Raw genomic sequence first — 71261 nt, forward strand, 5'->3', positions numbered from 1 at the left:
ACAAATTCTTGCCTGGGAGGTTTGAACAAAGTTTTTTGCTTTTGCAACAGGAGATTTAAACAAGCATTTTACATTTTCAACTATGGGACATTGGGAGATTCCTGGTCTCGCCTCAGCTGGCTTTCACAGGTGTTTCTCCTTCATCAGACACTGGGCCCGGATCAGAACCGCACCTGCCTCGTTAGTCGGCATTGAGGCTGGCATTTCTTATAGCAACTTTCCTTGCGGCTTGTGCTTGCCTTAGCCAGTCAGTGAAAAACATTTACAACAGAGCTTTTCCATAGCTCCTTCAGAGATTTTCTCCCACTGATCTCATTTTGCTTGTTCCTTCCCCCGCAGATGCAGAGCTTCAGCTATCTATCTGCGGCTCTGTACCTCTGCTAGCTGCCTTTGGAGGTAGGGGCTCTTTTCTCTCCCCCCCAATCTGCCTCAAACTCTTAGCAGCTTTTCACAGGTCATGCATTTTCTCGGGAGGATTATGTCCCTTCTGTTTCTTCAGAGTCTTTCTCCCTGACAGTTCCCAGTTTGGTCTCAGTTTATCTCCTCTACCCCAGAAACAGTTTCCAACACTACAGTGGCGGCTTTCCCTGCTACTGAAGGTAGGGGTTTTTCTCCGTTTGTTTTCGGGGTCTGTGTGGTTTGCGTACAGACTGAAAATCTAACAAGGGAGGTTTTTGCCATCTCTAAACTCCCATTAGGACAGGTGTTTTGCCTTATCAGGCCTTCACCTGGCCCAGTCCCCCAGTGGGTTGGGTTGTGTTTGTTTGGGTGCTCAAGGACAGAGCTTATGCCAGAGGCAATCACCCTTTAGGGCCACACTCCCTCATCTCAGGGAGTCAGTTGAAACAAAGCTTTTCTCAAAAAGATGCTTTCTCTAACAGAAAAGAAAGCTTTACTCCTGGATAGTTCTGTTCTGCCCTGGCTGGGCTCTTTCCCCAGACAGCGTTCTGACTCAGCAGCACAACTGCTTTAGACACAGTTCAGCTTTACTGTTTTCCCAGAAAGGTCCTTACTCTGATAGGAAAGCTTTTTCTCAGATTTCTTTTTGCAGCTGTGGACCTATCAACCTGGGACTTGTAGGAAAGCGGGCAACTGTGCCGTTCCCACTGGCTTTAGCTTTCTTTGTTCATTAGCAGTTTTCCCCTGGGTCCTGTACCTTCCTGCCTCAGCTCTGTGCTCCAGGAAGTTTACCACTGCAGGAACCCTAGTATCCAAAAAATGCACTCCAACTCAGAGACGCTGGTCAGTCGCCTCTGGGTTTTTGCTTGAGGATACAATGCTAACAGTTTGCACTGCTTCAGGGGATCTTTGCATTAGGACGATTAGGAGCACCTTTTCATTCTGAAACGCTCACTCAGAAACAAAACCCTTGATGCCTCAGCTCGGCTGTAATTGATAAGCTTGGCTTTTTTTCTTATCTCAGGTAAAGTTTCCTGCCCTTTTGGGCTCTCTTCAGCTCTTTACTCACATTCTCCCAAGCATTTCCCTCAGGGTACTCTGACCTACTGTTTTTTTTACTAGCTTGAAGAGACAGAGCTTAGAAGAGGTTTTTAGGAACTTGTCCCTGCCTCCTGCATTGCAGGGAGGATTGTTAAAGCTTGAAAGAACTTAGAGAGGTTTTGCTGTCTTCAGAGGTTTGTTGTTTTCCCTTTGAGCTAATCACAGGTGGTCCCCATACTAATATCTTCAGGTGATTCTAATTTTTGTCCTTCTGAGAAAGTTAAAGGCTTTAGTTTAAGTTTTTTGAGAGAGCTTTTGAGAAAGATTAAAGCTTTTTAGAGAGATTTTTCCCCCAAATTTTCCAAGAAAAACTTTTTAGTTTGAGAAAGATTTTTTTTTTTCCCAAGAGAGAAAGACCAACTTTCCCCAAAACTTCACAACTTTAAACTTTTTGGCTTTTTACACCCCCATTTTTGCCTCAGGGAGAAATCACTTTCTCCTGCTGTTTGGACTTAGCATTTCAGCTGTCCCCAGGACAAAAGCTTCCATAGGAAACTTATTCTTCCCGGTAAGCTCAGAGAAGAGCCTTTTTACTACCCTTAAAGCCCAAAGATTGTTTTCCCGTTTGCGTTCATAGCCCCCAAAGTTAGAAAATTGAAGAGTTTTTCTGTATAGTTGCCTTATTTTTTTCTACACAATCTTACACTTCTAAGTTTTTCCTACACTCTATTACTACTCTATACCTTATACTTATTTTTCACAGATAGAAATTGAGAGAGGGATAGAAGATAGAAAATTTTGACAGAAGAGAATTTTGCGCTGCAGCATCGGACATCCTTCCAGTCTGCTTTTCTTTTCTTTTGAGGATAAAACCCCTGCCCCTCAATAATACATATATATGTATATGTATATAAAATATATATTTTCCATAACACCGGCACGCCTTTCCACTGGCAGGGCTGACTCAGCACTTTCATCAAAACCTCTGTAATAAAACTATTATTTCCCTTTATCTTTAGTCCCTATCACTTTGTCTTTAGTCCCTGTTCATTTGTCTTAGTCCCCCTTTTTTTTCTTTAGTCCCTTTTTTTTTCTTTTTTCTTTAGTCCCTGTTCATGGCGCCATTCTGTGGGGCGTTTACCCACCAACCCCACAGCTCCCCAGAGTTTTCTTGAGTGTGAGCAGCAGGAAATATTAGATAGAAGGATTTATTGCGGAGAATATTGCAGAGATAAACAGATAGAAAATAAAGGATAGCCTCGAGAGGGCCTGGAACCTATTCCAATGGGCCCCAACTGTCTCTGCCCCAGGGTTTTTATAGAGACGCCAAGGGGTGGAGCAAAAGACCTCCCCCTCAGCACAGCTAAGTGCAGACCATCTCAGACACTTGTACTCAAGCCCGTGGTCCTAATCATCCTCTTTGTGGATCTGCTGCGTAAAACCACGAGGAACCCGAAAACGGGCTCCCACATATCCCTGGTGCATGAGCTGGCTTTTTGGAGCCCATTACCTATGGTGGGATGCCTTGCTCATCTTTGATGCAGGGGGAGGGGCTTGGTCCTGCCTCAACTGAATATACCAGGCTTTGCTGACTCCCCATGGGAGGCCTTAATCTTTTGGAGGAGGGGGTAGGGGATGGCAGGGGGGTACTGAGGAGGAGCAGGAGGAGGGATGAGAGGGGGATCTATGGTTGGTATGTAAAATAACAAATAAAAATTCCTTAAATTAAGAAAAAATGAACAAAGGGTTTAGCTGGGAATTGGTGGCACATGCCTTTAATCCCAGCACTCAGGAGACAGAGGCAGGTGGATCTCTGTGAGTTCGAGGCCAGCCTGGTCTACAGAATGAGTTCCAGAACAGCCAGAGCTGTTACACAGAGAAACCCTATCTTGAAAAACCAAAAAAGGAGGATAAGAAAGGGCTTATTTTAACTGATAGTTTAAGAAGAGGTACAGTCTAGCATGATGGGGAAGTGACAGTGGCAGAAATGTGAGACAGTTGGTCACACTGGGTCCCCAGACAGGAATCAAAGAGAGATGACTGCTGGCGCTATGCTTGCCCTCTCCTTTTATTCAGCTTAGGATGTCAGCTCACGGAGGTGCCTCCCACACTCAGGACAGGTTTTCCCACGTCAGTTGAAGTTCTCTGAAAACACCTCCATGAACATACCCAGGAGTTTTTCTGGTCTGTGATGCCAACCAATCAAGTTGTTAAGACCACCCATCACAGAGAGAACATTTTAATCCCGTCCACACAATTTATTCAAATTATTACAAGAACCATCAAAAGTGGAACTTCTCAAAATGTGATTGTGTTAAGTCACTGTGACAAAATACTCAAGTACAACATCATGAAGGAGGAAAGTGATTTGACTCATTGTCTGAAAGGTTCTAATCTACTGTGGCAGGGAGGGTGTGGCAGGGTAGAGCCGCTCCTGGTGACAGGGAACAGATATCCTGTGCTCTGCCTTGTTATCCTCCCTTCCCTCGAACCCCTGACCTATGGGATCATATCTCTCCATATTCAGAGCATGTTTTCTGCCTTAGTTAACCCTCTCTGTGCCCTCATGGACACACCCAGGGAGTGCTTAGACATCTCTCAATCTAATGTAGCCAAAATTAACCACCAATATGGCTCCTAAACCATCAGTACCATCACATGGGAACTTATCAGAAAAGTGAATTATTGGGTTTTCCCCCAAGCCTACTGTCTTGGTTTCTCTTCCTGTTGCTATGATAAAATACTCTGACCACAAACCTTATGGAAAAAAGGTTTATTTGGCTCACAATTTCATGTTATACTCCATCATTATGGGGAAGTCACATGGCAAGAACTTGAAGTAGCTAGTTAAGTTACATCCACAGCCAAAAGCATAGAGCAATGAATTAATGAATGCTGTATGCATGCGAGTATTTAGCTCACTTTTTCTTCCTTTTAAAAAATTATTTATTTTGGCGTTGGGGATTTAGCTCAGTGGTAGAGCACTTGCCTAGCAAGCACAAGGCCCTGGGTTCGGTCCTCAGCTCCAAAAAAAAAAATTATTTATTTTTATGTGCATTGGTGTTTTGTCTGCACATATGTTTGTGTGGGGGTGTCAGACTTCTAGAGATTTTGAACACATGAAATTTGAGGGACATATCCAAACCATAGCAATGTTCATAGATAAATATGATCCTCAATTTAAACTTCAAACCTTACAAAAATTAACACAAATTGGGTCAAAGATTAGGTGTAAATTTGTCACTATACTTAGAAAACAATGGGAGAAGATCTTCAGGAGGTAGGACTGGATGAAAGTTGCTAGATGACCCCCAAAGCGTAGTCTATTAAAAAAAAAATGATGAATGCCGGGCGGTGGTGGCACACGCCTTTAATCCCAGCACTCGGGAGGCAGAGCCAGGCGGATCTCTGTGAGTTCGAGGCCAGCCTGGGCTACCAAGTGAGTTCCAGGAGAGGCGCAAAGCTACACAGAGAAACCCTGTCTCGAAAAACCAAAAAAAAAAAAAAAATGATGAAAATTGACCATTCCAAGTGAAAACCTTTTGTTCTGAAAAAGATCCTATGAAAGGGTTAGAAACAAAGGGAGTGCTTGCAAACCGTGTATCTGACAATGTGCTGAAATCCCATCAATACAAAGAATTCTCAAAATTAAAATAAAGGCAATCAAATCAGAAAATGGACAAAGGCTCTAAGAAGTTACTGCACTGGAAAATATCTAGTTGCCAAGTAAGCGTGTGAAAATACTTTCAGCACCATTACACATTAGGGCGATGCAAGTTAAAGGCAGTGAGGAGTCTCCTATAGTGACCAGGACCTTTTCAAAGAGAGAGAGAGAACTCAAAACGTTGGTGAGATGTAGAGAATAGGGAGACAAATGAGAATGTCTCTCTTCTAAACTGCTGGGGATGTTAAATGACTCAGCCAGCTAGAGTAAGGCATTTTCTCATGGTATTCCATGTGTGTTCATATACAGCCAACAAGGGAGATGAGTTGCTGGTGAGTTGTTGAATATAAGCAAGCACGCCATACATACTGCGCGCGCGCGCACACACACACACACACACACACACACACACACACACACACACACACACGTTAAACATGAACCTGGAGAAGGTAGGTGGATTGCATCCACACCAATTTTGTGGTAGTGGTATTGTTTCTTACAATTACATGCCAGTGTACAGTGGTCTCAAAATTAAAAAGATGTTTTAAAAAATGTTTTGAGAACTGCAATGATATTTACTATATTAGAAATTAGGCTGGGCAGTGGTAGCACAGGCCTTTAATACCAGCACTTGGGAGGCAGAGGCAGGTGGATCTCTGAATTTGAGTCCAGCCTCATCTACAGAGTAAGTTCCAGGATAGTCAGAACTACGCAGAGAAACCCTGTCTCAAAAGAAAAGAAAGGAAACTTAGTAACTTATTTTTAATTAATAATAAACACATATTAATTTAAACATTTTTATGAACTATAGTTATATTTGGCATTGTTCTATAGTTTTGTAAGTCTATTTAATGTCTGACTTCACATATATTTGCTTCCACAAAATATGATAGCCATGCCGAGCAGCCTGAAAGTTTCTCTGGGGGTGCATATACTGAGAATGTAGTTCTGGGATAGAATGAAAGGTGAACAATGCCTTATTGTTACTATGAAAAAAGTTTTCAACCTCACAGACCCCTTCAAACAGCCTCAGGAACCCCCAAATCCTCAGCATACACACTTTGGAAAGCCCACATTACTGTGACCTTTAGTCCACATTTGCTCCTGCATGGACAGCTAGTGAGGCGGAACAGTGTGCTTTCATTTTTTCTATTCCAAATGCCTTATATAATTCTTGGTGCTAGGCAGATACCGAATAAACATTTGATGAACCAATGAAATGTTAATGACTCGTTTGCCAAGGACAGAGAGAGGGAGGGAAGGAGGGAGGGAAAGGGGGAGGGGGGAGAGAGAGGGAGAGAGGGAGAGACTGTCAATCTGGTTGACAGTTTATTACTGTAGACTTCTAGCTCTGAGTCAGAATAAAGGTCAGAATGTTCTGATCTAGTGTGGTCCAGGGAACAAACATTGTTCTGAGAGGCTCCTAGGGCATAAAAAACAGGGTACGGAGACTGAGCGGCCTTTTGAGAAAGGTCTCCCCAACGGTTTCCAGCCTTGCTCTCCAGGCCTCACCACACCATTCAGAACACGCACGAAGAAAAGGGACTTAGCAAGTTCTGTAGAAACATCACAAATGGCTCTCTCCTGATGTGCGTCTCTCTCATACTCCTGATTCCTTGGAATGTTCCCCAAGGATCCATTAGTGGCCAAGCTCAATTCACTGAACCCACAGCAGCTCTAGGAGAAGGAAAAGAATTTTGGGGGTGCAGTTTGATTATGAGTTTATTATTAGTTCTCTTTTTTTTTTAATAATCTTTTTTTTAAAGATTTATTTATTATGTATACAGTGTTCTGTTTGCATGTATCCCTGCAGGCCAGAAGAGGGAGCCTGATCTCATTACAGATGGTTGTGAGCCACCATATGGGTGCTGGGAATTGAACTCAGGACCTCTGGAAGAACAGCCAGTGTTCTTAACCTCTGAGCCATCTCTCCAGCCCATTATCTAACATATTAACCAAACCTTAATCCAGCTGGGGCACAGGTGAAGGTGCCATCTTAGAACAATCCTTGCAGGCTCCCACTCTGCTCTGGACTGTGAGAAGGTCTTGTGGAGAAACACCAATCAGGCTGGCCAAGCTTAGCCCCTGCCTCAGTGAAACCCCGCCCTCTGAGGGTGGGAACTCAGCTTTGTTGGCTGAGATAAAATATCCTAAGAAAAGCCGGGGGGTGGTGGCACACACCTTTAATCCTAGCATTCAGGAGGCAGAAGCAGGTGGATCTCTGAGCTTGAGGCCAGCCTGGTCTACAGAAGGAGTTCCAGGACAGCTAGGCTACACAGAGAAATCCTATCTCAAAGGAAATAACACAAAACGAAAAGTAACTTGAGGGAGACATGTTTTTTTTTTTTTTTTTTTTTTTTCCGAGACAGGGTTTCTCTGTGTAGCTTTGCGCCTTTCCTGGAACTCGCTTTGGAGACCAGGCTGGCCTCGAACTCACAGAGATCCGCCTGGCTCTGCCTCCCAAGTGCTGGGATTAAAGGCGTGCGCCACCACCGCCCGGCAAGGGAGACATGTTTTATCTTGGCTCTTAGCTGGAGGGTAAACTCCATCATGGCGAGGAAGTCCTGGCTACTGTAAGCACTTGAGGCAGGAGGTCAGGAATCTACAGTCATGGAAGACAGCTGCTCTCTAGCTCCCGTCTTGCCTTTTGATCCCATCCAGGACCCAAATCTGTTTTAAAGAAAAGGGAGGGATTTTTGCTAGGTGGCAACTGCAGAAATGACAAATTTCTTTAAAGACAGAGCTTCCTTCCATGCCGGGGCGGTGCCCGGGCGGTGCTGGCGCACGCCTTTAATCCCAGCACTCGGGAGGCAGAGCCAGGCGGATCTCTGTGAGTTCAAGGCCAGCCTGGACTACCAAGTGAGTTCCAGGAAAGGCACAAAGCTACACAGAGAAACCCTGTCTCAAAAAACAAAACAAAACAAAAAACAAAAAAAAAATAAAGACAGAGCTTCCTTTGTCTTGTTTAACTCTTTGACAGAAGAAGTAGCACATTTCATTTACAGTTCTGATGGGTAGAATTGTTTCTTTACTGTTACTGATGCCCCATCCGGAATGAATCAATGTTTGTTCACATAGCCCCAGGAAATGTCACACTACAGCTCCTAATTACCTTCTTCTAAATGATGAAATATAGTTTGGAGAAGACCACATAGACGCCACCTAGAGAAAGTGAATAGAAAAACAATTTTTGCCATAGCTGTAAGTCATTATATTGAGCGCTGTCCTCACTGTCAACTCTTCATGCATGTGTTCATACACGTGCAGTTGCATGCACACATTTGTGTGCTAGTGTCCTAACATTCATGTAGAGGCCAGAGAACATCCTTGGCCATTCCTCCTTAGGTTCTGACTACCTTGATTTTTGAGATAAAATCTCTCACTGGCTTGGGGCTTATCTAGTAGACAAGGCAGGTTGACCAGTTAGCCCCAGAAATTTACCTGCTGCTGCCTCTTCAGTCCTGGAACCACAAGCATGTGCCACTTTGTCTGCCTTTTTTAAAATGTGATTCTGGGAAATCAGACTGTTTCATGTTACCAGAGCACTATCCTGGTAAAAGAACCATTGTTGTTACAAGGCTAGCTGTGACTGCTTATGACAGACCACCATAGCTGGGCTTGTTGACTGAAAGGTAGGGGGTGGGGTAGATCACTGGACCTTGACCTGAGTGTCCAACCATTCCTCTCAGCCATATATACATAATTCAGCTTTAATTGCACATGGCCTCAGGGCCTCAGGAAAATGCTAGAGTACACAGGCTGTGGAAAGCAGTGGGAAAGGGCTCCATCTATGTGGCCATTGGGAAGCCATTATCCATGCTCTATAACAGACCTTCCACTCGGGCTGCTTCAGGATCACCCACACTCTGTCTGGCCCAAAACTCCTCACCCACGCTTTGTTCAGTGAGCCTAGTTTCATTGGTTCCCCAGAGTGAACCTTGTTGGAATCATACTTTGGAAGAAGAGAGGAAATGTTTACATTTCCTCAGGGAGAAAATTCTCACAACTGTCCTGAGCCAAGCATGCTGCTGACTGAGCTATTACGCCCGCCCTACACCCAGATTTTATGCAAATCTTTTGCAAGTTTTATGGGAAAAGGTTTCAAAAATATATTAAGGGAGAAAAGCTACATTGAATATTAGGATTCTGTGGCCAGGAATAGAAACCTAGAGGGGGAAATGGGAGAAAAAAAAAAAAGATCTTCAGGCTAAGAAAGCTAGCTGAAGTAATTTGGAAGCAGTAGGATCTAAATGCTAAAAAGGCACTAGATCGCAGGGTATATAGGATGAAAAAGTACGCAATCTAGAGAGTGACCTGGAAGATGCTGGACAGCAAAGATACTGAGATCCTTAAAAGAAAACCATCCATCAGTCTGGAATAGACCACTGAATGGACAATCCCTCTTTATGTCTTCACTAAGACCATGAGTTCTTGCAAGACGAGAGCTGGTTTTGTTCATCTGTCCCCAGGCTGAAAAAACAAAGCAAAAAGGGGTTTAATGAGTACTCATTGTACAAATAAGGAACATTCCATATTATTAGATATCATTTGTTACTAATTGAATTTTATTGTTTTTCATACCTGAAAAGATCATTTAAAGTTAATACCCCAAATACATACAGAAAATGTTCAGGTCATATAACATTACATTGAATGTGAAGGAGCCAACTGAAATTTTTTTCCTTGGCTTTTAGAGCATGATTTATCCAAATATTCCCTTTATGTATGCAAAACTAATTGTAACTACAAAGGTACACATGCCATGTAATTGCTCAAGATCAGGAGTTTTGGAATCAGATATGCCTAAGTTTGAATCCATCCATCATTTAGTGCTGTGGCCTTGAGAAAGCCACTTAACCTCTTTTTTTTTTTTTTTTTTTGCTCACATTCCTTAGGGAAATTAAGATAATGATAAAATATACCCCAAGATTTATTAGAATAATAAATTAGTTAACACTTAGGATGGTCTTAATACATATATAACTCAATTAATCTTCACAATTGTATATGCATATATTTTTTAATGATTTATTTATTCGTATTTTACATGTATAGATGTTTTGCTTGCATGTTTATCTGGGCTCCACATGCATGCAATACTCATAAAGGCCAGAAGAGGGCGTGGGATCCCCTGGGATTGTACCTACAGCTGGTTATGAGCCCCCATGTGGGTGCTGGGATAAAATTTGGGTCTTTGGCAAGAACAACAAGTGCTCTTACCCACTGGACCATCTCTTCAACCCCTATATATGTATTTTTAAATAAAATATGAGCTCATACTGTATATATCTCTCATGTTTTCTTTTTTCTTTTCTTTCTTTTTTGAGACAGGGTCTCACGTAACTCTGGCTGTTCTAGAACTCTCTATGTAGACTCAGCTGGCATCAAACTCACAAAGATCTGACTGCCTCTGCTTCCCAAGTATTCCATCGTGCCTGGCATTTGTTTTTCTATGTAACAAAATGTCACAATATTAAATATATGTATATATTTAAAATATGTATTCATACATGCAGAACAAGTCATTCTTTTGATGGCTATATTGCATTCTAATATATAGCTCTATATAAGCAACACCCTGCACGAGTGTTCCTAATATTTTAGCACTATAAATAACCACAATTCTGCAGCATATAAAGATTTTTATAGGTCGGTGCGAGCGTGGGCACAAGGGCAGAGGATAACTTCCTAGAACCTGTCCTTTCCTTCCACCCTGGGTGGGTTCTGGGAATCAAACTCAGATTGTCAGCTTTGAGTGGCAAGAGCGTCTACCTGTGAGCCATCACACTTCTCCTCCCCAAGTTTTAATTTTTACTTTTAATTTTGTGTGTGTTTGTGTGTGGCGAGTGTGAGGTATTTGAGTATTTGATACACATTCCTAGAAATGGAATTCATGAATCACAGTACATGAATTAAAGGAATTAAAATATTTTATTTAAAAATTGTCAAGTTGTCTTTTAAAACATTTTTAAAAGATTTATTTTATGTGCATAAATATTTATCTACATTTATATCTGTGCACCACATGTGTGCCTGGTGCCTGAGAAGACCAGGGGTGGATGTGAGATCCTTTGGAACTAGAGTTACAGATGGTTGTGAGTTACCACGTGGATACTAGAAACTGAACCTGGGTCCTCTGCAAGAACAGTCAGTGCTTTTACCCAACGGGGCATCTCTCTACCCCCAATTGTCCTTCTAAAGCGGTCTATGACTTTCCACTTGGACCAGCTAACATACTTTGTTGCATTTTGATTGTATATATTTTGGCCAGACTATAGTTTAACTCAATTAACTTACCTCAAATGTCCCAGTAGTTCCAAAGCTAAGGACTACATCTTGCTAGTTCTACGTTTTAGTTCTTTATCTTCTTGCAATATATAAGCAACCAAGGATTTATCAACCACTATTCGGCAACAAATATTCAGACACATGGACTGTAGAAAATGTTTGTGCTACTACCAGATTGGAAGGGATGAAATGCTGGTGTTTCATGGCCTTTCTGATGGCTAATATGGAAGAATGTTTGGAATTGAAATCATCCAAGTTTGGGAGAACAGTGGCCACACCTCCATCTTCCTGTTTTCTGTGACAGGCATACTCATTTAATGGACAAGAAGCCTTCAGCATGGAGTCTTACTAGTAACCTCTTTAGTCCAGTGTGTGATAAGGCTTGGCTGGCAATCCCCACATGAAGGTAGGTGAGACAACTGTACGTCTTGGCCAGAAGCTGATCAGCATCACCAAGTGGGAAGACTGGTAGTTAAGGCCTGTACACTCTTCTTAAAAATGTGTGTGTGTCTGTTGGGCAGTGGTGGCGCACGCCTTTAATCCCAGCACTCAGGAGGCAGAGGCAGGCAGATCTCTGTGAGTTGGAGGCCAGCCTGGTCTACAGAGTGAGTTCCAGAAAAGGCTCCAAAGCTACACAGAGAAACCCTGTCTCAAAACAAACAAACAAAACAACCAAACAAAATGTGTGTGTGTGTGTGTGTGTGTGTGTGTGCCACAACTGTGCAGGTACTGGAAGAGGCCAGAAGAGGGTGTCAGGTCCCTTTAAGTGGACTTAAAAGCAGTTGTGAGCCTCCTGATAAGGATATTGTGAATTAAACTGGAGTCCTCTAGAGTGGCAGCAAGTGCTTTTGACCACTGAGCCGTCTCTCCAGTCTCCTGCTTTTATTTAATAGCTATTTTAACTCAAAAGATGAACGCATAACATTTAAGAGTTAGATATCACTATGATTTGGATACTACCAAGGGACGAGGAGGAGAAAGGCTCTAGGTTGATCACTTAAACATTTAAAATGGCTGAATTCCTGCTTCTTCTCCTTCTCCAAGACAAAGACTTGGGAGGTTTTTTCCCCCAAATCCAAAAGGTGTTAATCAATGGAACTTTCAAACTTCTTGGGTCCTGTTGAAAGAGGCAATCAGTTTCTTTATTTTTGGATTATTCATTATGGTGGAATAACCCAAAAAAATCCAATTCTGAGAAAAGTAAGGGATTCACTCACTCCATCCCCCCAAAAAGTTTTGGCTTTGCTAGACACCATCTTTGGGTTCCTTCCCCATTAGGGGAACCTGTCTCTTTGTGTGCTTTGGTGAGTGTGTGTGTGTGTGTGTGTGTGTGTGTGTGTGTGTGTGTGTTTCTTTAAATTTTTTTAAAGGTTTGTTGTATTTTGTAAGTATGAGTATCTTTCCTACATACATGTATGTGCACCATGTGTGTGTCTGGTGCCCATGGAGGTTAGAAAAGAGCATTGGATCCCTTGGAACCAGAGTTACAGAGAGTTGTGAGCCAACACGTGTACTGGGAACTGAACCCTGGTCCTCTCCTAGAGCAACCAGTGCTCTTAACTACTGAGTGATCTTTCCAGCAGTATGTGCTTCTACTTTCACTAAAACTTGAGTCCTGAGACCTTGCTTTCCCTGCCCTTTTACTCATTAAACTGACAGAGAAAAGGAATCCTGCAACCATAAATAACCATGATGTCAGCATTACTCCAAAGCTAGTACGAACAATCCTGTCTTGTTGCCAATCCCAACCTGCTGTTGGTTGTTTTTGCTCTCCACCCAGCTCCCAAATAAATCACACACGGAGCTTATTCTTTCTTATGAATGCCAGGCCTTAGCTTGGCTTGTGGCTAGCCAGCTTTTCTTAACTTAAATTATCCCGTCTACCTCTGGACTTTTTCCTTTTCTTACTTCTGTAAATCTTACTCTTACTCCATGGCTGGCTGGGTGGATGGAAGGCTGGCCCCTACCATTCTCCTCTCCTTGTTCTCTTACTCTTTTTTCGATCTCTCTTCTCTCATTCCTTCTTTTTTTCCCCCAGATTTCTCCTTCTATTTATTCCCTTTGCCTGCTAGCCCTGCTTATCCTTTCTCCTGCCTTGCTATTGGCTGTTCAGTTCTTTAATAGACCATCAGGTGTTTTAGACAGGCAAAGTAACACAGCTTCACCAAGTTAAACAAATGCAACATAAAGGAATGCAACACATCTTTGCACCATTAAGCAAATGTTCCAGAGCATAAACAAATGTGACGCATCTTAAAATAATATTCTGTATCAACCTAGAGATAGTAACTTTAGCTCTACAGTTGCTGTCCCTTACCTGATTACCGTGACATAGCTCTCTCTCCTTTTTTTTTTCTCCCTCTTTCTTGCCCACCTATTTTTAAATTTTTTTTCTCAGATAGGGTGCTCTCCACCTTACAATCTTCCTGTCACAGTCTCCTGAGCTCTAGAATTACAGGTGCTCATCACAATGGCTGGCAAGTGTCACTTCTAAATGTCTTGTTTTGTTTTTTCAAAACAGGGTTTCTCTGTGTAGCCCCGGCTGTCCTGGAACTCACTCTGTAGCCCAGGCTGGCCTCCAACTCACAGAGATCCATCTGCCTCTGCCTCCTGAGTGCTGGGATTAAAGGTGTGCGCCACCACTGCTAGCAGCTTTTTTTTTTTTGATTTGAATAATCACCTCAGGTCTTATTTGCTTAGTGGCTTATATGAGTTCCAAGTCAGACCCACACTTGTTGCCAGATCTCAGACCCCAGCAGTCACCTCAGATTTACACTGTCTAGGATTAGGGAAATGTAAGGCATTCATTCTTAAAGTGTGATCCCAAGAGACTAGCAGATCAACTTGGACATCACTGGGACTGGAAAGAATTGCAAGTCATCACACCCTGTCTTAGTAAAGCTTCTATTACTGTGATAAACACGTTGACCAAAAGCAATTTGAGGGAGAAAAGCTCTATTTGGCTAAGCAACCACCATCTTGGAGAGTTCAGATTACCCCAGCTGGGTTTGCTGACTTGTTCACTATCCCTCATGGACAGCTGGGGGTGGTCATGTGACCATCACCTGAGTATCCATCCTCTATCACATGTTGTATGTATGCAACCTTGCCTTAATTGCATGTGGCCTGGAGGGTGGGGAGCTAGAAAATACAGGCTGAGGGGCTCCGTCTGTGTGGCTACTGGGAAGCCTTCAACCCTGCTGGGTAAAGGCTTTCCAGGCCCGGCCTATTGAGGGGAAGGAGCACCCACACTCCTGTAAGTAACCCCTCACCCATGCTCTGTAAGGAAACGTAATAAACTCATTGATTGCCCAGCATGAACTTTGGTGGAATACTGTCTTGATTTGTCATTGGGAGCTTAGGAGAAGGGGTAGTGGACATTGCTTACACCTCCCCCTGGAAAAGAATTTTAACAACAGACTTACTGGTTATGGTCCATCATCGGGTGAAGCCAAGAGAGGAAGCTGGAGGCAGGAATTGAAACAGAAGACATGGAAGAAGACTGCTTACTAGATTGCTTAGGGAGACTTCCTCAGCCTGTGTTCTTTCTTTCTTTCTTTCTTTTTTTTTTTTGTTTTTTTTTTTTGTTTGTTTGTTTGTTTGTTTGTTTCTCTGTGTAGCTTTGCACCTTTCCTGGAACTCGCTTTGTAGACCAGGCTGGCCTCGAACTCACAGAGATCTGCCTGCTTCTGCCTCCCAAGTGCTGGGATTAAAGGCGTGCGCCACCACCACCCGGCTCAGCCTGTGTTCTTACACCAACCAGGACCACCAGGTTGGCTGGCAACTCCCACATCGATCTTTAATCAAGAAAATGCCACACAAACTTGCCTACAGGCTAATCTGATAGAGGCAATTTCTCACTTGAAAGTCCCTCTTTTTTTTTTTTTTTTTTGGTTTTTCGAGACAGGGTTTCTCTGTGTAGCTTTGCGCCTTTCCTGGAACTCACTTGGTAGCCCAGGCTGGCCTCGAACTCACAGAGATCCGCCTGCCTCTGCCTCCCGAGTGCTGGGATTAAAGGCGTGTGCCACCACCGCCCGGCGGACCAAGCCACTTCTAATGCTGTGTCTTCCTCGTCAGGAAGGACTTCATTCCTCTGAATGAAGAACAATAAATCTTTCCTCCCTTAATTTGCTTTTTGTCATATTTTTGGTCTCAGTGTTGTACCTAGAGTCCCCCAAAGACCACTAAGAGACCCAATCCGATGCAAAAGCAGAGTCTTTGTATTGTTAAAAGTTAACTTGGGACTCTCCATCCATCTGACAGTAGCAGCAGAGCAGGAGAGACCCCAAGTAGAAATAGGACAGGGTTTTTAAAGCAAGGGGGCCTTGGGGTCTTCAGACTACATAGGAACAGACTCAGGATTGGTTTATGCGAGTGGCAATCATGTTAGTAACTTTTAATTGGCTAGGGTTAGCTGGGGGTTATAGTTACCATTTTTGGGCAGGCCTGGACAAGTCCCAGGCTTTGTTCTTGAGCCGCCATGGAGGCTGGCAGGTGCAGCACATACTGACTGTGGAGGCTGGCTCAGTGGCCCAGGCTCTGTCCTTGATCTGTAGATCTAAGTGAGTGAGGGGTCCCAGGCAGTAAACAACGACTGAACCTTGAGCAGTCAGAGAACGTGCAGAAAGGGAGCTACTGCAAGGACTATGTCTTTTGTTCATGGCCCTCCCAGAAACTGCTTGCTCAAGTCTCAGAAAAAACTGAAATTGAGGCCTGATCTCTGAGAGAAGACTGAGCAGCCTGTTATGGCGTCTGCTTGGTCCTTTCATCAGATATGAGAAAATAGATAATATAGAGTCTATGGAGTTACAGTTTTGTTACTCAGGGGAAGCTTCACAAACTAGCTGCTTGATCCCCAGGCTCTTCCCAGTATCCCTTGTTCAAGTATCACTCCATTGAGGTCCCCACTTCAAGTGACTGTCTCCACTATTCCTTCATCTTGGAAGTCCTCCTGTATCCTGGTACTATCATCTACCAAGGATGGTAGATAGTAGATGAGGATAGCGCACTCACCCGCAGTTCACCCTATAATAATCACCATTCCACAGGGTGGTCCAGAGCAGCCCTCTATCCCTCCTCCAACTTTCCCCCAGCCTCTGGAGCTACCAGCTCTTTACTTATTTCTTCTTCACTCTTCTCCTCCCCAAATCTTTCTCTACAAACCAGAACCCCCCACCTTCTCATGGAACCCAAGCCAGGCCTGGTGTTTTGTGTGTGTGTGTGTTTTTTTTTTCCAGAGCTGAGGACCGAACCCAGGGCCTTGCACTTGCTAGGCAAGCACTCTACCACTGAGCTAAATCCCCAACCCCTTGTGTGTGTTCTTAATCCCTTGGAGTGTGAGCATGGAGAGGGGGGCTGGATTCCCAGTTCCAGCTTCAATCTTCAACCTGCTCACACTGGGGGCAGTCTTTTTTTTTTTTTTTTTTTTTTTTTTTGAGACAGGGTTTCTCTGTGTATAGTTTTGGTGCCTGTCCTGGATCTCACTCTGCAGACCAAGCTGGCCTCGAACTCACAGAGATCCGCCTGGCTCTATCTCCCGAGGGCTGGGATTAAAGGTGTGCGCCACACCGCCCCCTGGGGGCAGTTCTTAATATGACTGAGCTTCATTTCTCTTACCAGAAAGGTGTGGCTGTGTGTAGTAGCCTATCATCTCAGTAAGCCCTAAACCCTTACCATAGTCTCTGCTCCTGCCTCGTTGTGGGTCCCCACACACCTGTTTCCTACTGCTTTTACCTGTCCCACTCTCTGAGTTCCTGACCCACTGGCTTCTTGGGGTTCTTTCACCTCAGGGACTTTGCATTTGCTCTCCCATCTGACATGGAATACTTCCATAGTAGAGGTACATTTGGTTGTTCTTTTACAGAAATCAAGTCTTTGCTCAATGGCCCCCTATTTTCCAAACCATCCATTCTAAAATGATACCTTGCCCCACCCCTAGCACCACCTTGCTAAACCCAGGGAGGGTATTAAGAGCCTGGGGCCTTAGTTCCAAACCTAGTTAAGAATTTTCACCTTCACTTGGGCAGTGGCGGCACACGCCTTTAATCCCAGCACTCGGAAGGCAGAGCCAGGCGGATCTCTGTGAGTTTGAGGCCAGCCTGGTCTACAGAGCGAGATCCAGGACAGGCTCCAAAACTACACAGAGAAACCCTGTCTCAAAAAACCAAAAAAAGATTTTCACCTTCATCTTCATTGTCTGTAAACTGTACTGGGCAATCTGTCAGCTGCAGAAGATTCATACCCATAGTCCTCCCAAGACCTGCATGCCCAACCTCTCCAAACTCAGGGGAGGACAGTCAAAGGAGAGAGGAGTGGAGGCAGGCTGTGTCACATGGCACTCTGGTCTCAGAAACTTCTCCTTTAAAACACAAATCTTCATGGCTGTGGGACTTGGGCTTTGTTTTTCAACTTTTTTGTTTGTTTTTTAGGACAGGGTTTCTGTGTCGCCCTGGCTGTCCTGGAACTCACTCTGTAGACCAGGCTGGCCTCGAACTCAGAGATCCAACCACCTGCTTCTGCCTCCTGATTGCTGGGATTAAAGGTGTGTACCACCACCAGCCAGCATCGTTGTCTTTCAACGTTTAATTAAGCTTTATTGTGGTATAATTCACAAATTCGATCACCTTTGTGCCGCTCAGCAGTTCATTCCTCCCTGAAAGTCAACAACTGAAACTTCTGCTCCCAAAGGCTAGTGACTACGCTTTATATTAATAGAATCACACAGTAGGTAGTATTCCCCCCCCCACTGCTCCCAAAGGCTAGTGACTACGCTTTATATTAATAGAATCACACAGTAGGTAGTATTCCCCCCCCACTGTTCCCAAAGGCTAGTGACTACACTTTATATTAATAGAATCACACAGTATGTAGTACCCCCCTATTTTTAGAGGTAAAGCTAAAAGGTGGATGAACATAGACTGAACCCATGAAAAGGCACAATTTGAGGTATTCTAGCATTTCCTTTTAAAACCACCACCACATAAAATAATGAATATATTTTTCATCCTAAAAAAGGTTTTTCTTCTATTTTCCATCACGCACTCTCCTGTATAAATTAGGTCATATTTCTTTCCAGAACTGTGTAAGAGTCACCCGGCACGTGTTCTTTTGTGCCTGGATTCTCCCACTCAGCAGTATTTTGATTCATCCATGCTGTCGAGTCTCAATTCCACTTTTGTTCCCATTGTATGGAGATGACACAAGTTGTCTATTTATTTATTGGTGAACACAGGAGTGTCTTCCAGTTTCTGGACTCTCATAGGAAGAGCCACTATGAATAGCTCGATACAAAAAGTCTATTTGTGAATCTAAGTTTTCATTTACCTTGCTGAATACCTAGACATGGCATTAGCTGGGCCACAGGCAGGCACACAGTGAACTTGGAAAGAAACTGACTTTTAAATTTTTATTTATTAGTGTGTGTGTGTTTCTCAAGGCGCCACAGGCTCTTTGGTCAATCTCTGTGCTCAGAAGATAGAAAATGCTCATAAATGTTAGCCATCAAGCATAGCAGTGAGTGAAGGGTACTTTAGAAATTTAAGCAAGTCCAAAATAAAGAATAAAATTTGAATCCAGGATTCACTAGGTGATTCAACAGCTGCAGAAGATTCCTATCTTTCAACCTCCGGGTTTCACCCCAAATCTTTGTGTGAATGTGGGCACCAGGGGAGAGGCCAGAGGACAACTTTGTGGTTCTCTTTCTACCTCTCTGTCGGCTCCAGGAATTGAAATCTGGTCAACGGGTTCACATGGTAAGTGGCTCTACCACTGAGCCATCACCCAGGCTGTTTCACATTCTAACAGTCTCTGTAACTGACTAAGGTTTAGCACCAGTTTTGTCCTTACAGCATCCCTTTGGGGCTTGCTGCTGCTTCTCCCCGCAATGCCCCCACCACTAGTGACGGCAGGACTAGTTTCTTGCCATTTATCAGGCAGACCAGTGTCATTTTCCAGACACTGCTACCAAATGAATTACACCCCTATCTCAAAATCATGTGAAGTTACAACCCCCAATAGGTTGTTAACCATATTTGGAGATAACACCTTCAAAGAAGTTTAAATTATCAAGTGTGGTGGCACACACCTTTAATCCCGACGCTTGGGAGGCAGAGACAGGCAGATCCCTGAGTTCAGGGCCAGCCTGGTCTACAGATCAAGTTCCAGGACAGCCAGGGCCACACAGAGAAACCCTGTCTCAAAAAAGGCAAAACCAACAACGAAGAAAAGAAGTTTAAGTTAAAATGAGGCTGTTGGAACCCTAATCCCATAGGATGGGGACTGATGACTGGTATATCGGACTAAAAGAGAAAGGAAAAGCATATAAACAAAGACATGGTATTGTTAATGGTCCTGATTTTGATCATTGTATTGAGATTGTGCAAGAAAATCTTTGCCCTCAGAAATAAAATATATAGAGATAAAGGAGTATGCTATCTAAATTTATAAAAGGATATACACATATACAAAATGTATACATATGCATGTACATATGTCCATAGAACATGAAAATATAGCAAAACAATGTAATTCTGACAAAAAGAGTGAGACTTCTCTACTAGTCTTACTCTGTGTTTGTGCACTTGACACTTAACAGACACAAACATCGGGGGCTTTCGGTGCGTGTGCTATCTTAAGTGGTGTAGCCCCAGATTCCAGAAACTAGTGCATTCTTTTACAGTACATTTCATCTATCTTGTTTGACTACAATGTCTACCATTTATTTTGCAAAGCTCCGTTCTGGTCTCAGTACTTTAACTCTGTAAACTCTATGAAGACACAAGGTTGATTGTCTCCTCCAGTGGCAAAGAACCACAATTAGGGCAAAGAATGTCATGCCCACTGCTCTTTCCCCAGACTTAAAACAGCATGTAGCAGAAACTCTAGTTATGCCCTTCAATATCTAGAGATTCAGCTAACAAATATTGGACATCTAGGCATTAGGGTACAGAGCAGGGCACGAAATATTTAAAAATCCATGCATAAGGGCTGGGGGGTGTATGTAGTTCAGTTGGTAAAGTGCTTGCCTAGCATGCACAAAGCCCTGAGTTTGATTCCTAGCTATGTATAAACTGGGTGTGGAGCTGCACGCCTTTAATCTCATTACTCAGGACAAGAAGGCAGGAAGAAAAGTTCAAGATCATTTAACTACATAGGCATTGTGTGCTCCCTCCCCCTACAACTGGGGGCCGGGGTGGAGGGGATCCAAATCCAACCCCAAAGCAGCTTATATCGGGGCACTCAATTAGTCAGCCATCGTATTTCATTTGGTTCTTTGCAACCTCGGGAGTAAGGACCACCCTGTTTGGCAGAGAAGGATATTGAGGATTACGTGCGGCTGAGATCACTGGGGTCATTAGTGGGCGTGAGGATCAGCATTCTAACCCAGGCCTGAGCTGTGAATCAATCAAACCTAAGCCATTCACCCAATCAGCATAAAGTGCAGGCGTGGAGCTACTATGCAGGTCAGACGCGGAGAGGGGTTTGCAGAGCGCAGACGACTCGCGAGGGCCCTCTGTACAAGTCGCGGGATTTTGGCGCGCTCTTTTTGTTGGCTGGGTGTTCTTGCCGGTGATTGGTTCCGGACTGTCGCGGCTGCTGGGTCGATCTCGGTTGTACAGAGGCGGCACGGCCCTGGGCTGGCCTCCTGGGGGATGGGCCACCAGGAATCTCCACTGACCAGAGCAGCGGCGGGAGGTGCAGCTTACATAAAGAGGTTACGTAAAGTGCTCAGCTGGCGCGAACTCGAGGGCAGCCACGGGGATCTGGAAGCCCAGGCCTCCCCCGGGAGCGTTGCTGTCACTGCAGGAGCAGCGCCGCGACCGGCTGCACGTCTCGCCCGGGTCACCGCCTCGCGCCCTACTCGGCTCGGCAGACAACCTCGGCTCGGAACGGACCATCCTCCGGCGCGGGCTCCAGGGGGGAACCGGTCCGCCCGGAAGTGGAACAGCGCCGGGCAGGTAAGAGCGAGTGGAGGAGGAGAGGCCGCAGCGGGAGACCCACAACCCCGCAGCACTCGGGGAGGGCCGCGGGGGTCTCGGTTTGTTCTCGGAAGCCGAACTTTTTTGCCCGTCTCCACCCGCTGTCCCCAGGGGCTTGGGTCGACCCGCTGGGCCCGGTAGGGTTTAATTCAAAGGACTGTTTACACCGGGAGAAGTCCGGGCAGGACGCGGGGAGGGGCTGTTGGGAGCGGGTTAAGCATCAGGAAAGTTTGAGCAGGCCAAACGGCCTCTGAAGACGGTTGTCTTAGGTGGTGAAGGTCCCTACTGCCTTTTTTTTTTTCTAGTCTTGACGGATAAATCAATGGAGAAAGGGGACGGTTTGTGTTGGGTTTCCGGTCCTCCCTCTGTACTTCCCGGTGGTTCCGTCTTTCCCGCTTTCCTTTCCCCTCCCCCGTTCAATCCGACGCGGTGGCTCCCTCTTAAAGGGGCCGCGGCGGGCGGCGGAGGTGGGACGCTGGACACTTTTCAGCTCCTTGTCTGCCCTTCTCGGCCCTAGTGGTTTTAATTGATTCTTTCGCCCTCAGATCACAATCCAAGGTACCGCTCCTCCGCATCTCGGGGCTAGACGGAGGGATGAGGCAGGGGGGGCCCGGGCGGCGCCGTTGCTGCTCCCCCCGCCTCCCGCAGCCATGGAAACGGGGAAAGAGAACGGAGCCCGCAGAGGGACAAAAAGCCCGGAGCGGAAAAGGCGAAGCCCAGTGCAGCGGGTGCTCTGCGCGAAGCTGAGGCCGGCGGCCCAGGCCATGGATCCCGCTTTGGCCGAGGCCCCGGGCGAGGCCTTCCTGGCCCGGCGGCGGCCAGAGGGCGGCGGCGGCGGCGGCGGTAGCCCTGCTCGGCCGCGCTACAGCCTGTTGGCAGAGATCGGGCGCGGCAGCTACGGCGTGGTTTATGAGGCTGTGGCTGGGCGCAGTGGGGCCAGGGTGGCAGTCAAGAAGATCCGCTGCGACGCCCCCGAGAACGTGGAATTGGCGCTAGCTGAATTCTGGGCCCTGACCAGCCTCAAGCGCCGTCACCAGAATATCGTGCAGTTTGAGGAGTGCGTCCTGCAGCGCAACGGGTTAGCACAGCGCATGAGTCACGGCAACAAGAACTCACAGCTGTACCTGCGCCTGGTGGAGACTTCACTCAAAGGTAGACTACTGCAGGCAGTCCTGCCCTCTCCTGGACCCCCTTGTTCTCAGTACCGCTCAGCCTGTCTCTGGCTCACTCAGGCCCTTGCCCAGGCTTTGGGACCTTCTCTTCCCTTGAATGCTGCAAAAATGAGTCTGTTCCCCAAACATTACCTGGCATTCTGTAACAAGCTCACTAAGTGCCAGCCATGAGCCCTCTAAGTATTCACTCAGTAGGTGTGAGCCATAATTACAAGTCTAGCCTTTTAAAGATAGAGGAAGAGTAGGATTCAAAAGTTATTGACGAACTGCAGAGCCCCCTCATGCCTTTTCTCTTCAAAACATTGAGGAAAAAACTTAGTGGACCCACCCACCCATGCTCTCCTGGCTTTTGGTTTCCTGATATCTTCCAGCTCCATTCCCAAACTCGTGCTTTCAGGTGTGGTTTCCTGAGAACTGCAACCCTTCACCCCAGGGCAGACAGTCATTCAGTTGGTTCTCACTTAGTCCCGGAGGCATGCAGGTTAATAACTCACAGAGTAATAACCCCCACAGGTGGGCCAAGAGCTTCGGATAACAAAACACACTTACATCTTTTCCTGCCAATTTACAATCTCAGTAGTTTTCATAACCTCTAGGGATGACTGAGAAGTGGTTCTGTAGAAAATGGGGCTTCTGGAGGCCAAAGGGGCTTGCATTCCCGGGTGAACTACAAAAGGTGAGAGGCAGTGGACTAGATAAGTCTGAGGCTTCCTGTGGCCAAAGAGTCCATGGGAAAAAAGACTAATCCGAATCCCAGCTATAATCTGAGCTCTAAACAATTGTAGTTAATATCTGTGAAAGTAAATTCTCTCTCCAGTCTATAAATAGAGAAACTACGGCTTAGAGGGGAACAAACACAGCTTGATTAAGGTTAATCAGCTTGAAGGGGCGAGACTCCTGGCTTCAAGTTCTTGTGTCCTTGAAGCAGAAATGTTTTGAACCCAGACTTGTCTGTATTCAGAGATCTTCGCAGCTGCAATACTGCCTTCCCCACCTAAGAATGGGTGGGACTAGATAGGGTGATTTCCTAAAATCTTATTGGAGCATCTGTCAAATTTTGCTGTAAGACCCCAGGAGAACCCCTTGTAGAGTTTTGAAGTAACTTAACAATGGATTGGATGGTGTGATCTATTTCTCCGGGGACCCTTTCCCATACTGCTTGTCCATTCTGAAAAGGCCTTCATTTCCAGGAGGGTGGATGCTTTTTCTTTCTTAAAGACTTCTTAGGGTGAGTTTTCTACTTTGCCTGCATTCTTATCACTTATTTTCTTAGCCCTTTTATACACCAATTTCTTGATGGTGTACAAATGAATGAAACATACTTAATGAATGGTTGGTGTTTTCATATTTCAATGCCCTGGAGTTTGGGGCTTACATGCATGCAGTCCTGGCTTGTTCTGAACTGATACATGACACTGGACAAGTTGAAAACCCATGAGGAGAGTGTCTTTAAGATGGGGTATCTCTGTCATGAGGTGGTTGTGCATGCTGGGGATGTCAGTAATATTCCATAAGGAATTCACTGCCACTTTAAGTTCAGAATACTTTCTGAATTTCTTCCATCTTCATCCTCTTAGAGATTGGGGTGCTTACTGAAGTTTCCCAGACTTTGACTATGGAACACATTTCCTGTGTGGTCAGAAGAGTAGGTTGAAAGCAGTACTAATTTTTTTTTTTTTTTTTTTTTTTTTTTTTTTTTTTTTTGGTTTTTCGAGATAGGGTTTCTCTGTGTAGCTTTGCGCCTTTCCTGGTACTCGCTTTGGAGACCAGGCTGGCCTCGAACTCACAGAGATCCGCCTGCCTCTGCCTCCCGAGTGCTGGGATTAAAGGCGTGCGCCACCACCGCCCGGCATGCGCCACCACCGCCCGGCTAATTTTTTCAACCTCCCTTTGTGAGCTAAAACTAGAGAAATTCATTTTTTTCCTTTGGGCTGATACTCTATTGTTCGTTTCAGTCTGGGGTCCTAATATACATTATCTCTACTTACGAAAATGACAGTCAAGCGTACATTGTTGTAAGTCATAGGTCAACTTAGCAAAGAAAATAGTACCTGGCCAGATCCTGCTTGCTGACACTAGAAGTATCTGTCCTATGGCCCTGGGTTTTTAGCATGTTGTCCAGTGATATTAGAGCTGAAGAGAGTACTAGATAGCCAGGAATAACTTTCCTTAAACCCAGAAGTTCTTTGCGACCATTCTTTGCCCTGTTTCTTGTAAGTTAGAATTTTTTTGAGATAGCCCAAAATGGTTATCTACATTGGCATCTTTCAAACGTACTTTTTTTTTTTTTTTGGTTTTTCGAGACAGGGTTTCTCTGTGTAGCTTTGTGCCTTTCCTGGAACTCACTTGGCAGTCCAGGCTGGCCTCGAACTCACAGAGATCCACCTGCCTCTGCCTCCCGAGTGCTGGGATTAAAGGCGTGCGCCACCACCGCCCGGCTAAACGTACTTTTTTAACTGCATGCCTCTGGTAGGACTGGAAAGGAAACAAGAAAACAAAACACATTTTATAGCCTTTATGGATATTTGAAAAGTTTGAGTGCATAAATAGAGATCAGGGTTAGCTCGTTAACCAGGGCTTTGTAGAGAGCGTTGTAGAGAGAATTAAGAGAAAAAGAATGAAGAGTTAGCAGAAAAGGTGGTCTTGAAGGGCTAGTGCCCAGGCTTTTAAGTGGCAGAGTATTAGAACAATAGACTAGTTATTTCCCCCTCTTACCTCAGCTTCTAGTGAATACACAGAAAACAGTGTTATAGTTTACAGAAATAACTTGATGAATAAATAAGTATCCACAATAAATTAAAAAAACAAACAATTAGAAAGAAAAACTGTGTTCTTGGTCATATCCCACTCTGTTAGCGTCTGTGCATTAAATCTTTCTGAGATGGACCAAACAAGTCCTACCCACAAGTACAGCGTGGCCAGAATATCTTATACCTCTTTGGGCCTTTTGCGGGAGAACACATTATGGGGGATAGGATTCCATGTAGCTCAGGCAGGCTTCGAGTTTACTATGTCCAAAGATGACTTTGAACTAAGGATTCTCTGCCTTCAATACTAGGGCTAAAGGCATGCACCATCATACCTTTTATGTGCTGTTGAGGATTAAACCTAGGGCTTCGTGCACGCTGAGTAAACCCTGTCCCAGTGGTGTTCTCTCCCCAGCCCTTAGCCTGTTTCACAAAGAAAGAAATAGGAGCTCTGAGAGGAGGGCAGGACTTGCCTAAAATGAAGTGATGGCGCAACACTAACTAGCTCTAGGGCTTTAAAAAATGATTACCAGCTCTATAAATGTGATTGATAGGTTAGCAACTGTGTCTTCCGCTTTGAAGTCCTTCAGTGAAAAGGAGAATTAAGGCTTCAACAGTTGCTTTTATCACCTAGTTTTCCATCCCTAGAAACCCCTGTCCTGCATGTTCTTAAAACAAAGTTTAAGGTCATTGCCACTTAGAAAATAGCAAGCAAGCCTTACTCCTTTTCACACTCAAAGTTGTTGTCCCAGTCTAAGTCCTTCTGACAAGCAGGTAAAGATTGACCCTATGTACCCTACACACATACAAATTCTGCACTAATTCTCATAAAAATAAAATTTAGAAGAGCTGGGAGGCCAGCTTACTTGTTATTTGATAAGCTCTGATGTCTACTCAAAATTCTTTTGTTCTCAAGATGGGTTTGACCCAGGCATTTGGGCAGCAGTCTTTGCCACATATGAATGCTGCTGTAAACCAGGTTGCTGTGTAAGAGGCTTTGCAGGCTTCCCTTTATAAGACCTGTACACCTAAGAGATTACGCTGCAAGGTCACAAGTGGTGGCATCCTAATAAACAGGGTCTTGTTGAGAGTTTCGTTAGTGGCCTAGCGAAGCAGGGACAGAAGTAGCTGACACGGGACCTAGTGTAGGGGACCTAGTCTGGAAATGAATTAACTGCAAACTTCCTGAGTGCCTAAGGAAACCAGCCTAAGGGGCTCTGAGCAGGGTAGTCATCTTTTGCCCAGACTTCAGCAAAGCAACTCTGAATTCTCTGCTTCTGTGGCTTGGCCTTGGAATGTAGAGACCCTCCAGGTAGACAGAATTGGATGGTCTTTGGCTGTTTTGGCATAGATAAAAGTGGCATGGGGGACTTTCACAATTAATGGGATACAATAGGACAATGGATTTAGGGTCCAAAGGTTTTATTCCCAATTTTACTAAAATTTGCTGGATGAAGCCAGTTGTGGTGCTCTCATCTGTAAACCCAGCACTTGGAGGATGAGATGGGAAGATTGCTTTGAGTTCAAGGTCAGCCAGGACTAGAGAGTGAGTCCTAAGTCATTTTGGGCTGAGAGTGAGACCCTGTCTCAGAAACAAATAAAACTTTGCTGATAAGTGTCAAGTGCTGTTGTAAAGGCTTGTACCATAGCTCATTCAGCTGTCCTGAGCATCTCTTGAAATGGATACTGTGTCTTTTTTGCAGGTGATGTATCCAAAACTAGTGAAGTGCATGAAGTTGTATAGTGTAAAATAGCTGAAGAAGTAACTGAACTGGGGGCTCAAGTGCAGACCTTCTGATTTGAGTTGTCTTTTAACTGCTAAGGGGGTATGCTGGAGAACACGGCTTCAAGTTCAGAATTGTGTTTTGTTGTTTTGGTTGTGAAATGTATGTAATTATACTTTACCGGCAGGATTTAGTACTAATGTATTAATACACACTAATGACTGCTGTTTGTTGAATTCAGTGTTATCCGTGCTTATTGCACGGCTTTCTGTTGGGGCCTCCCGAGTATCTCAGTAGCCAAAGACACTGCACCTGCTTTCTGACCTGTTCTTGGATGCCTTGGGGCAATTGTACAGACTTTTCTCTTGCTACTGCCTGTTTTCCTTCTATGTGTAGGGATTTTAGGAACCAGCCCCAGGAGATAGAAGCCACCCTGTCTTAATTGAGAACATTGATTAATTGGGGTTGCATTGGGTAAGACTTTTTCTAGGGTAAACTCTCAGGGAGAGCTTCACTTCCCTCATAGAGTATCAGTTCACCTTGAATTTGTTCTTCAGTCCTATCCTTAGGGCTAGGAATCCTCCTGAGTAACTCAGATTCTCGATCCTTATTTAGCTGCATCCTGATGAGTAGCTCTCACAAAGCACATTTAAGTCAATCAAAATCCTGTACCATAAAAAGGAATCTGTATTTTCTGTAGTTGGATAATTCAGCACTAGGGACTTGATGAAGCTTAAGTTGCTTGGTGTATGCAAGAGCCAGCATGTAAGGAGCTTGTGTAACAAGAAAAATAGAATATTGAAGTGTGAAATTGCTGTTACCACCATGAAACAATAGAGCTTTGAGTGAGGATTTCTGAATCTTGCCCCCAGTTAGCTTCAAGACTACAGACAAATAGTTAATCTTTTGAGCCTCAGTCTTCTCACCTGAAAATAGGGTATAATTATTAGGATTAAGGGTATAGTTATCAGGATTACAGTTTGGAGCAGAGACAGTTGGAGAGAATGCTTTGAATTCTTTGATCATCACAGGAGATTAGTTACTAAATTCTTATGTAAGCCTTCAAATCTTTCCCCTGTCCCTTTCCAGCTCCCTTCCCATGGCAGTCCTCACCCAGTTTAGAGTCTCCTGATGACTTAGCTGCTCATCTGTCTTCCCCACCTCTCGGCCTTCAGAGGGAACTTGGTCATCCATTGTCTAAGATATGATGCCCTTGCACAACTTAACCTCTCTGGTCTGGCTAGAAAGTCAGCTTCAGCTATCACAGCCCAAGAAATGTGATGTTGTCAATGGAGCAATCTACCTTTCTTTTTGGTTCTAAATTTCCTATTTTGCCTAACATGTAACATAGTCTATGGGCAATATTATAGTACTGAGAAATCAATGATTTCCAAGCTGAGTGTGGTGGCATACCTGTAATTCCAGTACTGGGGATAGCCTAGGCTACATACAAGACTCTGTCTCAAAAACAAAAAACAAACAAACAAAAACATCAGGGCTGGAGAGATGGTGCAGAGGTTAAGAGGATCTTCCAGAGGACCTCAGTTTGGTCCCCAACAGCCACATTAGGTGGCTTACAGCTGCCTGTAACTCCAGCTCCAGGGGATATGATGCCCTCTTCCGGCTTTTGCAGTTGCATAACAACCCCCCTCCCCATTGATTTTTGAGGGACCTGGGCTTTGGGTTGTAATGAGGATGTTAGTGATGGTCAGTAGATAATTCTCCAAAAGTATCTTATGATCTGCAAAATTTGTTGCACACCTGTGACTTAATTCACTGGAACCTTGCCGGGTAATGTTAAATTCTCAAATTTGATGGGTAAGAATTCTGAAGCTCAGAGTTCATGGATTTTTCCAAGGTTCTGGTTATCTTCCATTTGTGCCAATGAGCTGTACATTAGACTAGAGGGTAAAGTTGAGGTCTGGAGTCATTCAGACTCTAGTTCCTGGTCTGTGTTCATCCTGTTTCCTTCATTTTGACTTGTTTCTCCATAGAAATTCATAGAAATTCACTCAGTACCAGACAATGTGTCTTCTCCCTTGGTCTTGGTCATGAATTAGCAGAGGCTCAGGCAGGTAGTCTGCTTGAAGGAAGGACTGGATGTCTCTTCTGTGTTCTGGGTGGGCAGCTGGGACTCCTGCATGAAAAGATGCTCCAGGAAAGCATGCTTCTCCTGAAGGAGGCCCAGACCCTTGCCTGCTCAGAGAAGTAATCCCGCAGTTTTTCCATGTGGTTTGGTCAGTGATGTTGTACAGGTTCTGAGAAGGCTGCTTCCGCTCAGCATTTCTGTCAAAGGGCTCCTCTAGCATCTCCAGGCTCTATCTGCCCCACCCGTAGACTAGCTTAGGGCACTTTTTACCTAACTTTTCTTTCCTGAATTCTTTCTTTTGACCTGGAACTCACTTTGTAGACCAGGCTGGCCTCGAACTCACAGAGATCCACCTGCCTCTGCCTCCCGAGTCCTGGGACTAAAGGCGTGCGCCACCACTGCCTGACTCCTTTCCTTGGATTCTTACAACCTAGATCTGTGTTATAGTTCCTTTGGCCAACTTGTTTTCTTTTATTCCCCTTAGTCACCATAGTTACCAGCTTTGTGTATAAAATAATAATTTCCCTATCCGTGTCTGCTATTAGAAGTTTAGTTGCTATCTGATGTCGTCTTTACAGAAGGAATTTGATGACTTTCTTCCCTGGCTTTACTGTCAGGGAACATTTCTTGCTGTCCCTTTTCTGTCTCTTACCATCTAGATGGGTTTGGGCTTCAGGTTGTGGCTTCATTTTTCTGTTTGTTTTTTTTTTAGGTAGACTCAGCCTGCTTGCTAGTGACCAAAAGAGAATTATAGAGCAGGGAGTGGGGTTGAGGGAACAGTGCAACACTGATCGTAAAAAGAAGCCATATGCCCTGAACTGGTTCTGTCAGTGTTAACTTTGATTGTGACTAATATAAACAAACAAACTGTACAATTACAAGGGAAGTAAGGTCTGTCAGATTGTGGTTAAAACCAAAAACTTTTGCCATATCTCCTCCTATCTTTGTCTTTGGTAGACTTTATTTGTACCTTAGTAATTTCGGGCCATTGGGGAAGCAGAGACTCCTCTGGCTTATTGAATCACTGTAGTATGATACTGTGGTAAATAGCTAGGAAAAAGAACCTCCTTCCAGAGGCTGAGGAAGTGTTAGTCTTGTCTTTTGGGACATAGCATACTCTGAGCCAAGGGACCAGTTTTCAAGTCTTGACTCACTTAACAAATGGCCAGTCAGTCTGTAGTCTGTGTGTCTTCCTTCCTCCTTTTTTTGTTTTGTTTTGATACAAGGTCTCAACTTTGTAGCCCTTGGCTGTCCTGGAACTTCCTATGTAGGCCAGGCTGGCTTCAGACTCCTAGAGAGCTGCCTGCTTCTGCCTCCCAAGTGCTGGGATAAAAGGTGTGAGTCCACACACACAGTATCTATCTTTCTATTTCTCAAAATAAGACATCTGCCTTCTTGGACTTAGCTGATAGGGCATTTATCACCCAGTAGCTTTCCCATAAGGACTCGGTGTTTCATCAGTTGCTTTGATTGACATGGAAGTGCCAGTCACCAGCGTTCCTGGTTTTGAACCCACACAACCCAGCACTGCCTTCTGCTTCTGCTTCAGATCTCACTGTTCATCAGGCTCAGCTTTCCTACCTCTGTCTCCCATTTATCTAAACCTTCCTGGTCCACTTGTCCCGGTGCCCATCGTCTTTTTCATCTCTGCCTGGAGTTGTTGCATGTGTGCTGATCTTCCATAGAAGGTGACCTTATTGCCAACATTCCACTTGGGATAATTACTGTCAGAGGCCTGTACAACCATGCTTCATAGAGCCAGAGGCATGAAGCAGACCTCTCTTGGACTAGGCATGTGGTGAACTAGCATGGATTGGAGTGTACATCTAAAATAAAATTGTAATGTCATTGTGTTTGTGTTCATAAGACTGCTTAAGCCCATCAGGAAAGAAGAGAGCAAAGAACACGTGCCTGTATTAGAAGTCAGTTGTGGAAGCTGGGCCAGTAACTAAATGGGAATAGCAGAAACAGCACACACTTTACAAAGCTTTTTTGTATGCTTTTTATGCTCATCATTCCAGCAGCCCTACAAAGAATGGATAGACTTGTACACCAGTTCGAAAAATATAAATAAACAAAATGGCCTCCAAGCCAACTAGATGGCAGTAAGCTTAGGTTCTTAAATTCAAACCCTCGGTGCTCGACACCAGGCCCTAATGCCTTTGCCATACCTTGACTTGTTCTCTATGGGTAGAAGTGGACTGTGTGCATAGAATTTGCTTGGTGCCAGTTGTGTAGGTACTCTTGGCACAGTTATTTATCACCGTCTTCTTTCTTTAATCTAGTGATGTGAATGTCCACTCAAGCTCTTTCCTGTCCTTTGGTTTAGGAGAAAGGATCCTGGGCTATGCTGAGGAGCCCTGCTATCTCTGGTTTGTCATGGAGTACTGTGAAGGTGGAGACCTCAATCAGTATGTCCTGTCCCGGAGACCAGACCCCGCCACCAACAAAAGCTTCATGCTACAGCTTACAAGCGCCATTGCCTTCCTGCACAAAAACCACATCGTGCACAGGGACCTAAAGCCAGACAACATCCTCATCACAGAGCGGTCTGGCACCCCCATCCTCAAGGTGGCAGACTTTGGACTGAGCAAGGTCTGTGCAGGGCTGGCACCTCGAGGCAAAGAGGGCAATCAAGATAACAAAAATGTGAATGTGAATAAATACTGGCTGTCCTCAGCTTGTGGCTCAGACTTCTACATGGCTCCCGAAGTCTGGGAGGGACACTATACAGCCAAGGCGGACATCTTTGCCCTGGGCATTATCATCTGGGCAATGATAGAAAGAATTACTTTTATTGACTCTGAAACCAAGAAGGAGCTCCTGGGGACCTACATTAAACAGGGGACTGAGATCGTCCCTGTTGGTGAGGCGCTGCTAGAAAACCCAAAGATGGAGTTGCATATCCCCCAGAAACGTAGGACTTCCATGTCTGAGGGGGTGAAGCAGCTCTTGAAAGACATGTTAGCTGCTAACCCACAGGACCGACCTGATGCTTTTGAACTTGAAACCCGAATGGACCAGGTCACATGTGCTGCTTAAACTCCAGGGCTGAACGTCTTGGGTGTTTTTAAACTAGGTGAGTGCTTTCTTGTTATTGTGCATACACACTCGCTGGGCTGGCTGTGTGTCCTGTACTGGGTTGGACTCTGGAGTTGCAGAGAAAATGCAGGGCCAGGAAGAAGTAAGTCTTGTTGATGCAGACTGGCCCCTAAGTCTTGGTGAGTGGAGATAGGTCAGATTATTTAAGTACAAAATGAGAAGTGAAATCTTTAAGATGAAATTATATAAGGCAGAATCTCCCAAGATTTTTAGAAACACCTTTTCTTATTATCAAGTAATAAATTCTCCCTGTAAAATGGTGCTGAAAGGAATACAGTTTTCAGAGCCGAACTCTGTCCAAACTGTGTTTTTGCTGATCATGTATCCAGTTCTAGCCACATGGAACCTGATGCTGGAGGACTTAATAGACCAATTTGGTTTTTTAGTGTGGAATATAGATAATATAGAGAGGAAAGAGGACGGATCAGCTGAAATACAGAACACAGTATCCAGAGATGTTTGATTTTTCTACCCAGAACAGTTAAGACTAGATCTGAGTTAGTCTGAGGTGTGGACAAGACAGGATATTGGAAATTGGCCACCATATATGCTAGATATTACACATACTGTAAGTCATTTATTCCATTTCCTATTAAATTAAGGGCATGTATAGCTTATCTGAATTCACCTGCCCCCTTTTCCTGGATTACTGAGATGACAGGTAGAAATAAGCTGTACTTAGAGTTTGCTGATGTCTTGAGATGCAGTGGTGGGGTAGTGCTGGTTTCATGGTCACAGCGATGGGCCAGCAGGCACGGGGCCTGGCTTCTCTGTAGCTCCGTGCCTCTGCAGGAGATGACTTGTACCGAGCTGAGCAGCCTGCACCTGTCTTGTTCTCCGTGGAGTGGGCTGGCTAGTGCTTTGATTGTATTCCTACCATAGCTTTCCATTTCCATCTTGGCCTCTGCATTTCAAAAAGACCTCTTAGGATTCAGATTTTCCTTGTATAAGAGAAAGGTTGTCATTGGGAAAAGGACCTGAATTTAGGTTAGGATTATGGGATTGTCTCAATTAACTGAGATCTGGGCCCTTATTTGGATCAGCACATGAGATTTGTACTGATTTCCAGGGCAAAGTTATAGCTAAAGAGAAGCGACTTCATCTAAAAGAAATAAATGCCCTTGAGAGGAGGGGGAAAGGTTAGGGACTTGTTTTTGGGTGCATGTCCCAAGCTCTTCGGTTCCTTTTGTTGTGACTCATTTGCCTGGCCTGTTCGCCCTGTCCTAGCAGAACACTTTGTGTGACTGGTGCCTCAGGCTTCAGGACGTGGTCAGATGAGCTGGAGCTGCCTAGCTAGAGAATCAGAGGCGAGAGTTAGAAAGGGCCTTCGACCTAGTTTCCCTTCCCATTGCCAGACTAATTTCAGTATTATTGGGAAACATTTTGCTAGATACCGTTTTAAACATAAATGATACAATAGTGGGCAAAACCAAAGCTTTGCACTTTCAAAGTTTCTATTTCATTGTGAAAAGAGACTGTGAGTGAACACAGATCTCCTGTTAGGAAAGGCTAAGTGTTGTATATAGGTAGGGTCTTTTAGACAGACAAGATCAGGGTGCCGCCCCCCCCCCCCCCCCCACACACACACACAGTGCCCTCTGACCACATGCTAATAGTTGAGGGAAGACATCTTGAAGACTTTGGAGTGGGGGAACAAGTATTATTACTGATCTGAAAAATGAATAGTGAGCTAGGAAAGGAGGATGTATGTACGAAAGAAAACAAGGAATCATCAAGTGGATTAGTTAAGCATTTTGTAATCCAGAAGAGGGTGCTGGGCCCTTGAAGCTATGTGAGCCACCTGACCTGGTCCTAGGACCCAAACTCAGGTCCTTGGGAAGAGCAGCAAGCCACTTAACTACTGAGCTCCCTCTCCAGCCCCAAGAAACATTTTTCAGTGCTCTCTTCAGATGGTTAATTACAATATACCAGTTAAATATTGTCTTAATTATATTTTATGAAAAATAACTCTTTTCAAAAACTAAAAGGTAACTAGCATTGTTTTTGCAAGTCTGTTTAATTCTTACCTTAATCATCTCATTGGTTCTGCATTATAACATGGTACAGACAACTCATCATGTCAGTTCTGGAAAACTCCATTGTATTCTAAGGGAGAATGAAAATGGAAAATGCAAATGCGTCCTATTGTCGTTAGGAAAAGTAGAGCTTCCTAAATTCCCAAACTAGATGGCGGGTTGAGAAGCAGTAATACGGACGGCTCTTTCTGAGGAATTTGCTGTGAAGAGGATCTGAGAAGCAGGTGGTAGTCAGAACCCTACAGAGACAGGGATTCATTTGAAGATTGTCCCAAATGAAGGGGCAGAACTTAAATTCCCTGACTTCTAGGTACCTTTCTGTTAGACTTGTCATGGCTGGGGAATTTGAGCATACCTGGTCCAATACCAACATGAAAAACTCAATTGAATAACATTTAGGTAAGTGCTGAATGAGTAGGTATTGTTGCTGTTTTGTAACAATGAGAAGAGGGAGAAATTGCACTTGGGGCTGGAAAGGTAGAATTCGTATGGAGAGATAATGGGCTATAAACAGTGTAGGGATTGAGTCTTATTTCTGTGGTTTATTGGCTATGTGATCAGCAGGCAGAGTATTTCACCACTTTGGGCCTTGGTTTTATTACTCACAAAACGGAATTAACCATGCATATTTTATAGGGGTTGTAGAAGTGCCCCAAACTAATTGTTTCAGTTAGGCTTTAGGTGTGTGCTTAGCCGAGGTGGAGGCACGTGCTTAGTAGCTTTCTTCTGTAAGAACATTGGGTGATTTGCCTTTAAACAAAGCCAACTTGTCCTGTTGATTGTTCTAGAAAGGCATATCTGTATTTAACAAGTACTCAATAAGGCCTATCTTTCTCTTATTTGTCACTTTTAGAAGAGAGTAATTTTAGTGAATCGTATCAGCCACAGCCTTATCCCAAGCAGGAAGCCAGCCAAACTGATGTTTCTGGTGCCATAACCCATACTTTCCCAGAGAGGGTGTTGTGATATGAGGGCCTTGTATTAATAACCAAGCTTGTGGTCCAATACACAGATTTCTATTATTAGGGCGTTTTGAAGCCGAGCTCTTGGGTGACATATTTGGAATGGACCGCTAAAGCCTGCTGAAGGAAATCAGATGTTGATATGACCTGAGGTATCTGTGGAGGGATGAGGTCATAGAAAATATTCTTCACTCCATATGAGGTCTTAGTGGTTGCTTAACATCAAAGAACTAAACCTGGTTTTTGTTGTTGAAGGTCATAGATCTAATAAGGTGTGGACTCTAGATTTTAACTCAAGTCTTAAGATATAGTCATAGTTGAATCCAGTGAATAATTTAGCATGGTCCAGCCTGACTTTGGCTGTCTAGCTCTAAGTATTCTGAAGTGCAGGCAAGGGTAAGAGAACTTAGTAGGTTTCCCATGGGAGGTAGTTTCTTCTATGAGATTTAATATTCTGGTCCAAGCCAGGCCTCAAGGAAAGGTGTGGTTGCTAAAGGACCAAGGCCTTTGATTTCTGTCCCAGAAGCTGATTTTAGCCTTAGTCTCTGAAGCATTGAATTGGACAGGGACACACACACACACACACACACACACACACACACACACACACACACACACACACAGCCTGTGGGGTGGGGGCAGGAGGAGGAACTTGCCACTCTGTGGCCTGAAGTAGATTATTGCATCCGTAAGAATGAGGCATTTAGTAGAATGATCACTTGGCTACAGGGGATCTATGGATTCACAATTTTGGGAGGGTGGTTCAGACAGACTTAGAACTTGTCTTTTCTGTCTTAACTTCTTTTGAGTCCCTGTCTCTAGAGTAGGGGTCAGTGCTGTATCTTAACCGGGTCTCACTAGCACTTCACAGAGCTGTGCCAAGAGAGAACTTTGGGGGAAGATGCCATCTTTGGTTCTTTCTTGTCCCAGGAAATAGAATTTGCCTTTGACTGTGATGACTTTGGCTTAGGGACCAGTGCACACACATGTCCTTAGGGCCTTATCTTTCTAGGTGTTTTGGAGTTTTCCTTCACAAATGGGGAAAGCTGGTTATCAGGTCCAGGCAGCTTCCTGGGGCATCCTTGTTGCCACCTCTTGATGGATGGCTCCTGCTCTCAGACTTTAGGAAGCTGAGCTGTCAGTTCTGTAATGGGTTGTGTACCCACCCAGGGGTCCTCTGTTCCTGCAAGCTGGATGGATGTGCAAACATCTGGAAGGAACAGGCCTGCCCTGGGGCTGTTGGTAGCAAGGCCCAGATGCTGCTCATACTCTCAGCTCTCTCTGGCATCCTTGATGCCACCCAGCAGAGATCGCATCCCTTGGGTAAATCTGAGGGACTCTGATAATCATCCAGCTGCCAGCAAAGCTGCCTAAAGGTTTAGCTTTCTTCCGACTCTCATCTCTTGGAACCCTAGGGACATGAAGACACTCCCACTGACCAAAGTAATAACTTCATGTTATCAAAGAAGCCTGTTTTGGGAGGCCTGTGAGTTGGGGCCAGTGACCCTTGCTCTTCTTCATCTCTATCCCTGAGTTAACTTATTCATGGACTTCATGTTGTTATGTACTTACTGTTCTACATCATCTGTTTAGTTATGTGTTTGTCCTCATTCTGTACGAGAGAGCAGTGCACGAAGAGTCAGAGTTTGATACAATGTGTATGTGGTCAGAGCTTCCATCCCTTCCAGTCTGCCTTCTGCAGTCTCTTGAAAACCACATTTGTGTGGCTCATGCTTTGAAAGCAGGCCATGAGTTCCCTTCCAGAAAGCTCTGCCCTCAGAGGCCTGCATACATAGTTCCTCCACAGACACAGCTCCTCTTGGCTGTGCATACCACAGCAGGACAACAGCCATTGTGTTGGGTGATGTCTGCCTGTGTCCAGATTTCTTTGGGTTACTCTGACACTGCCCTTTGGCAGGGGAGGCAGACTCAGGATAGAGACACCCATATAACCAAGGGGTGTTCTCATTTAAGTAGTGCAGCAGCAGCAGCTTGAGAAAAGAGTCCTGGCTGAAGCCTATTCCCAAAAGTCAGCCAGAAATTTCAGGTAGATGAGGACCCAAAGCAGAAGAGGAATGTTGCCGTAATTCGCAGTTGCAGATCCTCCCAACTTTCTCAGATCCTGACTAAAGCTTTGGATGCCATCATTTTGTCTGCTCTCGTGGGTGGGGCTGCCTGGGACCCTGTGTTGGAAAATTCTGGGGCCAAGTCAGGTTTGGTAGGGGAGCCATCTTAGAACCTGGCAAGCAGGTACCCATTGGTGGCATTGGTCATTTGGAAGTCAGCATTGTCTCCTGAGAGCTTGCAGTTTAGTTACAGATGATGGCTCTGGAGAGCAGGGAAGCCTTTGTGGAGAAATATTTAGGGCTGGTTCTTGAGGGAGTTTGGGAATATCTTATCATAGTTGAGCTGCAAGGAGATCACTGGGTATGTGCGGAGGAGGCCTTGTTCACTCAGGACTACTCTGTTGTGAGAGGAAGGGTGGGATTCCCAAGTGCTGATGCATGGATTCAGGCCTGAGGAGAGTGCCTAAGATTTGTCTTGACAAAGTGGGAAGAGCAGATAAGTTGCCTGCCCCTCTTCATTCACCTGATACCTCATGATACTCCAAATCAGAGGAAATAGAGATCCCTTTCAGCATTTCTAGGGCTCAGAGGCATGGCAGGTCTTAAAAATGCCAAGCAAGTTTAAAATAAATCAATACTATAAAACACTGCAGTGAATTTCCCAACTTTAACGGAATTTCACTTTCAGTAAGAGGTACCAGGGGAAAGCTGTAACTCAGCCTGCAACATAAACAGGTCAGAAAGAATTCTGTATTTTGTTTCTTTGTTAAAGAAAATGATGTCTAGGGACTTGAGAAGAATGTATTAGAGCCACCCAGGTACCCCGTAAGGCATAGTAAGGAAGATAGAAATGCTTGTTTTCCGGCTACAAAACAAATCTTGATTTGATGCTGGGGGAAGGAGTCTTGTGAATGATGGCTGGATTTTTTTAGTTTGTTTTCTGAATTCAGAAGCCTGGTGCTATAGCAGTGATGAGGGAAACAGACTGGCTATATCATGTTGGATTTTAGTGTTTATCAAATTGTCCAGTGAGTAAAATTACCAAAACGATGTGAGGCAGCTGGTTGATTCTGTATCTCTCTCCATTCTCTGGGAAAGGGACACCCTTAGCAACCAGACAGATACAGCAGATACAGCACCCCTTTGCTTTTCCTTTTCTCCCTTTTTTTTTTTTTTTTGGACATGCCAAAGACATGCCCTTCTAGAAGGCTGGAGTCTAGGACAAATCTCAGGCGTGGAGTAGGAGTATGCTGAGATCTTGGCAGATTGCTCAGACACTGCCAGCGGGACCCAGCCCCTTGTACCAGACATAAAGAAAACTGGAAGTCCCAAGTAAGCACTCATTTGTTGTTAGTAACCAGATTGCCTGTTTGGATCTGGTGAATGTTGGAAGGAACTCTCAGTTTGCATGGGGCAGCAGAAATGGGTGTGAAAATACCACACCCAGACAACAACAGGGTGACTTTTTACCTTTATGAAACTTGTTCTGGGGTTTAAGCCAAGTACCTAACGTGAAGTGCAGCTGTCACCACTGACACAGTCCAGACGTCCTCCTCCCTCCCTGGACCATCTCAGGGCCTAGGTTCATTCTACTGTGGTATAAAAAGCCTTTGGAGAACACACAGCTCCATCCCCGTTACAGAAAACCAGAACTCCACTTGCCCACCTGCTCGTAGAGCTGGGGGTTGATGCTGCAGGAAGACTAACGGAAGTCTTCTGCAACCCCATTCTTTGACCTTGGGTGAGTGGGGCTGTGTTGGAAGGTGATTCCTAATTTAACTGTGGCAAGAACTGAAGACAGCCATAGCAAGGAGTTTCCTACTAACTAGATTATAATTCTGATTGATCAGCTAGAGAGCTTCAAGCCACTGTCACAGTCCTCTCATCTGTCTTTAGGACCTGAGGACAATTATCAAGCTTAGGGGCGCCTCCATAGCCTTAACTGGACCTCTGGCTGGTGGAGAAGAGGCTCTGTCTTTCAGTATCCTTTCACAGGTTGGTTTGAACGATCCGTGGTACAAAGGAAAGGCAGGTCTTGGCAGTAGAACCCAGGAACCCTTAGGTCCTTTCTCTCTGCACATGTGAGCATATGCAGGCCTGGGACAAGCTGGCTTCGTCGTCGTCATTGGGAAACATACGTGGGATGTGAAAGGGAACCCTACTTCCTCAACTTGCTGAGCTTGCCAGACTCAGTACTCGTGCTGTTAATCTTGTTTAATCCTGTGCGGTTGATATTGCTGCCCCTTCTCCATGTTCTCACTTCCTTCCCAGAGAGGAAGTGATTTAGCTATGTGAGTGACAAGCACTAGCTCAAGGGCTGGAGCCCCAGCCCAGGCCCTCCTCCATTGAGCCCCAAAGTAGGCAACCCTGGGGGGTCCAGGGCGTCTTAAGGCCAGTAGCAGCTCAGAGAAAAGAGTCTTGTTGAGATAAGTGACAGCAACGTTTGGGACTCCCATGTCTAGATGCACTTGGAGAAGGGCATCCTGAGCAGAACTCAAAGTGAGCATTGTCAGCACAGGAATATGTGAGAAGAGCTTAGCCTAGGTTGCCTCATGCAAAGGTCAGATATCTCTGAGCTGCCGGGGGCTCTGTCAGTCCGAAGAAGATGAACTTGATCTTGCAAAGAAGGTGGGGCTGGAGAGTGGGTGGAACAGTGCCTGTAGGCTTTAGAAGGGTGGGTCAGACCTGGGAAGGAGCTACAGAAGCACACCTGGCAGGTGCCTCTGTAGAGAGCATGAACTACGCAGTTCCCTGACCATAGCGAAGCGTGGAAGCCTTGCTTCCACAGTAGTGACATTGAGGGACTCGCTATGGGATCTTCATTTAAGCCACACTCCACTTACTGTGTCAGTGGCTCTGGGCAGCTCCTCTCTTTTCTCTGGGTAGTTTCCCTGTGTGAAATGCAGGATGGTGCCCACAGTGGTCTCCACTGAAGTTCAGCAAGCAAAGAATTCAGCAGTGGCAATGCCACATTTTACCAAAATCGTGGTATTTTCTTTTTGCCAAACCTTCATAAGCTGACCACCGAGTATCATTTCTCTCTCCCTAATAATGTGTAGAGGAGCCCTTCTTTCCCCTAAGAAAGCCACAGACTCCTTAGAAAGACCCCCAAGGATTTCCCTTGGCATGCTCAGCTTTGAGCTGGACCAGAAGACCATGCAGTCTTTTTGCCTATACCATTCTGGCCTTGAGGCTTTCCTTTATAACCACAAATTGTCCTGTCACCACATGGAAGAGTGACCTTGCCTTTAGTAACAAGGACTTAGATGACTTCCTCCTGGTGGGAAAGTGTCCTTTGGGGAAATCCCAGGATCCCTGACTTTTCCCTGGAGCCCTTTCTCTGCTAATCATAGCAGCTCAGTTGAACCTGGTTCTGTGGGGCCTAACTGAGGCAATTGGCAGCTTTTATTTCAGCCCCTCCCTTCAAAAGCTTGAGGCAGGGTATTTGTTATGGTATCTACCTATCTAATGTTGATTTTATCAGAGCTGTTTCTAGGAACAAAACCTGTTTCTTTCTATCTTATTTCATCCAGGACCTGCTCACTAGCTAAAGTGCCCAAGGAAAAGCCCCAGCCCCAGCCCCAGCCCCAGCCCCAGCCCCAAGACCTATTGACTTAGTCAAGGTCAGATCAGAGATCTCAATGGGTCCAAGTTCTCCAGCACATTCAGGATGACTCAGCGGGCAGCTCTGCCTATCAGGTCACCATGGAGCCTTTTAAATCTAGACTCTTCCATCTTGGCCAGGGATTCTTCTTGGTGTCCATTTGGTGAACTTTTTAATACTATTAATTTCGGCCGCACACTTTAAGGAGTCAGATGGCTTGAAATAGCATTGTCAGTAATGCGGGGACGTGACCGTTGCCATCTTATGAGCAGGTCTCCAGGTACAAGAGCTTCCTGTGTGCAGTTGCCATCGGCTCGCTCACTGCCCCTTGGAGCTTTCTGTCAGAGAACAGGAAAAACTGCTGTGTTTTCAACAACATGCGACCCTGGCTTTAAATTCTGCTCCTGTCCTTTCTCTCACCAAGTCCTGCCCTGACGGCCATTGGGCCTGGCAGCAGTGCTTCAGAACTGTGTTTCTTAGGGGTACGTTAGCTGTGGATCCAGCTTCAGGTGATAGGAGGTAGAGCCAGGTCTCTCCACGGTGGTGTGCCCATTAAGAAGGGTCCCAGGTTCCGTTTGAAGACTGCAGAGAAAAGCCAAGGCTGTGGTATGCTGAGGTGGGGCTGCTCGCCCTTTCTCATTGACCTGCTTCCCTGCCATCAGCCACACACACTGTTTACCTGTGCCTACCTCCAGAGCCCTGGGCAGTTCCTCTTGGCATTCATAGGCTCCCTCTGGTTAGTTTTTGCCTGCATAAGCCAGGCTCCTGGCTTTCACTGGACATTGTGTCATGGATGCATCTCACAATCTGAGTAGTGAGATAGTCTACCAGAAAACTGTAGATGACGTACACTGTGAGAATTTGAGGCCTTTCAGGGATTTAGACTCCATGCTGCATTCCTGAGAGTAGAAGAGCATTGGATTAAAAATCCCTTCTCTGTTGTTAAGTTCTTCATTGAGCACTTGGGGAACAAGTGAAGTCTCTAAAGGAAAAATGTGGTACCCGAAGCCAGGCCTCTCCTCTCTCCTCTTCCACCATGTAGAGATGGAGTTCTTCCTGCTACGTCTGGCTAGGCTTCCACCTGGGAATCTGCCTAAGACTTGCCTGTGCTCTTACAGCCCAGAGGTATCGTGCCTTTCAGAGAAGCCATGAGGGCAGATTCCTCTGCACAAAGTGGGTGCGTGGGATGTAGAAGATGTGAGTGTGAGCCTCCTGGGTCCTAGTGGATACTGCTCGTTTCCTTTGAGAGCTGCCATCTGTCCACAGCCACCCCTTCTGACATTGTGAATTAGGAGTGTGGAGTCAGTCCTCTAGCACTGCCAGAACTCCATTATTACCTCCTGAGCTGCTTGCCACCTTTGAGGAGTAAAGCCATCTAAAAAACCTAATTACTATTTATTTACTTGCCATCTTATAGATAGATAGTTGCCAGGTTCTGACTCTGCTCCTGACACGAGCCATGTACTATGTGTGATGTAACTCCAGGGACAGTCTGGAGCCAACTGTCTCTCGGCTTTGTCACACCTGGGTTTCAGGAGCCCTCTCAACATGAGCATTGTGTGGAATTTGCTTTCCCTTGGAGGGAATTCCTCCTGCTGAGAAGTTGGGAAGAAAAAGTAGAGCCGGGAGCCTCTTTCTATAACCAGGAGACTGTCTAAACGTCAGAAAATTCATGGTCTCCATATGCGTCATTTCTCCTGGCCAGCTCTGATGGTGAGAGAGCCGAGGAATGGTTCAGCTTAGTTCCAAAGTGGCCCAGGCGTCAGGGTCAGGCACAGTCCCAGCTCTGTCCCTCACCAGATGTCAGAGTGTGGAGAAGTGGCCCATCCTCCATAGGTAGGAATGAACTTTCTTCCTCCATGTACTGGCTGCTCAGATGATCGCTGTGGGTGTGTATAAGTACTGGGCAGTAGGCTAGGAGCTTAGTCACAGAAGTTCTTACAACCATATTTTTCCCTTAAAATGCTGTCCTGTTGGATGTATCTGAGTTCATAAGTTAGTTTTTAGCATACTAATTTGAGAGTTTCTGTCAGTCATTCAGTCTATGAACTCATTGTAGCCTGCAGCACCGCGTGGTATGTGATAGCCCTGAGGACTCGGCAGACTAGTCTAATGATAGTGAGGTTGAGGCCGGCAGTGTGGGGAGTAGAGGCTGTCGGGCCTGGCCGCTCACCACAAAGCAGAGGCCTTGCGAAGACTGTTCTTTGGACATACCTTGTGGGAGGAGGTCCGGAGGGGGACCTGGAAGGCTAGATGACAGCCAGATGAGGAAGGACGTAGAAGAGTGGGTGCTAAAGCCTAAGACAAGGAGGCTCTCACCCCAAGAGAAGGCTCACTAGAGAGAGACCAAGTTGTAAGTTTGCTCTAACAAAATGACTGTTGGGACGCTGGACATGGTAGCAGATGCCTGCAGTCCTAGTAAGTACTTGAGAGGCTGAGGCGAGAGGCTTGTTTTTGGGACCATTATGGCAGATTTATGCCCTCTGAACAGAGCTCAGGGCTGCTGTCCACCACTGTTCATTCTCTCACCCCGTATGGAAGATAGAAGATAGTCCTGAATTAAGCCTTGAGAAGTGAACTCCAGGCTAGTCATGATGACTCGGGCTTGTAATCCCAGCACTCAGGGAGGCTAAGGTGGGCGGATTGCCTTGACTTAGAGACCAACCTGAGTCTAAGCCAGAATGAGATCCTGTTTCAATAAAACAAAAAAAGTTAAGTTCTAGGTCTGATGCCCTCAGCCAAAATGACCATTGGACAGTATGGCAGTTGGAGTGTCCACTCTGCCAGCCTAGTAGTGAATGGGTGAGTATGAGTGAACCAGATGGACTGCTGGCAGTTTACTGGAGTTCCCACTCTCACAGCAGACCTCAAAGTGTAAATCGCACTGTCTGTATTTCCAAAAAACGGGAAGGGAGGGAGGCAAGGGTCATGATTGTGACTAGGAGGTGGAAGCTGGCAAGAGCCCACCAAGGCTCTAATGGTCATCGTCTAACAAGCATTAGTAATGGGCTAGCTGCTCTGACTCCAAACCAGATCGTCTTTACTGTTCTTGTTGAGGCAGTAAAAAGTGCCTCCTCCATCCTCCTGTAAGCATGTGCTGTGGCTTCCCTGGAAAAGTGTGCCTGTCTTATGTTTCACCTGCTCATCTACTGAAAACACAGGCAGAAAGCAACAGGGAAAAGCCACCTGAGGCTGGAATGGCTGCCAGGTCATCAGGGAGTATTCGAGAGAAGCCAAGTTCCAAACTGGGAAGAAGTCCTCAAGCGGACCTTTTGGGGAATCTTTAATCCTGTTACTCGTAGGGGAGCAGAAGCATCCAGTGAAGCAGTAGGCCTCAGAGATCTGAGTTTTCTCTCCAGAGTTCATGCTCCTTATGTGTAGACTTCGGGTCTGGTTAATTTTGGTGCATGCTGGTTTTGTTTGTTTTTGATTTTTGAATTGAAAACATTTTTTTTCCCATTTAATATGTTCTGATCATGGTTTCCCCTTTCCCAGCTTCTCCCAGATCCTCCCCACCTCTTCACCCACTGAACTCCATTCATTTTTTCTTTCTCTCTTTAGGAGGAAACAGACAAATTAAAAAAAAAACAAACCAGAATTTAATCCAAAACAAAAAACCAGGAGAAACTCATACATACAGAGAGAGACACTCAACACACAAAACACATAAAAACACAAAATCAGAAACCATAATGTGCAAAAGACCAGTAAGGTAAAAAGAAAAAAAAATCTCCAAAAATACCATTGAGTTTGTTTTGTGTTTGCCATCTACTGTTGGGCATGGGAGGCGGGGGTGCCCCTAGGTGTAGTTTATATACTCGAACTCCATTGGAAAAAACTAGGTTTCCTTTGGCAAGCCTTTGCCAACTGAAGCTAGCTTCTTGGTTAGGGATGGAGGCTCTGTCTGGTCCCCCCTCTCATGGAAGGCCTTGTTTCCTTGGTGTCATCCATATCTGCTGGCTCTTAAAATCTTTCCACCTCCTTGTCCACAAAGAATGAGATCTTTCATTGTCTGTGTACGACCCAATTGTGGTCCCTTCGTTGGTTCCCATCTACTGTAAGAGAAAGCTTCTCTGATGGCTGAACAAGACACCAGTCTATAGGCGTAGCAGAAAGTTGATAGGAGTCATTTTATTGCTGTGTTTCTTTAGCAGAAAAATTTGGTATTTGGTTTTCCTCTAGGCCTGTGACCTGCTTCTCCAGTCTCAGGTTCTTGGCCACCCAAGCAGTGTCAGGCATGGGTTCCATCGCATGGAGTGGGTCTTTAATCCATTCAGATAGTGGTTGGTTGTTCCCACAGTGTTTGTTCCAATTGCAGGCAGGTTACCATGGTAGATCACAGGGTTTGTAGCTGGGTGTGCGGTTCCCTTTCTCCTCCGGTAGCATGCAGAGTACCTTCCAGTACCATGAACACTTGTCAATAGGGGTGAAGGCTCTGCTTAGGTACCAGGTTGGCTTCCCCGTGTTCAAGGAGATATGTAAGTGTTGTTTGCAGCAGTAGGGCTGTACCATCAGCTGGTAGAAAGCAACCAGGATCCTTCACAGTATCCTGAGTTGTTGGGGGCTTTCCATGGGGCCCCTTTAACCCATTCCTGGCACCGGAAGTTTTGCTTGGTGGAGAAAACTACATAGGGAGGGCATTTCTCCTCCATTGTTTGACTCCATTTAGATTTCTTTCTTATATGTATATATTATAAGATGCTTCTACAGTAGTCAGTCTCCATATGACCCCCTCCAGTGGTCCTCAGTGTTAGTTGTCCCTCCCATAGTTCCTTCCATATTCCTCTCTTCCCTTCCCTCCTCCCTTCAGTTTAATCCTCCCATTCCACCCCTCTCCCCCAATCTGTCAGTAACTCTGTATTCTATTTCCCCTTCCTTGGGAGATGCTTCCCTTGCTCTACACCTAACCTCTTTGCAGAGTGCATGCTTTTATGTAGAGATGTTGGGTCTGGTTAATTTTGGTGCATTCTGGTTTTTATGTATCCGTTTTGTTTGTTTTTTTAATAATAGTTAAACGTAAGGAAAAAAGGTGATTCTTGGTTTTGGTCCTAAGCCAAAGGTCCACATCTAAGGATGGCCCTTCTTGCTGACTGTTTTTTGAGGCAACACAGGGCATCATGTATCCAGAAGTCTGTGTGTGTGTGTGTGTGTGTGTGTGTGTGTGTGTCTGTCTGTCTGTCTGTCTGTCTGTATTTCAGTATGTGTGTAGGCTTTCCCTCTTTTGTTTTTTTTTTTTTTTGTTTTTTTTTTTTTTTTAGATTTACTCATTTTATTTCATGTGTATGACTGCTTTGCCTGCATGTATGTATGTGCATCATGTGCATGTCTAGTTTCCATGGCGGTCAGAAAAGAGCATAGGATCCTATGAAACTGGAATTATAGTTGCTTGTGTGTACTGGTACTCAAACCCAGGTCCTCTGGAAGAGCAACCAATGTTCTTAACCACTGAGTCATCTCTCCAGCCCCAAGGATCTCCCTCTTAAAAGAACATCAGAGCTTAATCATGGGATCCCACCCAAATGACTTATGTAATCCTAATTACCTCCCAAAGGCCTCATCCATCCAAACACCCCAAGTTTTCACCTGTTACCTTGTAAGGACTTTAACCTCCACCCTAAGCTATAGAGACAAACCATATTCCTGCTTTCTACCACACAGCTTTGTAACTTATGTATTCCACTTGACTCATTAACAGGCTTCCCACTGATGCACAAATGCCACCCATCTCTCATTCTTCACTATAACATTTATTTAGTCTCTAGTTTGGGACATTGGAAGTAATTTCCCATAATTGAACATCTTTGTTTGTGAATTCTTTCTCATGTTTAGAGTTAGAGGTGATAGCTAGGTTTCTAGAAGTGAGCTATCAGGCTCTAGCTCTCAGCAGACCTGACATTCTGAAAGCATCTTTCCCAGCTGCTTCCCATCCTCCAGCAGGTTGGGAGATGCCTTTCCCGTGGTGCCTACAATTGCTTGTGATGGCTGAATGGCTGAAGGTACATTCAGAGTCTAGCTGGAGACACAGGCCAAGGAAATGCACACATTGGATACGTCCGAAGCTTCTGTAGGCCCTATACTTTATACTCATTCTACTCAGAGCCCAAAAGAGATGGAAGACTTTAGAGGAAGAGACAGAGGCAGACAGGTCCACTCTGGTGTCACTTTTGTGATTGAGCTAGGCCACCTGTAAGACATGAGTCTTATGGGACCATTGTCATCTGGCTGTACTGACCGCAGCTCCAGTGGAGAGGGTACACACTGGGCTGGGACCAGGACATACTTGTCAAGCTGCAGACAATGAGCTCGGTGTGTCCATGGAGCAAGGAAGCCACTGAAGGGTTGCAAGCATACAGGGAAGGGCTTGTTTGGGCCAGTCATTGGGTGAAACTGTGCACCTTGAAAACTTTAGTAGAACATCGCTGCCCGGATGACCTGCCTTGCCTAAGACAAAGCTATACTTAGCTATGTGATTAAGTGGCTCAGAATATGGAGCTGACCCAATACTAATCTCTATTGGCTTTTGTGTGCTAGGTTTCCTTGAAGGGCAGCTTCTTGTCTTATTCCTGAGGCCTGGCACCAAAGCAGTTCCCAAATAGCAGCCAGTGCTCACAAGACCAGGCATTCTTCTAAGTAATACAGTAACACAAAATGATGTTTCAGGCAACAGCGGACAATGTACAATGGTGGTCCCATAAATACTGTCATGTTCAAGCAGCTCTACTTTCTTATATCATTAAGCCATGAATAACTGAATTTATGTAATCTTCAAAACATCTTATGACATAGGTGTAGATTATGAGACCAAAGAACAAAGGGCTTGAATTTGCACACAGCCAGCTGAGAGCCTGTTTACTAAGACTGTTTTGTCTCCAGAACACTCAGTCATAGCCCCAGTAGATGATGCTGTGGGCAGAATGGGTCCTATTCACTTGCTTCTGGGAGACCTTTCTGAGTCCAACTGACCTGGGAGGAGAGGGTAAATGTGGTCTCTTTAAAACTTGCTGGCTAACTTAGTGTAGGTTCTCAGATGCTGAGTACCATTTTCCCATTTGTAAAGGACAGCGAAATCTTACAAGGGTTGCTGTGAGGCTTATGCCAGTAGTTAGGGATGAGAGTGGAGAAGAAAGGCTAAACAGAACCAAGACCATCAGGGTCTGTTGGGAACTTCTATCTGGAATAGGTCCTATAGAGTACAGGGATGCTGGAGTGGGAAGAAGGTAGAGGATTTGTGATCAGATTGCTGATGGAGCCAGTATGCCTAAGTTCCCTCTTCCAGGGTCTGCCCTTAGTCATTGTGACTTTGACCACATCAGTTTCCTTACCCGAGAAATGAGAGTGTGTCTTTCCAGATGGCAAGAGTTAGTGGCTCAGCTTACTCCACATCAAGTACTTAGAAAACCCAGCTCACACAGCTTCAGGGTCAGTTTGGTTTGGGTGCTGGCCCTGTACCCTCACCCACTGATCCAATGTCCACTTTTGCCTACCTTCTGTCTTCCAGGTCGATCCTTCGGGACCCACAGTCTCATCATGTCTCGGACAGGATGGCAGAGGGTACAGGTGGTGGCGATCTCCTGACAGCTGGACCTCCCACAATGTGAAGCTTTGGCTTGGGTTTCCCACGCTACCCTTTTCTTTTTCCTTTGTTATAATAATAATTATTATTTTAAACATTAAACCATCAAGACTTCTGAAGAGCAGAAGGCTACACTCTGGACAGGCACCTTTGTATTGTTTGAGTTTTTGTTTTGTTTTTAAGAACATTGAATGTGGGCAAAGCTTATGCATATATTCACCGTTAGTCCGTTAATTTCTTAAGTTAGGAAACAATTTTAGTTTTATCTTTCATGTTCTGTTTTCTTTCTTACACATCTTTCAGTTTTGCTCTAGCATCCCACTTCCCAAAAAAGTTCTATCTACCCCGAGTTTCGGTGTTTCTCCTGGAAAGGGATACGAAGATACAAGGAAGCAGCCTCCGAGTTCCCTCCCTACCAGACGTGGGAGCTCTTGGACTCCTTGGATGGGCTGGTCCTGGCCAGCCCTCAGGCCTCAGTCAGGATCAGAGATGAAGAAGCTCTCAGAAGAGGAAGACCAGGGTTTGGCCAGAAGGACTCTAAAGAAGACCTAAACCATGGGTTTGGTTCTCTTTAAGTTCTTGAGAGCCCCAGGCCACACCAGGACTCACTGTAGCTGGAATTGCTTCCTTCTGCCCTTTCTAAGCGGGGTCCCTGAGGAAGGAGACCGAGAGTGATCATCCCATCACTTGGGGATAAAGACCCCACCCCCACCCCACTTGCACAAGCCTAACTTCTATTAGGACTGTTGTGCCGACCCTCGTCACTTGGTCTTCCTTGGCCTCTGGCCACTGCTCTGAGGCCAATACCTTTTTCCCTGGATTTTGCCTCCTAGATTATCTTCCCAGTGTGCTGCAAGTCCAGCCCGTCATAGAGACTACCTAGCCCCAGTTTTGACCATTGCAGAGTACCCTCAACTGGCTGCTGCCATCATTTCACTTTCCTCACAGTGAAAGGTGTGCCCTGTGTATCAGGATCCATGGTGTCACTCACCACCGGGTGATACTGTCAAGCGCCATCTCTCTTACCCCCAGGGACTTTGTGTTAGGTGATCACCCTCTTTGTAACTGTTGTCTAATGAGAAGAGAAAGGACCTGCCTTGAATAGGGAGGTATGAGGCAGACAGGGATGCCCATGTGGCTACTAGAGGGCCCATAGAGCAGCTAGCCGTCTTAAAGCATCCCAACCTAGATCCCCATGACTCTGCTGTCTGTTTGCATAGCCTTTCACTCTTAACTCCCTGCAGTGTTCTTACAGCCTCCTAAGGGAAGATACCTTCCCTCCAGCTGCTTCATGGACCCTGTCATTCTCTCTGGTGCATCCCTCAACTTGGACGCACCTTCGGTTGCTCCAAAACTTTTCCAGATTGTTCACCCTGTTCTGGTCACATGAGATGGGGTCTCTGGACAAGGAAGGAAGGTATCTATCTGTTCATTCTTGTTTATCTTCCTAAACTAGCATAGGATGGTTAGGGAAGTGAGAGGCCAAGGAGAGCTTTTCTTCCAGCAGCTGTCCCTTGGTCCTGTAGTGTGGGGAAGGCCATCACAACACCGAACCCTGATCAGCTCTGTCCACTTGCATTTTCCAGCCTTCTCTCAGGCAACTCAGCACCAAAGTTTCTTCCTCCTCTTGGCCAGAGGTCAGCTGCTGTTCCTGTGGGTACATGGCTGCAGGTGGTAATGTAGGCCCTTACCTTGTGCTGTACTGTGATAGCATCTTGTCTCCTTGAGTGACTTTGTAAGCAGCCTCCTGAGCCTAATCAGAGTAGCACTGGGAGGGTGGGAGCAGCAGCATCCCCTAATTGCAAAGTCCATTCCATTTCTGTTCCACGCCCCTCCTTCCCCTGGGTGCTGCTGTCTCTTTGTGCCTGAGCAGATGGGAAAAGCAGCCTCTGAGCTCAGGACCCCACACTTCCTGCCGTAGTCCTGCTCTGGGTTCCTAGCAAATCACTAGTCTACCTACCTTTCTCTTTCTCTTCCCCGTCTCTTAGCTCTCTACAATCAAGACTTGGGTTACAGTGCTTTCCCACCGTACTTTCTTGGTGTCAAAGTAGCCCCCATAGGTTGCGGTTGGGTAGCCTGGTGAGGGGTAGCCTGCTTCCCTGCACCTTATCTTCCATGCTCCCAGCTGGTTCTGGCCTGATGGTTGCACCTCTATCGCTGGCTCAGATGAGAGCCAGGTCTTGAGCCCCAAGTGCCTGTTCCTGGTTTTGTTGTTGTTGTTGTTTTGTTGTTGTTGTTTTTTGTTTTGTCCCCCCTCCCTCTCTTGCAGTCTATGCTATCACCTACCAGCCAGATGGAAGCTGGCCTGGTGACACGCTTGCTGTGCTATGGCCAGTGAGTCAGCCCCCGGTGGGCTCTGTAGTCTTCCCAAAGCCTGGCTCTCTGTCTCTCTTAGGGATCAGCATCCTTGTCCTCTCTTATTCCCCTCTGCCTCTCTATGGGTTGCAGACCTGCCAGTAGCTCTGTGGGGCATCATCTCACGTGCCTCCAGGTTCGTTAGATCTGTCCACATTCTAGAAGTTGCAGAACTTCTAACATTGGTCCCTTTTCTTGGGTGTGAGGATTGCCTGTTGGGAGACTGTCCTGGCCTGAGTTCTCTGTGCGCTCAGAGCTCAGCTCCCTGTGAGTGAAGGACAGATCATAGTGCCTTATTCCATTGTCCTCCTCTGTCCAGACTCTGCCAGAAGCAGGTGGCTGTCTTCTCTGTGTCCATTCGTCACTTGTACTCATACTCTCCCACCTGTATATAGCCACAGGGGACGGAAAACTCTGAGCCCCCACCCACCTCCTGTGGGCTGTAGCCAGACACACCTCCCTCTTGCCTCTGTGGCCCTTCCAGCAGCTCTAGACCAGGACCAAATGCTGCTGCCCACATATGCACACTGCCTTTGTCCCTCCCTGTTCATACCTCTAGCCAGGAAGACACCGACTGTACCATGGAAACTGGCTCCAGCTAACCCCCTTCTGGTCATAGGAGACTAAGGGTCAGGCTTCAGCCTCACCTAGCTCTAGGGCATTGGGCGGGGAGTAGGAACTCCAGTCCCACCTTGTAGGCTTTGCCCTTTGGCTGCCTGAGGGATGTTTTAATGTTTACTTAAAGAAATACCCTGTTTACAGCTGGAGGAAAAGTGCGCCCACTCTAGGTGAAGATCTGACTCTGGGTAGGGCCTGGCCTCCCTGTGGCACTGCCAGTGGTGACTCCGGTGGTAGAGAAGGCGGATCGATGCCTGGAGTGAGCCCAGAGGCCCTTGACTCCCTGGCTTCCTAACCCCGTGGTGCTAAGACCACTCCCTGTCCTCTTCAGAGCCTTCTTGCCCCAACAGTCCCACCTCCGTCATTCCTTCCTCCAAGATTTTCAGCTCTCTAACATATCACTATTTTAGAAAACCAGTGTTTGCAGCAATAAGGTTATATTGTTTTTGTGTGAATCTTTTTCCAAGAACAGGAAAAGAACATTGTGGGAATCTTTATGCTATTAGCTGTTTACTGTGTTCGAAGACAGCATAAAAGGATGGATTGTATGTGGGTTTTAACCTTTAGGTATCGTTTGCAAACTTGGGAAGAGCAAGAGTCTAACTGCTATCCTCCAAGGAGGGAACGTTACTGCCCTGCCTTATTCCGTTGCCCCCCTCAACCCTGCTCACCTCACGTGAGCTCTTCCCACCTCGTCTCTTGCTCGTTTGCCCCGCCTTCCACATCTGGGGGCACTAGTGGCTCAACTCTAGGTGGGTCTTTGGGTTATCCCTACCCTTGACTGGGTTCTTTTCTCCCCGTCTGGCAGCTCCAGACAGCTGCTGGGAGTCTACCTCAGAATTGGCTAAGCTTGGTTATTCAGCTCTCCAGGCCAGCAGACTCTGGAAGCTGATGCCTCTGCCTTTGCTGATTCTGAGTTTGTCATATAGCCTTCAGGTCAGCATAGGGTTGACTTTGAGGGAAAGGAGCCTTGTCTGGAAACATGCTCTGGGAGGGGAGCCCAGTAGGTGTTCTATAGCATTGGCTGATGTCAGCATCCACAGCCATCTCTGAGGGACACATCTACTGCCATTGGTTGCCTAGGGGCCCCTCGGATTGAGGGGAGTACCAGGAGTGAGCCTTTTTTTTTTTTTTTTTTTTTTTTTTTTAAATCCAAGTGAGATCATAGGAAGAAGGAAACCTACTTAGGGGATTTTTTTTTTTTTTTAATTGCATCCCAAAGGCTACTTACCATCAAAACCGGAGGATATTTCAGTTATTCTTAATGCTCATGTGGGTCAGACTTGGTTTTGAGGGAGATTAAAGCCAGGCACAAGGTTAGTTTCAATACTAGTTAATCTAATTTTCCTTTTTTTTTTTTTTTTTTTTGCACAGAAGCTGGTAATATAGGACCTATGTGTGAACAACTTTATATGAATATTTTTTGTACTTGGCTTACTTGGGTTGGTATGATACATTATATTTAAGTTCTTTGAACACTGTGGATCCCCCTATTGTGTATGAATGACTGAAGCTTTGTAAATTAAGGGACGTTTGTGTGAATAAAGTTATTTGATGGGGTCTAAAAGCCATATGCTATTTGCAAATGAGTGTTTTGTGATTTTGTTGCTGCTGGTTTGGATGAGTGGAAAGGCCACAGCATTGTTATTGGGGTTAGGGTTAGAGCCCTGTGGCACCTTGGGCGAGCTAGACTTGCTGACCTGCCCTCGACAGACCAATTAAAGTAATAATGAAAAGCTTGCCAGCTGGGACAAATAAGAGCCTTGATGCACCTCTGTCTTTCCACGTGACGTGGAAGTACTGATGGCTACCGTCAGCAAGCAAAGACAAAACAAGAGCTGAACACTGGGCCAGCATGGCGTTCGTCCTCAACACTGTAGTACCTTTCCCTTAAGAGTAAGCTTTGGGATTCTAGTAGAGTCTGGAAAGCTGAGCTGGCACTGTGCAGCACTGTTGAAGCTCACCTGTCTAATAAAGATTAATGTTTGACATGCAACCTACCATTGTGGGTCTTTCCCAAGGAGATCTGTGAGTCCTGCAAGAAACAACAAAAACAAAAGGAAAACACAAAAGGAAAGAATCAGGACACCGGGATACGTGTTAGAGGAAAAGACTTCTGATACAAACTTGGACGGTGTAAACTCCGTTCCAGACCCTGGATACAGGGACAAAGCAAGGGAGTCTTCTCTCCTTGAGCCTGGTAGTGAGCTGGCACTTGAGGGTAACCCACAAGTTTAGTGGGTTATGTTTGTGTTTCTGTGTGTGTGTGCCCTAAGATTTATTTTTATTTTATGTATATGAGTGTTAAGATTTTTTTTAAGAGGCATGCACCACTAGACCTGGTTTTTGTCTAACTTTCCAAGAGGCTATATATTATTTGTAAACTTCCAATAAATGCATTTTGTCATATCCCCTTGTAGTTAGTTGAGTAGGTGTGAAATGTGCAGTGAGAGGGAGGGAGAATAGCCAGGGGTTTCTTTAGCTCTGACTCACCTGGCAGGATTAAAGGGCTACAGATGAGCGTGCTGTTTACTAGCCCTTTAACCTCGGGTCACTTCTCTCTGACTTCACTTTCTCACCCACAAAGTAGTAAAGAACCATGTAATAGGATGACTAAAAGGACTGAGAAAGCCTTTGTTTACAGGAAAAACATGATGCCCTTTCTCTTCCATGAGCATTCTTTCCCAATCTTGTATCCTTGACACTGGAGTTCGGGCAGTATTTAAAAAGGAAAGAGGAGGTTGTGGCACATGTGTGGGCATGGCTAACATGAAGCATTAGACACCTGGAACAAAGTAGGAAAGCACTGTGCTCCAAGGACTAGAGGTGTGTCCTTTAGACCTTTGGGGGAGAGATCTAAACTACCCCATGTCATAGTTACTTGTTTGGCACTTTGTTAAATAACCCGAACAGAAGCAACTTAGCAGGTTGTGGGGGTGCACACCTTTCACCGCAGCACCAGGGAGACAGGCGGGATCTCTGGGTTTGATCCAATCTCATGTGTATAACAAGTTCCAGGCTAGCCAGGGCTACTTAGGGGATGGGGCGGGGCACAACTGAAGGGGGAAAGGCTATTCTGACTTTAAATTTGAAACAAGTTCCAGGCTAGCCAGGGCTACTTAGGGCATGGGACGGGCCACACCTGAAGGGGGAAAGGCTATTCTGACTTAGTTTAAACTTGAAAGGTTGAAAGTCAAGATGCGAGAGCTTCACGCAGCTGAGGGCATCTACAAAGGGAAAACGGAACAATGGATGTATGCATGCAAAAACTCTGGTTTTCTCCACCTAAGTCCAGGATCACTAGTCCGCAGAGTCTTTCCACATCTGTTAACCAAGAAAATCCCTCACAGGGATGCAAGTCTACACTGACCCCAACTCTACCCCTTGTCAACTTGACACAACACTAAACTGTAAAATGCATTCAGTCCAACTTGAAAAGTCTCCATAGTCTTTAAAGATCTTCTGTGATTGTGTGTGTGTGTATGCATGTGGGGGTGCACACATGTACATATGCCTGTCAGGGCACACAGAACAGGTAAAGACCTACTAAGGCACCTCATAACACCCCCCCCCACACACACACACACACATAGTCTTTTAACAATTTCAGTGCTTTAAAAGTCTAAAGTCTTAAGTGACCAACCTAGAATGGCATAGAATAAATATTTTTTTCTCCCATAAGGGAAGAATCTGGGCATAACAGCAAATGGTCATGCCAAAGCAAGACCTAAACCCAGTCCAGCAAATACCGAACTCTGAAGCTCTCTACTAGTGTCCAAGGCTGGGATAAAATTGGCTGATATCCCAAGGTATATATGGGTAGCCACACCCCTTCAGCTCTGTGGCCTCTCCAATTGGTCCCCATTCATTTTTACAGCTTGCCTTGGCTGACATCCCACAATCCATCTCCAGTATCCTGGGGGTCTTCATTGCTTCGCTTTCATAATTGCACACAAATGGCCTCTCAGGACCTCTTTCCAGGGATTCTGACCCTGCCAGAGATTACCTGGCCTCAGCTGCTCTCAGTGACTCCTTCAGTCTTGTGTTTTTCATGCCTTCAAAACCAGTTGATGGCTGGAGAGAGAGATGGCTCAGAGGTTAAGAACACTGGCTGTTCTTCCAGAGGTCCTGAGTTCAATTCCCAGCACCCACGTGGTGACTCACAACCATCTGTAATGAGATCTCTCCCTCTTCTGGTGTGCAGACATACATGCAAATAGAACACTGTATACATAATAAATAAATAAATCGGGGCTGGAGAGATGGCTCAGAGGTTAAGATCACTGACTGTTCTTCCAGAGGTCCTGAGTTCGATTCCCAGCAACCACATGGTGGTGTCTCACAACCATCTGTAACAAAAAATCAATCAATCAATCAATCAATCAATCAATCAATCTTGAAAGAAAAAAAAACAAACAGTTGACAATACTGCCAGCCGCTTGGTTTGGAGCCTCGGATGGGGACACCTTTACTATGGTTCCAGTGCAGCACAAGTTTCTGTTAATGGCTCTTCTCTCTGACAATTACAGCATTTTGCTGTCTACACATTCTTTACCCGAAACTTAAAGCTTGCTCACACACCTTTCCTCTGCCAAACAAATGAGCACATGGTCTTTACATTGAGCTTCCTTCAGCTTCTTAGGATATGGACAGAATGAAGCCAGACTCTTGGCCAAAATATCACATGAAAGGCACCTAGCCTAGTTCCAGATAGAGTCGTTTGTCCCCTCAGAACTCATGAGATGGGCCAATATCTGCATTTCTTGGGATTTTGGTCTTCTAAGCTCCCATCAGAACAGCTCATTTTGCTTTTAGTACTTGAGAGCTTTCTAGTCCAAAGTCTCCAATTCTTCCACTTTTGTCCCATAAAACAGTCTCAAAGGCCTAAGAACCACCAGGTCAGGTTTGCCACAGCATTGGCCCCACTTGGTACCAATTTGTGTCTCAGTTTCTTTTCTGTTGCTATGATAAAATACCCTGAGAAAAGAAACTTAAAAGGAGGAAGTTCACGGAGTGAGAACTTCAGGGTGGCCAGAGATTGAAGCAGATGATCACATCACACCCACAGTCAGGAGCAGAGACAGTGAATGCATACATGCTGGTACTCAGCTCTGTTTCTCCACAGTCTTCTGCACAGAGAATGGCCCCACCCACAATTAAGATGGGTCTTCCTCCATCTGCCAACATAAATAATCCCTCACAGGTATTCCCAGAGGCTCATCTTCTAGGTGATTCTAGATTCTGTCAAGTTGACACCACTGACTATCACACCCAACTAAGTCATGGTCCTGTTAGTGGAAGGAGTTACCCAAAACCTCACTAATCCTGCCCCTACCCAATTCTATCTGCTCTTCTGCTTCAGCCTCTGGCTTAGTGGTTGATAAATATTTGCTTCCAGCCTACTCACTGCTGTTCAGGAGCTTCTGTTCCAGAGGAAGAAATTGGGAGACTATATAGGCACATTGGTCTGGCAGGCTGGACCAGAGGGAGACAGAAATGAGGCTCTGGAACATCTGGGGGGCATGGAGGAGACAAAGCCTGGGTGACTGCCCTGTCCACCCTACTGCTTAGCCAGAATCCCACTCCAGACCCTGCTTAGCCTGCAGTCTCCACAGCTCAGGTCTCCCTTCTGGCCTTCCATCTTGAAGCCTTGCATGAGGTCTTCTTATCATCATATCCATGCCTGAGGTTCCAAAGGAGCTCCTATGTCATTGAGACCCATCGTGGTCAGTATCCACACAATTTCCTTCTAAGTCAACAGAGCAGGCCACACGATAGCCCTTAGTTCTCCTGCTTACTTCTTGAGCCTTGCCACCCAGCATCCTCTCTGTCTCTGCTTCCAAGTAAGTCATCTTGGCTTTCCTGCTGTCCCTCAGCACACAGAACTTTTCTATCCTGAGCCTTTACACTACGGTTCCCTCTACCTTCAATACATTGGTATTCCTGCTTCATACAGGAGGTCTGTTCATGTCACCTGAGACCCTTCCTGACTTATTTAAAGAAACATGTCCCCGCCATCACTGACTCTTTAACATGCTTCATTTTTCTTAAAGTACATCACTACCACAGTGGACTATATAATGTACTTATCTATAATTTATACACAAATGTATATGTCATCAAGATATAGCTATAAATATATATATGTGGAGCACAGTCCCAGCTGATAGGCCTATAACACAGCTTTTTGAGCCTAAGACTCAGATCATTGTGGAAGAAGGGGCGGAAAGATTGTAAGAGCCAGAGAACAAGGAGTTTGCTGTAATAGTGTGTCTTGAAGGAATGTCAGAAGCCACGCCCGTAAAGTCTCACCAACATGACTGCCTAAACATGAACTGAACAAGGACAACGGTGGATGTGCTAACACTGATGCAAGAAAGCTCCTGGGCCCTCAGCCCTACACAAGAACAGACAACTAAGAAATGCTGAGTGGAGTGAACGGTATCCACTCAGGACACCCCAAGATCAAGTCTCAGCACAAAGGAGATTTATTTGCCCCAGAGGGACAGAGGGCAGGGAGTAAGAGACAAAGACAGGAGATAGAGGACAGGGAGAAGGGGAAGGGAAGAAGGGAGAGGGGGCAGGGGTGTTTGTCCTGGAGGCGGGAGACAAAGGACTACCTCTGGCTAAAGAGGAGACAGATGTGGCTCATAGAAAATGGTGGCTTATAAAGGTAAAAGGAGAAATCCTATGTTAGGATGAGGTGTTTAATTTTTTTTTTTTTAAAGATTTATTTATTATGTATACAGTGTACACCTGCACGACAGAAGAGGGCACCAGATCTCATTACAGATGGTTGTGAGCCACCACATGGTTGCTGGGAATTAAACTCAGGACCTCAGGAAGAACAGCTCTTAACCCCTGAGCCATCTCTCCAGATCGATATGTTTAATTTTAATTGGACATGTTAATTTGGGCAGCCTAAGGGGGCTTTTGATTGCTGGACTTCAATACTTCCATAGCGGGACCTTGGTAGTCAGCCTCAGGAGGAGGAAGTGGCCAAATAAGGAAATAGACCTTGGTGGCTAGCTTTAGGAATGTCATCTAATGGATGGGGGAAGGGCACGGCTTGCCACACAATGTTTGCCATGCTGGAGCTGGCTAGAGTCCCTTCGCCGAGAGTGATAGAAATAGTCGTCTTCAGGAAAGAGCACACCAGTTGATTATCTAATACCAAATGGTCATCCCTGAAAACATGTACATATAAGTAACATTATACAGACTGAGCAAGTTGTGTTTGTGAGTTTAAGAATTTATATGTACACATGCATACATATATACATATGTATGTATGTAACAACAATGTATCAAAAAACAGACCATGAATTTGAAAGAAAGCAAGGAGAGGCTTCTGGGAGGGTTTGAAGGGAGGAAATGGAGGGGGAAATAATGTAATTATGTAATGTAGTTATATTCTCTAAATAAAAAAATTTTAAAATATGTGCATGTCCTTAAAGAATGCCTGGTAAGGCGCATAGTAGACAGTAGCCTGTAAGTGTTAAGCAGATGAATGGAGAGACCCTGTGTAGTCAGAGTCTATTTATTATTCCACAGTGTCAAGGAAAGAACTTGCTTGGGAGCCAGCAGGGCAGATTGTGGCGCTGGGGCGGGAACCACCGAGAGCCTATGAGCCCGCACCCGTTCTCTGCCTGGCTTCAGTCCAGCCAGCCCCAGAGACACGGGGATGAAACGTCTTAGGATATTACCAGGTGTCAGTAGTGATATTGCAGTTTAATATCTCTCATCTGGATCAGGGATCAGCAAACTTACCAGAGGCCAAACAGTAAAAGTTTAGGCTTCGTTGGCCACAGGGTCCGTTGGAGTGTTTCGGCTCTACTGTTGCGATGCCCAGCTGCCACTGAGAATGTGCACACAAATGAGTGGCCTTTACTTATGAACACTGAAATTGGAATTTCGTATTTTCTCCAGAGTGTCAGTTACTCTTACTTCAGCTGCTTAGAACCACACCTGCCTTAATCCCAACACTTGGGAGGCAGAGCCAGGTGGATCTGTGTGAGTTTGAGGCCAGAGCCTGGTCTACAGAGTAAGTTCCAGGCCAGCCAGGGCTACATAAGTGAAAACTGGTCTAAATAAATAAATGAAATAAAGAAATAAATACTTTTGTGAGCAGAGCCTGTGATCTACATAATGATGTGATCTGCATGAGATGGGGCCAGGTCAGTGATGAGTCAGGTTCACAGGAATGAGGATGGTGCCTGTGCCTGTTAAAAGTGGGGAGAATGATCCAAGCCCTGAGATCTGCTCCATGCCCACCTGGTTCCTTGGCTACAGTTCTGAGTAGGGACAAGGGAAGTAGATGGCAGCCACTGTATAGTTCCCTTCTGTGGGAGTGCCAAGTGCCATGACAGAAAACATCTTCAGGGAGGAAAGGGTTTGTCGTGTTATACTTGTGGGTTCATTGGGAGAAACCAGGACAGGAAGTTAAACACTGCTTGCTGGCTTGCTCATTGACTCCTACTTAGCTAGCTTTCATATACAGCCTCGGAACATCTGCCTAGGGAATGGTACTGCCTACAGTGGCCTAGGCCCTCTTAACTATCAAGACAATCCCCCCATATGGGAGATTCAATAATTAGTATTATTCAGTATTATTATTCAGTAATAATAATCAAGACATACCCAAAGGCTAATCTGATGTGGGCAGTCCCTCCATTGAGATGCTCTTCTCGGATGACCCTAGGCTGTGTCAAGTTGACAAGCTGACTAGGACACTTGCCATCTGACATGGCCATGTCTAGAAGTAAAGTGAGAAAAAGCAACTGGAAGAGAAGTCAAGAGTCCTGAATCTAAATCCATCAAGGCCTCCTGGCAACTGTGTGGGAAGTGACAGGCTCACTCTTCTTTGGGGCTAGTAGTGTGGTAGATCCAGAAACCAGGGAATGGGTGTTTAGGTTACCACTCTTTGCTTCATAGTGTTGATGTCTTGAGTATATTATTCTCTGGCATGATTCCTCTAGAAAATGGCAGCAATTCCACTTTGTGATTTTTTTCTGTCATTAATGAGATAGTGAACATATAATTCATATTATAGGATTTGGCATGTGGTAATTAGTTACCCATACAGGGCCTCTATTGACAGTTATATTATATATTTAATACAGATATACAATTCATTTTGGTCATATCCATTCCCATTCCTTCCTTTCTGCTCTCCCCAGCCTTCTCAATATACCCTCCATCACCCTCCCAAGTTCTTGCCTTTTTATTGTTATGACCCACTAAGTCCAATTAGTGCGGCCTCTATGTATGTGGATGTGGGGTCATCCACTGGGATATGTACAACCTACCAATGGCCACTCCCTACTCCTGAAAAGAAAAATGACTCACCTTCCCTCCACACCATCAGTTGCCCCATCCCTCCTTCCCAGATAGGGGAGGGACATCAGGAGACCCTCTCTCCTTCATTATGTAATTTAACTATTTTGATCTTGCTAATTACAACTTGTTCAGATAAATACAGCTACTGTGAGTTCATATAACATCCATGCTGTTGTCCAAAAGCCAGCCTTTCACAGTCCTCCTGTCCTCTGGCCCTCACATTCTTTCCATCCCCACTTCTGCAGTGTTCTCTGAGTCTTGGGTGGGGTAGAGTGGTATAGATATTCCATATATGGCTGAACACTCACTTATTCCTAGCTTTTTCAACATTGTGTGTCTCTAAACTAACCACTATTCTCTATAATAAGTATATATAACAATACAACTGTGATGATATACTGTGTCCCCCAATTGTGCACCCTAGTAAAGCTTATCTGAGTGATCAGAAAAACAGAAAGAAGCCAGCCACATTCTTACCACTTGGAAATCCTCAGCCAAAGAGACCTACTTCCTGTATACCCATGCCTATAAGCCTTTCTGTTCTGCATCTCACTTCCTCTCTCTGTCCAGCTACATCACTTCCTGTCTGTCTGTACAGACCTCCAAACCTCTATGGTTAGTGCTGGGATTAAAGACATGTGTCACCATGCCTGGCTCTGTTCCCCAATGTGGCCTTGAACTCAAAGAGATCCACATGGATCTCTGCCTCCCGAATGCTAGGATTAAAGGTGTGTGCTACCATTGCCTGACTTCTATGTTTAATATAGTGGCTGGCTTTTTCCTCTGATCCTCAGATAAGCCTTCTTAGGGTGCACAATATATTGGGGGGGACACAATATATCACCACACATAACTCTATGGATAGAAACATAAATATGTAGAAGAGAGTTGGACAACATGACCATTTAGCAGGACATCAGTAGGTTCTTCCTTATGGCCTATGTTTTCCCTAGTCATGTATTTTGGCCATGTTTGTGGTACCAGGTGTGAAATTCCTCCTGGAAGCATGTTTCAAGTTTAATCAAGAGAGTAGTTGGTTGGGTCCATAAACTGTCTTGCCGTTAATGAACCAGTGGACACATCTTGCCTAGCAGGTCATTACTCCAGCATCAGGATCCAGCACTGGTTAAAACCATTGATGTAGTACTACCCTGGCAGCTTGCATAGCATTTTCCATCACTGTAAAAGCTAGTGACAGAGTTTGCTGGTCAGCTCATTGGACTTCTCTGTCCTGCATCCAAAGTGAGTATGTCTTCACCAACGGGATCTTAGCATCTAGTTATGAGGGGCAATCGAGCAATGGCAATAGCCTGTCTTGTTTTGGATGGCTCAGAGACCTCCGTGACAAACAACTCATAGGGAGGTAACTTGGTCCTGATGTTGAGAGTTTCACCTAGTAACCTGTTTTCTGGAAGCAGAATTGTTCAAACTCCTTTTTAAAATTATGCTTAAATTAGCTTACAAATTAGTGGAGTTTTTATCAAGCTTCTTCATACATTCTTAGTTTGGATTAACCCAACCTCTACCCCTCAGTTCCCCCTCCCATATCTCCACTTAAACTCTTACTCCTTGTATCTCCCTACCCACTGTTCTATATCACATGTGTTCTGCTATCTCCTCTTTATATACTCTCTCTCTCTCTCTCTCTCTCTCTCTCTCTATATATATATATATATATATATATATATATATATATATATATGTATGTATATATGTGTGTGTGTGTGTGTACACACACACACATTTATCTTGGGTTGTAAGATCATATATTTCCATGTAGCTTCTTCATGCTCACTTCCATTGGTTAACCCTTCCCCTGTCCCCTCAGTTCCCATCCCCATCACTCCATCACCTGCTGGAAGCTTTCTGCCTCATTTCTACTTTCATCTTACCTATAATCCACCCTCCCCACCTTTTAAAGTACGTCCGTCCCCCTCACTGACCTGTCACTAATTTTCTGACTTCTACATGTACTCCACACTAAAACACAACATCGGAAGCTACCACCAACATGTGAAAGAGAACACTCAACATTTGTCTTTCAGGGGCTGGATAACATTACCAAGTAAAAATTCTTCCCAGTTCCATCCATTTAATTGCACACTTCATTATTTCATTTTTCAAAAGCTGAGTAATAGTCCATCGTGTATATGGACCATATTTTCATGTTCCATCTGCCACCGATTCACATCTAGGATGATGTAGTTTACTAACTGTTGTGACTGGAAAAGCAATGAACATGAACATACAGGTATCGCTGTGGTAGAATAGAAGGTCCTTTGGATATATACCCAGGAGTGGTATGACTGGGTCATAGGGTGATTTCCTAGTTTTGAGAAACCTCCAGACTGATTTCCAGAGTGCCTTTACTCGCTGAGACTCCTTTCCCCACAGCCTTGCCTTTGGTGTCATTTCTATCCCTGGTGGTGGCCATTTTGACTGAGATGAGATAAAATCTTAGCATAGTCGTAATCTGCGTTTCCCTGATGGCTGTGGATGCTGAACACTCATTAAAGACTATACTAGCCGCCGGGCAGTGGTGGCACATGCCTTTAATCCCAGCACTCGGGAGGCAGAGGCAGATGGATCTCTGTGAGTTTGAGGCCAGCCTGGACTACCAAGTGAGTTCCAGGAAAGGTGCAAAGCTACACAGAGAAACCCTGTCTCGAAAAACCAAAAAGAGTATACTAGTCACTGTATTTCTTCTTCTAAGAATTTTCTGTTCAGTTTTGTGGCCCAGTTTTTAAGTTAAGTAGTTTGTTTTCTTAGTGTTTAGTTTTGTGAGTGCTTTGTATATTCCAGGCGCTAATCCTGTGTTACATGCATATCTGGCAAAGATTGTCTCCCTCTCTGCAGGCTGCCTCTTCACTTGACTGGCAACTTCCTTTGCTCTACAGGGCTTTTAGTTCCACGAAACCTCATTTGTCAGTTGTTGATCTTATTTCCTTAAGTATCAGAGTTCTCTTTAGAAAGTCCTTTCCTATGCCTAGAATTGAAGTTGCACCCTACGTTTATCAGTAGCAGGTTCAGGGTATTAGGCCTTATGTGGAGGTCCTTCATTCATTTGGAGTTGAGTTTTGTGTAGGGTGAGAGGTAAGCAGTATTCAGTTTCACTTTTCTGTGTGTCCATACACAGGTTTCCCAGCACCATGATCACAGGCAACTTAAGGAAAAAAGTTTATTTTGGCTTATGATCCCAGAGGGTTAGAGTCCATAGTGGTGGAGGAGACGTGGTGGCAGAGAGCTGAAGGAAGAAGCTAAGAGGTCCACATCTCAACAGCATAGATGAAGCAGAGAACATGAACTGGAAGTGAGGCGTGACTGTAAACCCTAAAAGCCTGGCCCCAGTAACATGCCTCGTTTAGCAAGGCTGCACCTCTCTCCATAACCCCTGCTCCCCAGACAGCACCACCAACTTAGAGCCAAGTATTCAAATACATGAGCCTGTGTGTGGCATTTCTCATTCAAACCAAACTTTTATTTTATGAAACTGGAAAATCTAAAAAAAAAATGGGCAAATTACTAGAAGCATACAACTTACCAAAATTAAACCAAGAGGAGATAAACAGATCCACAGCCAGCAATGAGAGTGAAGCAGTAATAATCTCAAAAACAAACAAACAAAACAGTAGGACCAGACGGAGTCTCTGCAGAATTCCACCAGAACTTCAAAGAAGAGCTAACACCACCACTACTCTAATTAGTCCATGAAATAAAAAAGGAAGGCAGTCTTCCAGGCTTTTCTGATGAAGCCAGTATTACTCTGGCGGACAAAGGAAAACTGACAAAGAAAACCTGACAAAGGAAAAAAAAAAAGAAAATTTACAAATTTCTCGATCAACATAGCAAAAACTCTCAGTAAAATATTGGCAAACCTAATTTATGCTCATACAAAAAAAGTTCATCCTCCATGATTTAGCTTCACAGAGATTTAGGGAAGGGTCAACATGCATAAAGCCATTCAACAGTGTGTTGTTGAACTTCCAAGAGTTTATTTACTCACTGTAGTTTTTTGTTTGTTTGTTTGTTTTTGTTTTGTTTTTCGAGACAGGATTTCTCTGTGTAGCTTTGCACCTTTCCTGGAACTCCCTCTGTAGCCCAGGCTGGCCTTGAACTCTCAGAGATCCACCTGCCTCTGCCTCCCGAGTGCTGGGATTAAAGGCGTGCACCACCACCACCCGGCCTCTCACCGTAGTTTTTATTGCTGTTGATATCTAGCTTTATTCCATGGTGGGAATGCAGAACGTTATTTCAGTTTTTATGGATTTGTTCAGACTTCTTTTGTGTCATAATATGTGATCAATTTTGAAGAAACTTCTATATGCTGCTGAGAAGAACGTGTGTTCTTTAGAGTTTGTGTACCATGTTCTGAAGATATCCATTTGACTTGTGGTTTCTTTTCTGCCAATGTTTCTCTGCTTAGTTTTTGTCCAGCTGACCTGGCTATTGGTAATATTAAAATTCTCAGACTATCACTGTGTTGAGATTAATCTGTATTTTTATACCTTGTAGGGTTTATTTTATGAAATTGGGTGCACATGTGTTTGGTATGTACATGTTTAGAACTATAATATCCTCTTAGAGCCTGTTCCTTCCATGAGTATGAAATGCCCCACTTTATCTCTTTTGACTGGTTTTGGCTTGAAAGCTATTTTGTCAAGATATTAGAATGGCTACACCTGCTTGTTTCATAGTTTCATTTACTTGGAATATTTTCCTAACTTTTTACCCTAAGGTGTTGCCTACCGTTGATGGTGAGGTGTTTTTCTTGGAGGCATCAAAAAGATGGATTGTATTCTCTTTTTTAAGTTTAATTTAATTTAATGTTGTCTGTGAAGCATGTACATGGCTGGTGCCTAAAGAGGCCAGAATAGTGTGTCCTGTCCCTTGGGACTGGAGTTACAGATATTGTGAGCCACTGTGTTGGTGCTGGGAATCCAACTCAGGTTCTCTGAAAGAGCAGCTAGTGCTTAACTGCTGAACCATCTTTCAGCCATGGATTGTGTTTTCTAATCCAATCTTCTAGGCTGTCTTTTTACTGGAGGAGTTAAGATCAGTAATATTTGGGGTTATTATTGAAGTGTGTATTAATTCCTGTTATTTTCTTGATTTTATGACTTTATATTTTTTAGACCTCTTTTGATCCACTGTCCTGGTATTGTTTATTTATTCCCTGTGATCTCTTGCGTGTATATATCTCTTCAAATTGAAGCATTCCTTACAGTATCCTCTGTAGAGCTGGTTTAGTGATCATAAGTTCCTTTATTCTGTTTTTATCATGGAAGGTTTTTATTTCTCTTTCAATTTTACTAGATAGTTTTGCTGGGTAGAATAGAGTGGGTTAACAGACACAGTCTTTCAAAACTTAAGGTTCTTGAAATTATCAGTTTTATTTATTCCAGTGGGCCTGCCTTTATAGGTAACTTGAAACTTTCAATATCCTTTCCTTCCTCTGTGCTTATGATGTTCTAACTATGTCGTGGGATTTTTCTTCTTTTTTTCTCCTGTCTAGTTGATGTTCTGTAGGCTTCTTGTACCTGGATGGGCATCTTGTTTTCTAGGTGTGGAAATTTTTCCTCTATGATTTTACTGAAAATATATTATAAGCCTTTGGTGCAATATTATCCTCTTGCGTCTGTGCCCATAATTTGAAGACTTGCACTTTATAATAGTGTCCCAGAGCTCTCCTGTATTCCATCCATATTTTAAAGAATTTATCATTGACCTTTATTGTATGATCAAATTCCTCTACCTTGTCTTCCAGCTCTGCATCTGTTTTCCACATGATCCATTCTGTTAGTGAGGTTGGTGAGGCTTTCCACTGAGTTTTTAATTTGGTTTATTGAATTTTCATTTCCAATATCGTTTCAGTTTGGCTTCTCTTCAATTATTCTCTTTGTTGAATTTTGTTTTTATTTCTTGTATTAACTTTCTTATTTCATTTATCTCTTTTTTTCTCTCTTGGAGTATATTCATTTCTTCTTTGAGCTGTTTGGATAGAGTTAAAATCACTTGTTTGAATTCTTTGGGCATTCTTTCAGGTCATTCTCATTGGGGTCCACTATTATGGGATTAGTAATTTTTGGAGGAGACATATTGTCTTGGAGCTTTGTGTTGTTTTGTTTCTGCACTGGAACTTGCACATCTGGACTTGGTTGAGTGGAAGGGTAGCCCCACCCAGAGGCTGAGCATCTGTGGTTGCTTACCTGTTGGTACTGTGAGTACTTGAGTAGGTTTTGGAAGTCTCAGGGTCTGGGAACATCTTACCTGTTGGTGTTGGGAGTAGGGTGGAAGGCAAAAGTTTAGGTCAATTTCTCTGGGTCACCCTGTTTGTCAGTGCCTGGAGCTTGGGAGAAAGTAGACATTTGAGCTAAGTCTCATGGTCGAGGGCCCCTTCCATGTCCTAGTTTTGTTTTGTTTCTTAAGCCAAAGGCACCCTATAAGACGCTCTTCAAATAAAAGGCCCTAAATTCAAATAATGGTAAAGAATGCTGTTTGTTTTATTTTCCTCTTGGAACTTCCCGTGTGCATCTTCAAGGCTCTGAGAAGTCCTGCACTAAGTGCTGCACTAAGTGCTCTTCCTCAGGCTTCTTAAACCACTGCTCACACATTGGACACCACCTGCTAACATCTCCTCACACTAATTTGTGAGAGAATTGCTTCAGAGTCCGTTTTGGGAGATGCTGAACAAAGCACATCTCTGCACCTTAAGATCCTAATTTCCTTCCAGGGGACTTTAGCTGCTGCATCCTGTTTCCCATGAGACTGTAATCACAGCCCTCTTACAAAACCTTCAGTCATTTCCTCTGCTTGGTCTTCTGGTTCCCTGAGGGCAGACAAATAATATTGGGAATTTAATAACCACAAGCTAGGTCCCCTGCCCAAATGCTTTGGGAGCACTGACCAGACAATTTGAATGTGGGAAGAACACAGAGTGGTCGCTCCAGACAACATAACAAGTGTGGTGCCAAACCCACACATTCCTGGCCCCACATTGGCAGGGCCTGGCTCTTTCACCTAGTGTATACCTAATATCAATACCTAATACCAACACATCCCATTAGCCTTTGCTAGGAGGCACCTGTAGTCCAGTGGTTCTGCACACTAGCTCTACTATGAGACAGCCTAGGTTCCTAGGTTTCGGCCAAGTTAATCTACCTTTCAAGAACCCAGTTTCCTCCTATACAAATGAGGCTAATAACTACCCATGCCTGTGAGGATTGGTCACTGCTGCAAAGACGGGAGATTCGCAAACAACAGTTGCTGAAACAAGACAGAACTTGTCTTCTTTTACACACAGAACAAGACGACACAAGACTCCTATTGAATATATCAAGTCAGGGAGGCTTGGTTTTCTTGTCTGCCGTTCATGGCTTTCAGTGCAGATAATAGTTGTGGTGGTGCATGCCTGTAATTCCAGCACTAGGAAGACTGAAACATAAGGGTTGCTGCAAGTTCAAAGTTAGCTTGAGCAATGTAGTGGGTTCAGAACATCCTAGTCTACATAGAAAAACCCTACATCAAAAATTTTTGCAGATTTAGCTTCAAAACAAAGCAAGACAATTTAAAAGCCACAAAAAGGTTTGGGGTAGGAGTAAAGAAGAGAGAAAAGAAATATCTAGATTATATTCAATCTCCAGGCCTATTCCTGGTTGTATATTTTGTGTTCTGGTCCAGCTTGGTGAATCTACCTGACCCTCTGTGCCAGCCCAATCCACTGAATCCACTCAAATTTATCCTGTCCACCATATTCAGGCCTAACCTAAGCCATACATCCTGAGCTCTGGTCTAGCCTGATGAATCTTCCTGATCCTAGTCCACTTGCACCCTTTCAATCCCCAGACCTAACCCAGTTCTCATATCTTGTCTGCACTAGCCCAGTCTAGTGAGTCCTGCTCACACTATTCCCAAGCTCCAGACTTGGCTGCAGGGCTACCTAGCCCAGCTTGCTGAATCCACCAGACCTTAGACTATTCATGCTATAGTCAACCTCCAGGCTTAGCCCAGGTATCACATACTATTACTGTCTAGTATGGTGAGTCCTCTGGACCCTAGCCAACTTGCACTACACTTAACTTCCAGGCCCAGGCAGGGAAACACATTTGTGTACCTATATAGACTGATGAGTCCCTGGAAGCTTGGATGGTTTCTTAGTTAGGGTTTCTATTTCTGTGAAGAGACATCATGACCATGGCAAGTTTTATAAAGGAAAACATTTAATTGGGGCTGGCTTACAGTTTCAGAGGTTTTAGTCTGTTGTCATCATGATGGGAAGCATGGCAGCGTTCAGGCAAACATGGTGCTGGAGAAGGAGCTGAGAGTTCTACATCTGAATCAGCAGGCAGCAGGAAGAGAATGTCATATTGGGCCTGGCTTGAGCATCTGAGACCTCACAGCCTGCCCCCAGTGACACACTTCCTTCAACAAGGCCACACCTGCTCCAACAAGGCCACACCTCCTAATAGTGCCACTCCCTATAAACCTGTGGGGGCCATTTTCTTTCAAACCATGAACCACAGATGGTCATACCCAGCCCTCAGATATAGCCGCAGACAGACAGACTGTATGCTGACCTAATAAGTATCCAAGACCCTGGTCCACCCACACCATCTTTACATTCTCAGGTAAAACTTTTTTTTTTGTTTGTTTGTTTTTGAGACAGGGTTTCTCTGTATAGTTTTGGTGCCTGTCCTGGATCTAGACCAGGCCGGCCTTGGACTCACAGAGATCTGCCTGGCTTTGCCTCCCAAATGGTGGGATTAAAGGAATGCGCCACCACTGCCTGGCCATGTAAAACTTAAGTAGCACAACCCAAGCAATTCCAGCCATTAGTCCCATTCACCTATTTTCTTGCTTACCACTGAATTGGAATTCTCCCATTCCTCCAATCCAAAAGCAACACTGACCCTCCAGAGGGGACTGACCTACCAAGTTCTCATACATGATCTGAAATAAACTAGGCTTGAGCAGCAAGAACACAATCAAATTTCCAGTCTATAAAGGCAGCCTAGAACTTCACATAAGACACACAACCAAGAAAAGAAGTTCACAGCTGGGCGTTGGTGGCTCACCTTTAATCCCAGCACTTGGGAGGCAGAGGCAGACAGATCTCTGTGAGTTCAAGGCCAGCCTGGTCTACAAAACAAGTTCCAGGAAAGGCGCAAAGCTACACAGAGAAACCCTATCTCAAAAAACAAAAACAAAAACCAACCAACCAACCAACCAACCAACCAAACAAACAAACAAAAAAAGAAGTTCACATGTCCAGGTCTCACCAAACAAACACAGACATAAAAGGCCAAGACAATATGACCTTCACCCCGACCCAAATCCACCAGTCCTATAGAAATGGTGTCCAATGAGAGTCACCTAGGTGAACACCAGACAACAGGACTTAAAAGAAGAAGCTATAAACTTCATCAAAAAATTCAAGGAGTTTAAATAAGATACCAGTTCCAATAGCTTGTGATGGGTCACCTTGGTTCTCAACTTGACTGCATATGCAATCTAGGGACTGGAAATGGCTTAAAAAAAAAAAAAACAGTAACTGCTCTTCCAGAGGCCCCAAGTGTGATGCCCAACACCCGTATGGAAGCTTGCAACCATCTGTAACTAGAGTTCTAGGAGAACCAACGCCCTCCCTCACCTGCACCAGACACGCTTAGGATGCACAGACATATGTGCAAGTAAAACATGCATACACATCAAATGGAATTAAATTTATTTATTTATATTTTATTTTATATTATTTTTTCTGAGACAGGGTTTCTCTGTGTAGCCATGGTTGTCCTGGAACTCACTCTATAGACCAGGCTAGCCTTGAACTCAAAGATCCGTCTGTCTCTGCCTCCCCAGTACTGGGATTAAAGGTGTGTGCCATCATTGCCTGGCAAAATTGAATGAGATTAAAATTTAAAAAAGAAAATCTGAAAGAAATGGACAAGTTTCTAGTAGTTTCTAGAGGCATTCATATCACTCAAGTTAAATCAAGACGAGTTCAACATCCTTTTCTTTCTTTCTTTTTTTTTGTTTTTCGAGACAGGGTTTCTCTGTGTAGTTTTGGTGCCTGTCCTGGATCTTGCTCTGTAGACCAGGCTGGTCTCCAACTCACAGAGATCTGCCTGGCTCTGCCTCCCAAGTGCTGGGATTAAAGGCATGCGCCACCACTGCCCAAGTTCAACATCCTAAATAGACTGATTATATATAATCAATATATATGAAGATTGAAACAAGATGGGCAGTGGTGGTACGCACCTTCAGTCCCAGCACTTGGGAGGCAGAGCCAGGCGGATCTCTGTGAGTTCAAGGCCAGCCTGGTCTACAGAGAGAGTTTCAGGACAGCCAGGGCTACACAGAGAGACCCTGTCCACCCCCACCCCACCCCACCCCCGCCCCCTGCCCCCCCAAAAAAAACCCTGAAATCAAACAACAGAAGAAGAACAAGGAGAAGAAGAAGAAAAAGAAGGAGAAGAAGATTGAAACAGCAATAAAAAGCCTTCTTT

At 44.9% G+C, this 71261-nt stretch overlaps 1 protein-coding gene and 1 long non-coding RNA gene across 4 annotated transcripts; one reads left to right on the forward strand and one right to left on the reverse strand.

Annotated features, from left to right (window-relative positions):
* Positions 1–4198: 4198 nt before the first annotated feature.
* On the reverse strand, positions 4199–20923 carry LOC128100545 (uncharacterized). Of its 2 annotated transcripts, none has more exons than XR_008214831.1 (5): positions 20818–20923; positions 14821–14859; positions 9422–9577; positions 8220–8269; positions 4199–6784 (listed from the first exon to the last, which is right to left on the reverse strand). It is a non-coding gene; the product is annotated as an uncharacterized LOC128100545 (long non-coding RNA). The 2 variants fall into 2 exon arrangements; XR_008214832.1 differs by lacking the exon at positions 4199–6784 and adding an exon at positions 7633–7777.
* Stk35 (serine/threonine kinase 35) lies at positions 16942–52991 on the forward strand. Of its 2 annotated transcripts, XM_052722827.1 has the most exons (4): positions 17507–21351; positions 21918–22524; positions 31434–32183; positions 48373–52991. In XM_052722827.1, the coding sequence occupies exons 1-3, from the start codon at positions 20851–20853 to the stop codon at positions 32144–32146; spliced, it is 1821 nt and encodes a 606-aa protein (XP_052578787.1). In that variant the 5' UTR covers positions 17507–20850; the 3' UTR covers positions 32147–32183; positions 48373–52991. The 2 variants fall into 2 exon arrangements, with proteins under 2 accessions (XP_052578788.1, XP_052578787.1); XM_052722828.1 differs by lacking the exon at positions 31434–32183 and having other exon boundaries at positions 16942–21351.
* Positions 52992–71261: the final 18270 nt, after the last annotated feature.

This window comes from Peromyscus californicus, unplaced genomic scaffold, assembly GCF_007827085.1.
Source record: "Peromyscus californicus insignis strain IS unplaced genomic scaffold, ASM782708v3 Scaffold_7__1_contigs__length_154581171, whole genome shotgun sequence".
NCBI classification, from domain to species: domain Eukaryota; kingdom Metazoa; phylum Chordata; class Mammalia; order Rodentia; family Cricetidae; genus Peromyscus; species Peromyscus californicus.

Bases quoted from the DNA above. Each gene is read 5' to 3' on its own strand.
- Stk35 (XM_052722827.1), top strand. From the start codon at position 20,851: ATGCAGGTCAGACGCGGAGAGGGGTTTGCAGAGCGCAGACGACTCGCG. The intron at 21,352-21,917 runs GTAAGAGCGAGT...TTTCGCCCTCAG, and splicing joins AGTGGAACAGCGCCGGGCAG to ATCACAATCCAAGGTACCGC. The intron at 22,525-31,433 runs GTAGACTACTGC...CCTTTGGTTTAG, and splicing joins GGTGGAGACTTCACTCAAAG to GAGAAAGGATCCTGGGCTAT.